The sequence below is a fragment of the Adiantum capillus-veneris genome, chromosome 15, assembly GCF_014529385.1.
Source record: "Adiantum capillus-veneris isolate H3 chromosome 15, ASM1452938v2, whole genome shotgun sequence".
In the NCBI taxonomy this organism is placed as follows: Eukaryota; Viridiplantae; Streptophyta; class Polypodiopsida; order Polypodiales; family Pteridaceae; genus Adiantum; species Adiantum capillus-veneris.
In genome coordinates this window covers 92,057,911-92,129,999 of record NC_140945.1, presented here as the reverse complement: position 1 = coordinate 92,129,999, position 72,089 = coordinate 92,057,911, and the positions used below count along the sequence as shown (strand labels likewise).

General features: G+C 42.1%; 2 protein-coding genes and 1 pseudogene across 2 annotated transcripts; 1 reads left to right on the top strand and 2 right to left on the bottom strand.

Annotated features, from left to right (window-relative positions):
• Positions 1–13,901: 13,901 nt before the first annotated feature.
• Positions 13,902–14,885, bottom strand: LOC147441063 (SKP1-like protein 11). Its single transcript, XM_086483645.1, has 2 exons — positions 14,607–14,885; positions 13,902–14,390 (listed from the first exon to the last, which is right to left on the bottom strand). The coding sequence occupies exons 1-2, from the start codon at positions 14,862–14,864 to the stop codon at positions 14,094–14,096; spliced, it is 555 nt and encodes a 184-aa protein (XP_086339771.1). The 5' UTR covers positions 14,865–14,885; the 3' UTR covers positions 13,902–14,093.
• A 19,585-nt stretch (positions 14,886–34,470) lies between these two features.
• Positions 34,471–63,007, bottom strand: LOC147441061 (uncharacterized). Its single transcript, XM_086482799.1, has 3 exons — positions 61,785–63,007; positions 56,075–56,305; positions 34,471–34,856 (listed from the first exon to the last, which is right to left on the bottom strand). The coding sequence occupies exons 1-3, from the start codon at positions 62,648–62,650 to the stop codon at positions 34,721–34,723; spliced, it is 1,233 nt and encodes a 410-aa protein (XP_086338925.1). The 5' UTR covers positions 62,651–63,007; the 3' UTR covers positions 34,471–34,720.
• Positions 34,879–36,732, top strand: LOC147441062 (uncharacterized; annotated as a pseudogene).
• Positions 63,008–72,089: the final 9,082 nt, after the last annotated feature.

The following is a 72,089-nucleotide window of genomic DNA, read 5'->3' as shown; positions in this document are numbered from 1 at the left end:
TCCACATCAAATAAATTGCACGTTTCGATTGAAATCTTGAACAAGTTGAGAATAAACAAGTATGCGTAGAAACGAGATTCAAAACACCGTATGTATTAATGTGGGCAAATTCCCTGTCAGTTACAAGCTTTTACAAAAATACATCGCGAAAACGGAACGTTCTCACACCAAAAGCTCTTCACTTTTCTGGAGCAAACAATCTTTTCATTGATTATAAAGAGATATTGCTTGGGCAAGGTATATTTGCGATTAAGATACTCGCGAAGGTGCCTAAGATGCCAGCCATTGTTCACTGTAATGTGGTGCAGTGCATCATCGTGGAGACGTATTTGCAGGTCAACTGATTCTCTAGCAGAAACCTCAGAGTCTAGTGCCTCCCATTCTCCCATTGTCAGCTTCCATCTTCTATAGGGAAAGACCATCGACAAGATTTCCTTCTCAAGATGGTATCTGAACACCACATTGTCAGCAACTACAGAGCACTTGATTCTATCTCCCTCGTGGTTGACCACCTTAGTTTCCTATCCAGCTGCAAGAAATCCGTTGATCACACTTCCCCCTTTGCAAATCCACATTGTTGGTTTCCTATGAACACTCTAAAGTCGAAATATAAACACAAACACATGAAGAGACATAAACCATGTTACCGTGGCTTTGTGGGAACCATAGGTGCACTTCATTGTTGTTTTCACATCCACCTCAAATTTCCTTTTGATTGCTGCGATCAAGGCACTGTCTGGCTTAGGCCATTCCAAACTCTCCAAGGTTGGCGAGTGAACCGGTGATAGATTACCATATCCATTTTGTCTAGGTGTGACATAAGTATGATTATTAAAAAAAATGTCACGTAAGGCAAGCTCGGAGGCCTGACAGCCATCATAAGCAACTTGCTAAGCTCAGTGTGGATGGACTCAAAAGTTCTTATGAAGGACTCTATTGGCTCCCACTCTACAAAATCGGATGGAAAAACATTTGCAAACATGAACAAGCAATGGAAATCTTACAGTCATCAAAAGCAACACACAAGGCAAAATTACTAAATAGATTACCAAAAAACTTGGAAGAGCAGTAAAAATTACAATTTGCAAGAAACCTCGATGGAGCCACTGTTATCTCTAGCTTCAATTGTGAAGCAATATACACATGTTGAACCTTCACAAGCCTCTTGTTGTCTTGTGTTTGCTTGAACTCCATGATTCTTCCCTTCCAATGGTGTGCTCGAGAATCCATGTGTCTCCTTGAGACCTCATGTGCACCTCTTGAGCTACGCTGCATTGTCACCCGCATCATTCATTTTAACTCCATCGTCAGCCAATATCCATTCTTGTTTTGTACATTGCTGCATGAAATAGAGTCAATGACACTCCTAGGTCATCGAGTACCTGATGATGCCATGGGGAATAGTGGCACGCTTGCACACAAACACTTATGATTAGACATTGCACATCCATGTTCTCAGCTGTATAAAGAGCAAGATTCTTGATGGTACACAAAGGTGAAGGATGCCACTTACTGCTATACTGCTCCACCTGCTTGTTGGCTTAATGGGGAAGATAATGTTGCAAAGCTTGAGAGGGAAGTGGATCAAATGGAGAAGGATCAGGAAACCTGTTGAGGAAAGAAAGAGGGATGATCTAGCAAAAGGATATGATCTAGCAAAAGGATATGCTACAGATCTTCAGCTTTAGCTAGAGGTGTTTAGTGAATCCCATGGAGAAATCGAGAGCTTCAGCTTGAGGAGAATGTAGCCCTCAAGAATGCAGTAAGCTTGAGGAGGGAAAGGAGGCTCAAACTTCTGTTGTAGAGCTTTTGGGAGGGAAAACTGAAAGGAAGCAAGGTGAAGTGAAGAGAAGTGAGAGATGGTACAGTAGAGAGAGAGGGAGGGAATAATCAGCACGTTTTTGGAGGGAGCCCCTTTTAGGAGAGAGGGGGGAGAAACTGGCAGCCACTAGAGAGGAGAGGATTGGTTTTTACTCAACTATTTAGAGAAAAGTTTAGTTTTTTGAATTTATAAGAGATTTTCTCTTTATATTTTATAAAAGTACAAGTTTGACCACTTACTTTTAGGCCCTGCCATACCCACCATTTCAGTCCACATGGAATCCACCCATTTGCCCCTTTCATAATCTCCTTTTTAATCCCATGGAAAATAAAGAGGCCCCCTTAGACCCCATTTCCTTCCTAACCTACTACATAATAGTTCTCTACAAAATAATACCACCTTGACTCTTAGCGAGAGGGATAGATACCACAACAATGGAAAATGACATCATAAATCCTCTTGCCTATGTGAAGGGCTTGCATAAGGCCACGTGCCTTCAAGGTGGAGGCATAGGCGATTGCATTTGGTGAAAGGCCAACCCTTTGCATTCAGTTAAACCCAGAGTTCCTTTCTACAGCCATGTGGGGCATCTCATGCAATGGCCATGCTCAAGGAGACAACATTTTAAGCAACGAGCTCATCAAGCACTATACGTCTTTCAAAAGGGCGCCACATATGACATACATAACAACCAAAGCATAACCAAGCATAGCATCTTTCTTTAGCATCACCTGACCTTATCATGAATTCAATCATCCATGTGAGAGTCTTGCATAAGGCCACATGCCTTCGTAGGGATTGAGCCCCACTCAGATCAAGGACAAACCACATCGCACAACATGACAAATCAGTCACAAAGCTCATCATTCTCTTCAAGGATTTTGAAAAACATTTTCTTCATTTGACTCTTCTGGGCAGGGTCAATGAGATGAACTCTGTTAACACTTTGTCAAAACATGATCAGCCAAAAACATAACAGATCTCTCTAGCAAAGCTCGTCGTACTCTTCGAGTATTTTGTTAAGCATTTCCTTTGTCTGACTTTTTTGGGCAAGGTCGGTGAGATGAACTTTGTTAACATTTTGTCAAAATAGGATCATCTGAAAACAAACCGAAGCTCTTTGGCCCTGTCCCTCTTGAGCATATCCCACAATCAATGTGTTCCAAGAGACGTGATTCTAGACACAAAGCTCCTCCAGCACACCACATTTGGAATACATGTTGATCAAGGAAACGCCAGGCACATAGCCCCTATATAATAATATCAATGTTGCCCATATTGGAGTCTTGCATAGTGCTACATGCCTTCAAGATGCAATCATAGGTCATTACATCTAGATAAATGCCCTAGTGAAATCTGATGGAAACAACCCAGAGCTTCTTCGCCTTGCCTTTGTTGGGAATATCCTACAATCAATTTGCTCAAAGAAACAACATTCCAAGTAAGAAGCTCGTCAAGCACTTTTGTGAGCTTTCTCAAGTTTTTGGCATACATGTCAACCAAGGCAATTCCAAGCACGATGCCTGTTTTGAACACCCCTTGACTAAAAATGTCATTGTGAATTCTTTGCCCATATCAGTGTCTAGCATAATGCCATGAATTTGAGATTCAAGTGTAGGTGATTACATTTGGAGAGATGCCATCTCTCAGCATCTACTGAAAACAACCCAGAGCTTCTTGGCCCTATCCCTGTTGGACATATATGTAATCAATGTACTCCGCAAATGACGTACATAAAAAGGGGATGATGCCATGCACAAAACACCAGCAAGTGGCCTCCAAGAACCTCTAAATTCAACAATGCTCTCTGGCTCTACGGAATCGAGGTAGCTTATCCCACAATAGCCCAATGAGGGCATCAGCACTCAAAAATATGTTGCATAACAATTTTTTGTGAGCTTCCATTCCATAGCCATGTTGGGCATCTCTTGCAATGGACATGCTCGAAGAGACAACATTTTGAGCAGAAAGCTCATCAAGAACTATGCATGATTTCATAAGGGCACCACAGATGACACACATAATGACCAAAGCATTGCCAAGCATAGCCTCTTTCTTTAGCATCACCTGACCTTATCACATATCCTATCTTCCATGTGACGGGGTCATGCATAAGGCCCCATGCCTTCGTAAGTCAGCAAAAGGTAGGATTGAGGGCTCATGATGAGTTGTCAAGGCCATACCACATCGTTCAACATGACAAAGTAATCATGAAGCTTAGTGTCGTTCCCTTGAAGGATTTTGACAAACAATTCCATCATATAAATCCTCTGGGCAAGGTTGATGAGATAAAGTCTATTAAAACTTTGTCAGATTAGGCAATACTAGCTTCCAGCTCTATGCAGACCTTTGAACCAAGGGATAAGTAATGATCGGATTGTGTATCGTGGCTCTCAGAGAGTTGAGTAGAGGACACAAGACTGAGAACCTATTGTAGAAACATATATAAGAGAAGCAAAGGAGAGCTGTTCTACACTCAATAGCAATTAGAAAAACATTCGACAGTCATTGCAAGTGATCAAAAATCATGGCATCATCTTTAATGTTGGATTATGTCTTAATTGAGGGCTCATGATTGATCCAAGAGGCTCGATCCCCTCAGCTCTTTCAAAAAACCTTCTTAGGCTCACCAAGTAAAAACCCTAAAAAATTTAGTGTGCAGTCAGAGAAGAACATTTGGTGGCTAAATGCTTTTGAGGTTGATAGTGGGGATTTTAATGTGTTAAATTTGGGTGTTCCACCACACTAATATCCCTATAATAATCAAATCCCAAGAAGATGCGAAGAAGTTAGATGCTGAGGTTTTCAAAAGGTACAAGTTGGTGTTAAGTATGGAGCCTGATTTACCCTTGTAATCTTCTGTGGTAAAAGCGCACATTTGTAAGGCCCCCATTATGAGGAGAAGCCATCGTGCGTGAAGGAAAATCACTCATCGGAAACCAAAATTTTCACGGACAAGAATCAAGGGCAACTTTAAAGGCCTCAGGGGCGGAGGCCCCCGAGACTTTTTTCACCGGAATATTCTTTTTCGCCGGAATATTATGGCCGGACGGCGGCCGGAAAGTGGTCGGAAAACAACCGGTCGATTGGCCGGTGGCCGTCAATGGCCAATGGCCGGTGGTCGGAAGTCAATGGCCGGTGGCCAGTGGTCGGAAGTCAATGGCCGGTGGCCGGTGGCCGAATTCAAAAGCGGACTTGTCTTCTCAAGGGCCGCCACACATGGGCGGATTGGAGGGTCCGATTTGGACTTATTCGCACAAGGGCGGCTACACATGGTTGTCTCTCATAAGAAAGGGCAGCTCTTTTGGCCTATAAAAGGAGGCCATTTCTACACACATTTCATAGTGTGAAGTTGATGCAACAAGGTGAGTGTGAGGTGGTGAGAGTGAATCAAGGCGGGAGCTCCATTAAGGGTATAATCCCTTTGTAAACTACTTCTTGTTTTGAAGTACTAAAGCCATTGAGTGGCTGCTTTCCCGTGGACGTAGCCCACATTGGGTGAACCACGTATATCGTGTGTACTCTCTCTCTCTCTCTACTCTATAATCTCGTGTATATAAATCTGTCTCTCTCCATTAAGTAATCTACTCAATTATCTATTTAGCTACGTCTTATTTCCTAACAGTTGGAATGGCCACGGGGGAGACGTAAAGGCACTACACTATATGTACAATGTGTCAAAGTGTACTAATGCCAAAATCCCTTTTATCTACTGCATGGGTACAACAAAGGAGTTGAATCTTGCTTATTGGAACAAAGCCCCAAATAGAAACTCTAAAGATCCAAACTTTCAAGTTGTTTTAGATGTTCTCCTATCAAATGTCCACATGTGCACATTGCATGCATTGTGTAGGATCATTAAGAAGATTGTGTATATTTACATAGGTTTTGCATGGAAACTACAACCTTGATTAGCCAAAGAAAGTGCTTTAAAAAGTATTGGACTTCATGGGGGAAATGTGGTGATTGAGTTAGACCCCAAGAGGTCATCTGGTGGAAATAAAGTTCCTAGGAAAGCTTATGTTAGTGGAGTGACAGCCAGAATCTTTACCCCACTAATAGAAGAGGTCGTCTGGTGGAAATGATGTTCCTATGAGAGCTTCTATGAGTGGAGTGAAGGTCAAAACCTTCTTAGGATTCCATGGAAAGCTAGGTAATAATTATTGATTATGATTTTTCAAAATTTCTTCAACACTTGCATAAGTAATTCTCTTTTTTGTGCAACATATTACACTCATTGGTTCAACACTTGCATAAGTGAATAAAGGGATTCTCTTTTTTGTGCAAAATATTATTGACAATCGCACTTCTTGGTCTATAAAGGAATATGGAAGCTTGTCAATTTGGTCAACTCAAGGTGTGGAGAAGTCCCACTACCAAGCAAGAACCAAGTTTTGCATTAGACCTCCCATTGGCATGCACTTATATATGACCTTGGTTTGGTTTATATCCACTTCTAGCTCTGACACTTTTTGGTTATACCAACGGCTTTCTTTTTGCATGACAGTTGTCAACATGAGTCTCAAATGTGGTGAAATGATGTGACAGTGTGAGGTTCAACACTTCTCTTGTATATCCAAAAATAATAAAAAGTTATTTTTCACTTACATAGTAAGTTATAGTATATAATTGATCAAAGGGATGGAACTATTTTACATCATGGTTAATGTTATGTGATGCTTTTATATGATGTATAAATCCTCAAAGGACATATCTGGATATCGCATGTGCATGTGTGTACTACTTTCCATTCTTCTAGTGATAGCCATTTTTTGGCTCTCCGTAACTTCCATAGTGAGCTACCTCACCTTATCAAAATCACTCAAACATTGTGGTTATCCTCACCATTTCATTGTACATAAGCGTGTGTGAGTTAGGGAATTTTCTCAATATCTCCTGAAAAAAAACCCAAGCTAGCTAGTCATTGGGCTAGTTGAGCCAAAAAGAAAAAAATAAAAATATATTATAGCCCATTTGTATGTAAATATTTCATTTTATATAGGACCTAAATATATGGATTTTTTTAATCAATTTTTATATGTTTGTAAATATTTATACCTAGGTGTGTGTTTTATTATACATATGTATACCTTCTTTCATCCTCTTGCACCAAAGTCTATTTTTGTTACCAATGTGTACATACTATCTCATAAAAAGTTTTTTAAAAACCATCCCCACATTTCTATTCTCAGCCGTGTGAAAACAAAAAACCAATTTCTATTCCCTTAATCACTTTTATTATATAATTTTTATTTTCTTGCATACTTTTTTCTCTTTCACCCAAAATAATACAAAAGAGAGACCATATCATATGATTCTGCTATCTTTTTTCATATCCATGATTCTTTCAAATTTTTTTGTACTCATAATTCAAACACCATGTGCTCATTAAGCTAGAGACCATGAATAAGTCCATGCACTAGTCTCACCATATATATTTTCTTTAATCACCAATGATTCTCCTCCATACATGTGTAAAGACAACTTGGATGCCTTATGTCATGGTATGATTCATGGAGGGATCACTCTTGGAGCATTATGCAAATTCAACCAAGAAGGGGGCCACCACAGAGGCAATGAGAAAAACAGGCGTTTTGGTGGAGCTTTTTGGGTCCACCTCCACTCCGAATTTGAATCTGTCACCAAAAGCAAAACTGTATCCCATGAAATGAACATTTGCCTCAAATTTTTTCAAAATTATTGGATCTATTATCAGTGAGATTTTTGAATTTTATGGTGGATCACAGTCTGTCTACTTTTTCTCACAAGTCACCCCTTGTCTTCTCTCACCTATTTTCACACTTATACACACACACACACACTCATTCCTCTCAATCCCTCACTCAAACCTGCAACTTTCATGGTTTCTCTCACCCTCCTCACCATTACCCTCCCCTCTCACACCCATATCTCTTTCTTGAAGCTCTACCTCACATGTCTTGATTTAGAGTGATCAAGCCACTGTGGATATTTTGAGAATTTTGGATAGAATGAGCAAGCTACATTTTTGTTATGATTATGCTCAAGTTAGACTAAGATGTGGAGCAACAACATCATAGGTTTTGTGGCTCATATGATCTCTTAACCTCTCTTCAAAAGCATGTTTATATGACTTTCAAAAGAACTAAATCAAAGTTATGGCCATCAAATCTCTTGGTTATTGTTGGACCACATCTTCAAGGCCCTTTCTCTTTGTTTCTTGCTTTGACTCAGGCTTGCTTAAGCTTTCCTTGTGGTACCTTTGTATGAGTCATGTATGCAAGAGATGAGAAATATGCATTGAGTGCTTGTGTAAAAAATATAAAGGAGAGGAATGGGATCACATAATGCACCACACAATTGTTGAGTTGTCCTTGAGTCTCTCCAATTCACGCTTGGCAACCTTATCTCGTTTGGTTTTTGGTGACACGTTTTCATTTTGAGATTTCATTGTAGTATTTGCTTGTATGTGACTCAAGCGCTCTTGTGTTTGTATTTGTTGCTTCGGAAAACATTATAAGAGTGTTGTATGTTAAGAGGGTTCCCAAAACCCTAAGATAATGTGTAGATCGCAACATCATCAAACTTAACTGTGTCTCTTGACTCTCCTCCAAGGTGTTTATACACCCGCGTCAATCATTTAAATTGAAGCTTAATTCTTGCATAAATCTCTCTCTCTCTCTCTCTCTCTCTCTCTCTCTCTCTCTCTCTCTCTCTCTCGAGCGGCCTACTCTGTCTCCGGTCTCCCTTGGGTGAGGAGGCAGCCCTAGGGGAGGCCACAGAGCCCTACTCCCCATCTCTAGTAGCAACCCCGCCCAGCTCTGCTCGCGTGCACTCTCGCTCTCTGTAGAGCTTGTCAGTTTCATCCCCTGCTCACCCCAGCCAATCTCAGCCTATCTCAGCCTCGCAAGTCTCGGCCCATGCCCAGGCCCGGCCAATCTCAGCCTCGCCAGTCTCAGTCTCAGCCTTGCCCATGTTGAAGCCCGCCAGTCTCAACCTCTGCTCACCCGAGTCTCGACCTGCTACACAGAGAGAGATCCTTTAATTAAAGTTGATTATAAGCCTTTGAAGGTGATTTTTTCTCTTGAGAGACTGCCCACCATGGCCACTCGGGCCTCTTCTCGCGTGAAGCCCACATTCGCCGGCGTCGTGGCAACACCCCCAAAGGTGGACAGCATGGCCCGGCTTCAACATGAAGTCGAAAGACTTCGCAAGGAAAATGACGCTTTGAAGGAAAGACTCGCAGCCATCGAGTCTCGCCTCACCACAGTGGAGGACTCCAACAAGGGGAAGACAGAACAAAAGGAAATCGAGCTCAATACGAAGACGGAAGTCACCCTCACAGAGAAGGTCAAAACTCAAGTACAGGATGTCATTTTTCGCGAAGTCGAAGTTCCTGTGGCGTCTACGCTACGCGAACAACAACGACAAGATGCTATTGCTCTCAATGTCCGCATTGGCGGACTCCCGAGCGATTGGCAAGGAAAAGAGGACCCCAAGTTCCACAAGTCTTTCGATCGCATCCAAACAACAACCCCCATGATACAATGGGATCCAACGACAATCACCACTCTCGCTCACGAGCACCGCACCAACCATGCAATTCTTACCTTCAAGACCAAAGCGGATCGAGTCAAGCTCCTTGAGCAATCGAAGCTTCTCAAGGACACAAAAATTTGGTTTGCCGAAGATCTCACACCCACCCAACTCAAACAAAAGAAGACCGAACTCCAAAAGATGCGAGAAGCGCGCACAGTAGGGAAATGGGCAGTTTACCAAGGAGGCAAAGCCATCATCCAAGAGTTTCGAACTCCCAAACCGGCCCCCTCCTCCTCACCTATCTCATCTTAGACTTTTGTTCATCCCACCTTATCTTTTTTCTCCCCACTCGATGGACTCTCAGTCCTTAACTGATATGTATGAGACGAAATCCTTTGTACTGTTTTGTTTTGGTCCTATAGGTCATATATGACCTCCATGGACGATAATTCAATCTCTCTCTCTCTCTCTCTCTCTCTCTCTCTCTCTCTCTCTCTCTAGGTGTTTGGTGTGTATATTTGTAGCATTGATATTAGTGTTAGTGTACCCTTCCTTCTCGCTTATATTGCTCAAGGATTGTCATCTTCGGTGTCCTAGTTCGCTCTCTAACTAGGTGGTGCCCCTTCACTTGTTGTTGGTTGTGGGTTTGTTGTGGTTTCTCCTATTTGTGGTTGCCCCAGCCCTAATTGAGCAACACGGGAGCCTTGAGGGGTATTTAGAGATTGCCTCATTTGTTGGCCGTCTTGGACCGCCTCACTAGGTCACAACTAACTCTGTGCGCAAAGGGGTGATGTGCAATAATGGTACATCATTTGCATATGGTTAAGTGCTTTTAAAATTGATGGATTGAAAATTTTATTATTCGCTAATTTGACCTTTTTGTGTGCATAAAAATTTGATCTTCAAAGCCCATGTCAAGGGTTGAGGATTCCTTATAGTTATGGTTATAAATTTTTTGTTGTATTAGCCACAGTGGCTTTTGAATCATTTTTTTGGTTATGGATGTGTTGTCAAAATTTCTACACTTATGTTATATACTAAATTGATTTCGCAAAATGGATGTACATCACTCTGAATAAGGTGAAGTGCTCACCCATGTGATAAGGATTTGGATTATGATTTATGGTTTTGAATGGGATAATAAAGTGGTTCTGATGGTTTATGTCAAAAGTGTAAGGGTAGAGACCCTGTATAATTTGATTGCCTTGGAAAGGATTATTAGTACATATACATGATGATATGATATGGTTGGACTTATATGTTATGTTTCTCATAACAGTGTTGATACAAGATTAGGATCACCTGCCATCAATTAGCCTAGATAAAAAGATCGATGACTTGGGGCATTAGAACATTTTGGATGTCTTTTGGAGGGCCTTTTAGTAGAGAGAGAGAGAAAAGAGCTCCTCCAATAAGAGAAGAGACAACGTTACGTAGAAAAAAAGCCTGATATTAACCCCCAAAAAAAAAGATATCACCCATGCATTCAATGATCAAACAATCCTTGAAAATGGCCACCTTTTAATTAAATGCAAGTGTCTTTTTCACGAGGCCTCGCTCATTCAATATAGCTCGCGTCATCATTGAAATGAAAACACAAAACTGCCAACTAGTGTCCTAATTTGAAGATTTTGACATTGCCAATGTGTTCGAAACACCCAAAAATCTAAAAATTGAATGTCTACTTGTTCTTTTTTGACACTCGGAGAGGGAAAAATTGCCAAAAAACCCCTAAAAAGTGGTTTTTTATAAAAAGCGCATGAGGGACACTTAAACTTTTTGTAAAATGACCTCTACGCGTCGTTTGCAGAACCTGATTCTACAAATGGCGCGCGATGGCCATTATAAAAAAAATTGCAAACAGTGCGGAGAGTCTATGTTACAAATAGTTTAAGTGTCCCTCATCCGTCGTTCGGCAAAAACCACTATGTATGGATTTTTTGGTAATTTCTTCCTCTCCGGATGTCAGAAAAGGGCAAGTAGACATTCATTTTTTAGGTTTTTGGCGTTCCAGACGTATTGGCGGTGTTTCAAATTTTAACACTAGTTGATAGTTTTGTGCTTTTTTTCCGTTTTAGTGATGACGCAAGCCATATTGAACGAGTGGTGCCAACCTCGTGAAAAAGACACACGCATTTTATGAAAAGGTGACCGTTTTCAAGGAACATTGAAAAGTTAAGTTTATTTTTCAAAGTATCTGGTTGTCCTTTTGGACGTACTCAATAAGTACAAAGGCATTTTAAGAAAAATCTTATCTTGGCTTGGCCTAAAAATCGGGTTTTGCATCGAAGAGATGTGACGCTTAAAATTGATATAGCTAGTATAGACATCTTACCACCTATTGGTATTTGGAATCTTTTTAGAGCTCGACTTTATTGAGGGAGGCAAAGTAGCATCGGCTTACGTCTTATTCAATTCAGTTGGAGGTGTTCTAGTTCACTCTCAACAAAAGTAAAATTCTATGTTTGTAGAAGTAGCGGATATGGGTGGGTGGACTAGTTGATCCTACACAAGGTCCGGTGCTTCTACTTAGTCATTTATGGTTTTAAAGTTATAGTATACTCAATTTTAATAGCATAATTCATGATTTGCATGTTTCATTTAGGGGGACATTGAAAGATTCTCTTTTGTGATTCTCTTATGTCATCTATGCACTCTCTCTCTCTCTCTCTCTCTCTCTCTCTCTCTCTCTCTCTCTCTGGCAGCGCGCACGACAGGAAAATGGGCAGTCTATCGAGAAGGCAAAGCCATTATTCAAGATTTTACACTCCCAAAATGGTTCCCCTCTCACCCCACCCCCCCTTAGGTTTTAAATTTTGTCTTTTGTTCAGCCTTCATTGGATCCTCGATCCTTAACTGAGATGTATATGAGAATCCCCTCACTTAGAAGGAACCTTTTGTAATGCGATGTTTTATGGTCCCATAGGTCATATCTGACCTCCGTGGATGATAATTCAATCTATCTAATCTCTCTCTCTCTCTCTCTCTCTCTCTCTCTCTCTTAAATACGGTGTAATATATATTCACCTTCCATTAGTCATTTCTATAAGTACGCTTTCATTCATACACATTCAAGGGTAGTACTAATGCTACGCTGAGAACTCCTCCCCTATGTTATTGCTTCCACGCTCTTATGTATATGGAAATGATTATATTGATGAAAAAATGTAAATTATATAATTTTTGCATAGACCCTTAGAGAGAGGGATATCTTAAAAAGTGTGTAGTAGTAGATTAATATCAAGAAAAATTTACAAAAAAGACCCTGTTGTAAGTGAGCAAAGGCATCAAAGTTCCATATATCACAATAGAGTTTCGAACCAAGACTAGACCACATCAAAGATCACATAAGCAGGCTGACAAGGGAGCATCAAGTGTTGCATGGCTAAACTAGGACCCACCCAACCACATGAAAGACTAAAAATTCCTCTATTGTCGTGATAATGCTGACTAGCAAGGCTGCCACCTAAACTCTGCATGTCCACCAAGCCATCAATGAAGAAGCTCTCACAGTAAGGTAAGAGTGAATCAAAAAGAAGTCTGAAGTAGATATGGGCATCATCACACCACCCAGCAGTGAAACCCCTTCAAGGCCACATGAGGTGGAGACCCAAGCTTGGCGCAACCATCCGAGCCACCAAAGGAAGTGGGCCACCAGTAGTAGATAACTTGCCTCCACACTAATGCAAATCAAGAACCAAAAAGCCGAGCAAGTAGTTTTCATCCCCCCAAATGAAGACAAGGATAACTGCCAAAACCTAGAGCAAAAGAACACTGTGCATTGAAGATGCTCGTGAGGAGGGGCACAGAGTGGCAAGGGTCCCCCTCCTCCCAACGCCATTAACACCTTGGATTGAAATTTTCTTTGTTCATGCTTGACCCTTAACAACATGCTTAGAGAAGCGACAATGATATTTATGAGCAAGCTAACTCCATCCACATGGTATTAATAGAGGAGAGAAGGGTTGTCAAAACACTAGTTTGGTACTCGGATAGTGAAATGTCTTGAGTTATGTCCTATGGCATGTGGAAATCATTGGATTTTATTGCATGCACAATCAACTTTGATCAAGTAAGTGTTGTACCCAGAACATGGTCATCACTGAAAACCATCGAGTAGATTTTTGTTTGAGCTAAGAAGGTGGTATTTAAAAATTTTAGAATATAAAAGCATTAATTAAGATGTTCCCAATTTTTATTCATACATGAATTTAGGGATTTTTTGGAAGGATCAATTATTAATGGGCTAAGCCATGTACATACAAAGAACAAATTTTCATGTAAATTCAGCACAATTGAATTTTTCGACTTGGGTTTATTGCATATAGCTTCATTATATGGGTTATTTTTGTCAGTTCATGTTTTTGAACTATTATTTGATGCAATTTTGCTTATAAATGCAATCATGCTTTTGTTTTGAAAATATAGATTAGTGCCTTCTAGGCAATATAGATGAGTGCCTTGCACTCTCAAACTGGTCAAGATCCTTTTGAAAAAGGAGCCTTATGTATCAGACTTTGCATTCAATACATCCACCCTCTAATAAATTGACTTATCTTATTCCTTTTGCAAAGCAAAATGCATGATTAATGCCTAATTATAGTATGTTGCAAATCCATTTCATCTATGCAAGCACTATCTACACTTATCTAATTGGTTCTCCTTCACATTTCCTTTTGAACAAAAGGGGAAAAACCCACTAATGGAGACCTTAGGAAAGACTTAAACCTTATTTTTCTTCATCATCAGCTAGTTAATGGGCATCATCATTTTCAAAAGCCCAAGCATAAGATTGGAGGTTGGGCTCCTCTTCTGCAGGGTCAAAGTCATTTTGGATGTTGAAGAGCTCACGAATCTCCTCCACGGACTTGTTGCGGATCATGTCGGCCACAGCCTCACAAGTTAGGTCCAACAACCCTTCAATATCCATGTAGTCTGCTGCCATCATAACCTTGAACACAGTGTTATCCGTTCCGAGCCCACGGAGCCCATCTATGTATGTTGTCTCTTCTGATGTCCATGACTCTCTCCCATGCTCACCTGTTTCCCTCTGACAAGAAGGAAGAAAGAATGGCATTTGAAGCAACTATAAGGTTTGATGGTCCATGAAACTGATGAATGTGTGGGCACCCTATGTATATCAGTTTGCATTTGGTGAAGGCAAGCATATCCCCCGTGTGTGTGTGTGTGTGTGTGTGTGTGTGTGTGTGTGTGTGTGTGTGTGAGAGAGAGAGAGAGAGAGAGAGAGAGAGAGAGAGAGAGAGACCTTGGTGTTGGAACTCTGCAAGCCACAGTACTCGATGACCTTGGAGAGAGTGTGCTTATCAGGACCTTTGGCGCCGCCCTCGGAGCGGAACTTGATGCGGATGGGGGCTTCACGGCCTCCGTTCGCTAAATCGGTGGCGCAGAAGGTGTAGTTGAGGACGTCCTTGAGAAACCCGGAGAGGAGGGCTGCACCTCTCTGCACTTGCAGTGCCTTCCCCTCGCAGCTCTTCAGCTTAAGCACAGGCCTCTCGCTTGCCATAGCCACTTCAGCAGAAGCTAGTTGTAAGACGAGCGTTTGTAAACAGAGAATTCCATCCATCCTTATTTAATAGGTGGCGGCTTTCCATCTTCCCCTGCCCATAATACACCAATTTTAAATGGGATTTTGAATTCTAACTCCCTAGACCGAAGAGTCCAGGCCAGTTTTAGCGAAAGGGCAACCACTTTTGTGACTTTTACCTTTTTGTCTTTCAAAGAAAGGAAAACCACTTTTGTGATTTTTACCTTAGAGGAGACTATGCATGGGCAAGTTAGTGCCATTTTGGAATGCTAAAACATACCTTAGAGAAGACTACGGATGGGCATGTTGTGGGTTTTTGACCCATACAAAATCTCTCTCTCTCTCTCTCTCTCTCTCTCTCTCTCTCTCTCTACGTAATGTGGCCGTCCAAACAATCGCATTGTTTGGGTACACCATCGAAGCAACAATGGGGCTCTCAATGCCAACAGCTTGGCAAGGTAAATATGGTCTAGTAGTTGTCTTTGTGGTCTTACTGAATGCAATTTTCTTTGTAAAGTATTCATGTTGATTAGTAAATAGGACTGCCTCCATGTGCGCTAAGAAAGTGACTCAATTCGCATGCTTGCTCAAGGCACACTCTTGTATGAACAAGGTTCAATGAGCATACATTCCACGAAGGGATGGAAGCAAAGGTCGCTAGCCATCATCAAGGGCTCCACAATGGGCATCTATAATTGAGGAGAAAAGTGGCAAAGAAGCGGTTTGTGTGAAGGAGAGACATGATGGTGAAAGCATAGATGAGGGTGCCTTCTAGAGTAGTAATTGAGTGACATTTAGTAGCATCTGAAGTTAGCAACTCTCGTTTTTGTTTTCCAATGGGAGCCAGCTCTTGTTGTGCTTAAATCTTAATAATGTGCATAAGGAGAAGTTTAATTATGTGAATTAAAGGCAAAAAATCACAACTTATATAAGTTGTGCTATTTAGATAGTGTGTCACATTAATGCTTATGTCTATAACTTCATGGAGCTAGACAATGATTGATTGAAACCAAAGCTTACAAATCATTACACACAATAACTGTACAAAGCAAAAAATTTGATAATTGACTAGAAATTTTGATAAATGACTAAAAGAAACTGACAATACTATGTTGAATAATAAATACTTTCAAATTCAAAAGGAAGTGGGTAAAGCACACCTAATAAAACATGCTAAAGGAAGTGGGAAAGCATGTTATAAAATCTAACATCTAACCAACCCAAATGATTTTCTCATATTAAACTAATCATTTAATGTGGGAGAATAAATGGGAACAAGGGTTAGAATATAGACATGTGCTTATAGATCTATCTCAACATGGGCCAATGTAAAGGATTCCAATTGAGAGATGGTATGTCAAAGAGCAAGGCTAGCTAATAGAGCTTAAAGACCTTAGGGTGAGCTTCATTAAAGACCTCCAATGGTAATTGTTAAAAGTTCTTTGACCTTAGGTAAGCTAGGGCTATGCGGCTTGAGGTGGGAACGCGGCCCAAGCTTGAGGTGCTTGATGAGTGAGATGCTTGAGGTGCTTGATTATTGAGATGCTTGTGGTGCTTGTCATGCTTGAGATGCTAGGGTTGTACTTGAGGTGGGAACCCGACCCAAGCTTGAGGGGCTTAAGGGCCGAGCTTGTGGTGGGAACCGGACCCAAGGTTGAGGGGCTTGAGGTGTCACAAAAGTCAACAAAGATCCCTACAAGGAGGGGGGCGGGCCATGCAAGTAGGGGGGATGGTTGGAAGACTTATCTCTCTCCCAAAGGGCACCCCTTGCTCAAGAGGCAAGAAGGACACATGTCAAGCCCCTAGCTAGATTACCCTCAAGGATGTTCAAAGCCTATTGGTTGGCCTCCCAAGGGGTCCAATGATAATCTAGTTAATTTACTTAATTGTTTATGCATTTATCAAGTCCTCTCTCTCAAAGGGAAAAGGGGGACACTTGTCCCAAGGCTAGCCTTATTGCTTGATATACACCTAGGCTAGGCTTGGAAAGGCCAATGAGCTTTCATCTTGAGCTAGAAGAGGGGGTCGACCCAAGCAAGGATAGGGGCTGCTTGTAGGATATACTCTCCCACACACACACACACACACACACACACACACACATCTCTCTCTCTCTCTCTCTCTCTCTCTCTCTCTCTCTCTCTCATTGTGTGAAGTGTAAAGTGCAAGAGCTCAATCTCCTTCTTCAAGCTAGTAGAGAAGTTGAGAGACTACACCAGCACTCTTGGCTATGGGATGCAAATCCAAACAAGAGCCATGCTTCAATGATTAAGCTTGCCATCTTCTCCATCTTCATTACTATGCTATTATGTATGCTAGCAAGAAGAGTGATGATAAGTGAGGAACTATTTCTTTCTCCTATGAATGTTTCTTCTTCCTCTTCCCTACCCTCATTCCCCGCTAGCTCTCTCCACCTTTGAAGGTGTTTGAGGCCTTGGGACTGAGGCCGAGGATGGTTAATGCCTTTTCAAAGATTATGTTATGCTCGTGATGCATGAAGCTTTCCATCTTCATTGCATCACCTAGGTCACAAGGAACACAAAGATTGTATCGTACCAAGTCTCTCTTGATGGGAGAATCTATAATACAAAAACCTATTGGAGGGGGGACCGGCTCCACATAAATCCGGTCCTCAACTGTTGTCAATTTCTCTAAACTCTCTCTCTTGCAAAAGTATTGTTCATGCCAAGTTAATTAAGTACTATGATTATGTTTCTACCACTTAATTAAGTTCACCCTCTATGTTCTCAAAGTAGTCTCACAAAAATGCTCACTCTAATTCCCTTAATTTCGTTATTCTCAAAGTTCATAGGCCATTTCTGTTACAAAGCACACCTAATAGAACATGCTAAATAAACATGGAACGAGGATGCAAAGCATCGTCAATATGCAATTAACATAAGAGATGGACCAGTTTTAACTACTAAGCTGAACAATAAATGCTATTACATTTCAAAAGGCAGTGGGTAAAGCACACCTAATAGAACATGCTAAGGATACCATAACCTTAAGTGTGAAACTATTTTATAAGATCCAAAGAGCGCCCTCAAGATGAAACCTGCTAGGTTTATGCATGAATGAACTAAGAAGTCCCATTGGAAAATTGATGTTGAAATAGTTGTTCATCAACCAAATAAGAGAACCAACTAGCTTTCATACTTCAGAGCATCAACTACATCTGAGGGGTCATATAGGTACAACTTTTGGCTAGATCCATTAGAGTAGAGATCGGTTTTTAGTTGTCACACCAAAAGCCTTCAAACAATTTTTAGGCATTGTAATGCTAAGAAACCCCCCCCCACAAAAATAAACAAAAAAAAATCTTCCATCACTATGTCCAAGAAATCAATGTAGCAAGCCAAGATCTGTCATCTCAAACTCACTTGCCAAGATCTCCATCATATCACAAATATGTGGTCATTATCTATAATAATAAGAACATCTACACAGAGAATAACATGTTTCACCAATCCTCCCTCTTTGAAACGAAAATAATGTGGGTTTGCAAAGAACAATGAAAGGCATATCCAATGGAGAAAGCATCTATCTTCTGGTACCATGTTTGACGAGCTTGCTTTAGACCATAAAACACCTTCTGTAACTTATGTACTTGTCACCCGATTCTAGAATTGTGAATCCTAGAGGTTGATCATCATACAAGTCCTCCTCTAAATTTTCATTGAGAAAGACCAATTTGACATCCATCTGAAACATGGGCCATCGATGATGGGCTTAGAGAGCAAATAATTGACATATGCATAGATTGTGCAAAGGTCTCATCATTATCCACTTTTGGTCGCTCAAAAAAGCCCTTGGATATGAGTAGAGCCTTGTGCTTTTCAAAACATCCATATGATTTCCCTATGATTTGTCTTTAGTTTTGTAGATCCACTTGACACATGAATGACCTTTTTCTTAGCTCGCCTCATAAACAACTCCCATGTGGAATTCCTCTCAATAGAATCAAGTTTTGTCTCCATGGTCTCCTTCCACTTCAGTTGTTAAAGTGTCTCCTCAATTGTAAGAGGTCCTCTATCCTTTTCCTTTAAGGATGGAATGGGATGGTATCTTTAGACAGTTATTTCAGTGTTGGGTTAAGAGTTGGTTTCCAATTCAGATTGATAGACTTCAAACCATAGATCAGACAAAGACGCTGACACTAAAATGGAACTAGAATAGTAATTGAACTGGAACTGGCATATAAACTAGAACTCGATTATATTCATATCAATATAACTAGAATGTAGTACAATGTAAACCAAAGGATTTCTCTAAGCTTATAGGCAAAAGAGTACAGGAGCACAATACAATGATGTCATTCAAAGTATCTCAAGACAACTCCAAGTTCTTTCCCCAAAATCATTCTCCATGAAATGAAGTAATGGCCCCTATTTATAGGTGCAAGACTAGGTTTTTGACTCGGTGTCCATTGTGTGATTACTGTAATACCTAGCTTGGTAGGAGTTAACATATGGAGCGAGCTTGTCGAAGCGAGCTTTTTTTGGGGGGAGGGGAGGGTCACTCCTGTACCACCATTGCCACCTTCATGGCCACGTAGTTTTAAGTCATAGTTGAAAGTATGAGGGAAGCAAGTTCATATGTGAACAAATGTTGATACTCTATTAGTGTGTGGTACTTACACTCTCGACCTTATAGTGAGCCTAATGTACATAGTCATGCCCCGTCTCTCATCGAAGGGAGTGGGAGGTAAATCCAATAGTGCATATTGTCATCAAGGGAATAGGCTCAATCATATAAGAGTGACTACGGTTTTATATTGTCATCAAGGGAATAGGCTCAATCATATATAAGAGTGACTACGGTTTTATTTTTAGCAAAGAACATAGTTGTGTCATTGGAAAAAATATGGGTGGTGTAATGCATGAAGTGCGACCCATTGGATTCTTTCACAATTGAAATGCATTTGCGTGTGTGTGTGTGTGTGTGTGTGTGTGTGCGCGCGCGCACGCGCGTGTTTAAACTTAAAAATCCCATCAATTTGAATCATATACTGAGACCCTTAGATATTGTTGAAGATTAAAACCACTTAATAGCCCATATGCAATACAAACAATACTTTTCTTGTGACATGTCAATCAATGATAAACTTGTGATTCATTAGAATTGATACAACGTTTACATAAGAAACTTAGATTGGAGGATAAGCGAAAACTCTTGCTAGATGAAAGCGGAAGCTTTACCTGCCAACCAACCATCATTACAATTAATTAGTACTAAGTTGTACATAATGAGTGATAGGTATCCAAACAACCCCCACTGCTTGTTATTGTTGTCACACCCTATAAATCCCTCTCATCACTCCATTTTATAATATACAACATTTTCTTTTGCTTTCCTACGATGGTATAACCTTGTAACATCTTTGAATATCCTAAGTAATTTACAAGTTTAACCACTTGATGCTTGATTACTATTGGTTTAGACTTAATTGGTGTATTTTGAGCAGCCTTAAGCTTGTCATGAATGATCTTCACTTTACAAGGGTCCTAAGGAACACTCATCCAAGCAGTTTTTCTTCTGAACTCCTTCTAGCATCTGAGGTAGAGTGGTTAATACTTATGTCCTAAGCTAGCTATGATGTTTAGCGTTTAAAATTAGTGAGTATATATTTCTTGTGGTGAGTTCCATTCTCAAGTTTTTCTAATGTCAATTTTAGGTTCTTAATTTAAAATTGTGTCATTATAGTAGCTTACATTTGACTTAGCTCATCAAAAGAGTGTACTTTGTAATTTTTCTAGAGTATTTCACAAATCTCTTCCTTGAAAAATTTTGGTAACATTTTGAGTATTTTTTTATTATTATTCAAAATGAAATCACTATATGTACTTCAGTCGGAGTCTTCACAGAAGGATTTGTATACTTATTTCTATGTTCTTACGTCTATCATATACCATTGTGATTGTACCTATTTTGTGAGTGCCCATTCGAGCACCCAAATATAATTCATGCTATCCAGAGTGTATCAATTGTAAAAAACATCAACTACCTCGACTCTTAATGTACCCTATTACTATTAAGAGATTTTTTTGTATACACGGAGAAAACCAAAATCACTATGCTACTTGTGTATGATCAAAAATTATTTTTATTTACCTGAAAAGTAGTGACCGACATCATCGTGGTTGTATTGGAAGTGATGGTGTCCGACCCTGTGATTGTAATTACCTTATTATGCTGCACATGACATTATAGAGGGGTTACGACAATGTGGTTTGCTTTACCTTGATAGTACACCTTCATCCTCTCAGCCTCTAAGATGTGTGTTATTAGTAGAAAGTGCTGAATGTGTGTGAGTTCGTCCACATGAAAAACCTTTCCTTTCATAATCTTATGTCTTGAAAAAACATTTTGTCATATGCAATCGCTAGTTGATTATGCCCACCTAAATTCAATTGACATAAGCCATTGCTCAAAGGTTTGTGTGAATTAAAAACAATACTCACTTTACACTTAAGCCTTACTCAATTCAGTTTGCATAAAAATTCTCTAATCAATGTGATTACTGCGCCAAAAAAAACCTTTCGCATTGTAACTCTATCGGCATTTACTGTCGCCCACAATTGCGCATCAATATTTCCCACATTGTGACTTACCTCAACATCATGAGCTTCTGTGAGGGAGGCGCCCCATACCTAGCTAGGTACGATTGGGGGCATTGGACCACCGGCTCGGTGGGGGGGCCGGGGGTCCCCTGCCCCCAATCGTACCTAGGTAGGTATGCAGTGCCTCTCGATCAGAAGCTCATGATGTTATGCATTGTATGAACAACACTGAGAAAGACTCCGTTTTCCTACATGAGAAAATTTCTAAATCTTCTTGTGTATATATATAGCCAACACAGCCTTCTTGAGTAGGCGGTGTATTAAAGGTCATCTCAATCGTGTTCACTGTTTTTTGAGGGATTCTTCCTTTTTATGGGTACTAGTAAAACAGCGTCGCCTTCGGTGGCGGCATGGTCCATCTTTACCCTCGTCACACTCACCACCAACTTACTCTTAAAAGCCTCCCAAATTGGATTTTGCTGCTCTGTAAGGATTTATAGCTCCCGGAAACCCTTCCCCTATAATTAACCTCCCCACACAGAGAAAGATTTTGTGCAGTGGCCGCCGTGTACCTTGGTTGTCGTGCGACATAAAGGCAGAAGGCCATCTCCAGCAACAGCAACCCCCCCCCCCCCCCCTCTCAGATGTCCTTGCCAATGCTCGAAAAAAACTTTTTTCCAAAACCTTGGCAAACCTACACATGTCAAACAATAGAGGTAAATTGACAAATTTGAAGGTTTTCTTGCCTTCAAATAAAAAATTTAGATGTAAATTTCAAAATTTGTAGGTGAGACTACACTAAACCTAGGTCTTTTTCGAGCACTGTGAGTCCTCTCTCTCTCTCTCTCTCTCTCTCTCTCTCTCTCTCTCTCTCTCTCTCTCTCCAGGTCATTCGAGGCAGGCTCCACTTGCATTAGCGATTTTGTGCACTGGCCACCGTGCACCTTGGTTGTTGTGCGACATAAAGGCAGAAGGCCGGCAACCCCCCCCCCGGGACCTCCTCACCAGTGCTCAAAAAAAACTTTTTTCCAAAAACTTGGCAAACCTACACATGTGAAACAACATAGGTAAATTGACAAAATTTGAAGGTTTTCTTACCTTCAAATAAAAAATTTAGAGGTAAATTTCAAAATTCGTAGTTGGGACTACACTAAACCTAGGTTTTTTTCGAGCAGTGCGAGTCCTCTCTCTCTCTCTCTCTCTCTCTCTCTCTCTCTCTCTCTCTCTCTCTCTCTCTCTCTCTCTCTCTCTCCAGGCTGCACTTGCATTCGCGATTTTGTGCACTGGCCGCCGTGCACCTTGGTTGTTGTGTGACATAAAGGCAGAAAGCCATCTCCAGCTCCGCCAAACCCCCCCAGGGACCTCCTCGCCAAAAAAATTACAAAAAAATAAAAAAACTCACCAAAAAAACTTGTAAAAAATAATGGCCTCATAGAAAAATTTATAACAATTTCAAGAATTCCACAGATAAATCACAAAAAATATTTAAAAAATCATAAAAACTCAAAAAAAATCCATAATGATTACAAAATTACCAAAAAATTAAAAAAAATCAAAATTTCACAAAAATTTAAGAAAAATAAAAAGAAAGTCGTCGAAAGAGGCAGAAAAGCAGAAAACATACCGCCGAGAGAATCACACACCACAAACCGAGCAAACCGCGCAAAAGCGAGCAAGTCGAAAAAAGTAAATCTTGGAAAATTATACACCGCTAAGAGAACCAAATCAGAGAAGGACAGCTGAAAATGACCAATTTGAAGCCGTGAGCAGAAATTTTATAAAGTTGTCAAAATCAAGCATGCAAATTAAGCTTCTGATTGGACGAAGAGGGACACAAATCACGGAGGATTACATATTAGGGTATTCAGAGCCTAGATTTTCATCATTTCAAAGGCCCAAATCAATTTTGAAACTTTCAAGCTAGAGCTAATCAACTCTTGTGAGTCTAAAAGCAATCAATTGTCAAAATTGCTTTGTCATAAGCAATTTAATCAAAATCGAACAGGAGAAATTCTGCTAATCGATAACAAAATCTGCTAGGAGACAGTTTTTACAAAACCAGCCAACATGGACTCAAGTATGGCTACAATGGAGATAAAGTCTTATATGCAGATTCAGAAGGCCATAGATATCTAATGAGCAGCAAAAGCAACACAGAAGCCACGATCCTATTGATTAGAGTAAAGCCAGATTTAGAGAACTCCTAGATGTTCACAGACTTCAGTGGAGCTAGGTACTGCAAGCTCAAAGATGAAATGCAGATAGAATTTCAAAAAGTCAACCCAAGTGTTTATCCAAAAATCTGCACAGGCCAGCAAAACATGCAGTTAGTGCATATGCAATCAGGGTCATTGTATATGGATTACAGTGGTCAGATCTATAATCGTGAACCAGAATTGCAAGATCCAACAGATCCGCCAATAGAAGCCAGTATATTGGGAGAACCAAGCCAAAGACGGTACAAAGGTCAAGATGGAGCAGTCTACAACTTGATGCTTAGTGTTCTGAAATAAGATGCCGTCAACTTGGCAAGCATAGAAGCAGAAGCTTCTCAGCTAGAGCCTGACATGATAGAACCAACTGAAATACCACCAGTCATGGTGTATTTCTCATATTGTGGATGAAAAGGTGGACATTTTTCTGAAGATTGTCCAAGAAATCCAGCCAACAAGGATACATCAACTACCAAGCAAGGTACAGAGAAAATTGGAAATGTGAATCTCGATGTAAGTGCATTTAACTTGTCACTTTTAATGCAATCAGATGATTTTGCATTACCGTTAGAAGCACTAGTACAAGCACTGCAAGTTCAAAATCAATATAAAGATGCACAGGCACCTGAAAAGCTTAAAATTGATTCTTTGAACAACAAATTCTTGCATGAACTTGGTCAAGGTGTCCAGATATCACCAAAGGTCAAAAAGACTGTTAGGTTTGCAAATGATTTTGCATCCACTGCCACAAGTGTGCAATCATTCACGAGTCAAAGGGACACATCAAACAGAGTGATGTTAGCTTTGTATGGTACACATAATTCATATGCACACTATGTAGACCAAAAAGAAAAACTGTACAAAAAGGATCAACCAGTGTTTGAACGGCCCACATACCAACTCATAGAAGTGCGTCCAGTAATAGGTCAGAAAGGATGGTTCATTTCAGAGGAAAGAATCTATTATAGCCCATCCTCTCTAGAGTTGAAGGATATTACCCGAGTGAACCCACAAATCTGTCCAGAGCCAAACTCTCCTCCATCGAAAATCAAGCTTTGATGTTATAACTAAACGTGTTAGAAAATAAGACGTAGCTAAATAGATTTTTGAGTAGATTACTTAATGGAGAGAGATAGATTTCACACACAAGAGATTATAGAGTAGAGAGAGAGAGAGAGAGAGAGTACACACGATATACGTGGTTCACCCAATGTGGGCTACGTCCACGGGAAAGCAGCCACTCAATGGCTTTAGCACTTCAAAAAAAAGTAGTTTACTAAGGGATTAAACCCTTGATAGAGCTCCCGCCTTGCTTCACTCTCACCACCTCACACTCACCTTGTTGCATCAACTTCACACTATGAAATGTGTGTAGAAATGGCCTCCTTTTATAGGCCAAAAGGGCTGCCCTCTCTTATGAGAGACAGCCATGTGTAGCCGCCCTTGTGCGAATAAGTTCAAATCGGACCCTCCAATCTGCCCATGTGTGACCGCCCTTGAGAAGACAAGTCCGCTTTTGAATTCGGCCACCGGCCATTGACTTCCGACCACCGGCCATTGACTACCGGCCAACCGACCGGTTGTTTTCCGACCACTTTTCGGCCCGCGTCCGGCCATAATATTCCGGCGAAAAAGGAATATTCCAACAGAAAAAAAAGTCTCGGGGGCGGAGGCCCCCGATGCCTCTAAAGTTGCCCCTGATTCTTGTCCGTGAAAATTTTGGTTTCCGGTGAGTGATTTTCCTTCACACACGATGGCTTCTCCTCATAATGGGGGCCTTACAAATGTGCGCTTTTACCACAGAAAATTACAAGGGTAAATCAGGCTCTATACTTAACAAAACGAGCATATACTTTGACCAAAACAGTCGTAGATATAGACAAGAGTCTAGCATCTATGATGCCTTGGGTCCTAAAACCACAAAATCTCACATCATAGAAGACCCATGGGATAGACAGTATCAGGACAAAGATAATGCTATCTATAGCTTGACTTGGGGAATAATTTGTCATGTTTCACGGAGATACATAGGAAACTATGCAGAAGGTTTACATATGCCAAACATCAATAGTGCTACTCAAAGTGTACCTTCACACTCCCAAAAGGTGAGACTAAACCAGAGCCAAACAATTTATAATGAAGCAAGCTATAGTGATCGCCCTAGGAAGGGGGGAGCTGTAAATCCATCAAGCTCAGCTTATGTGCTAAGAAATGGTACACCAGTTAGAAGCCCTAGAGCCTCTAACTAACAGACCCTAACAAAGAAGAAACATTGAAAGATCATATGGTTGCTGGAAGTTTCCAATTGACTCAGGTCCCCTCAGACTATAGACACAATCTTCACAGAACTCTAAGTCCACTTCTTTTAAACCTAGTAGAAGCTTCTGTGATTGAAGGATTTGCATTCCTTTGGCACTCATATGCCCAATCCAGTAGTGCCACACCGCACTGTCGACTTTTGTAGTTGTTGCACAAGTTGAAGATTGTGTGTTGACAGTACACAAGTAGAGTATACCAACCTTTTCTCCTTTGGCAACCACCAAAGATCCCTTTGAGATCTTCCAACGTTTGTTTCTGAATGCAAAGTTGTGACCTTCGTCATCCAATTGTCCTGTAGAGATCAATGTTTTGCAAAGAGAAGGAACGTGCCTAACATCTTTAAGCTTCCATTCATTTCCATTAGTAGTTTTGACACAAATTGTGCCTTTGTCGATAATTTTACAAGCTTCATCATCTCCCAAGTATACATATCCAAAATTACCTTTGGTGTAATCTTGGAAATGTTGCTTGTGTGGTGTCTCATGGAATGAAGGCCCGGAATCTACTATCCAAGAATTAGACACATTGTCTAATGAGAGAATTAGAGCATCTTGCTCTACTTTACCTGTCACAATGGCCTTTGATGTTGGCTTGTTGTCTTGAGACTATGACTCCTTCTTCTTCTTTGACCAACAATCCTTCTTGACATGGCCCTTCTTGCTGCAGTTCCAACATTCAAGAACTCACTTTGTGCGTGACTTTCTCCGCCTTGAGCGATCTCGAACCTTTTGGTTTTTGAACCTCTCCTTAGGCCTTCCTCTTGTTTCCACTGGCAGTGTAGCACTTGATAATTCACATGTGGTTCTCCTTCGCATTTCCTCGATTAGGAGAGCATCCACAACATCATCAAAACCTAAGAGTTTTTGTGTCAGAGACAGAGTTACTTACAGCCATCACAACGTTGTCCCAACTATGTGGTAGAGACGGTAGTATAAGGAGGGCTCACACTTCATCATTGAAATTGACCTTCACCGATCGAAGTTGACTTATGTTGGTGTTAAATTTGTTTCGGTGTTATGCCATTGAACCATTCTCTGTCATTTTTAGATTGAACAAGTGCTTCATGAGAAATATCTTACTGGATGCCAATGGTTTCTCGTAGAGGCCGTCAAGTGACTTCATCAAGTCCTACGTGGTCTTAATCTCTGAAACGTTGAATGCCATCATTGATGTCAAGCTTAACTGGATTGTTTCTAATGCTTTTCGGTCAAGGACAATCCAAGCTTCACATGGCATCCATGTGTGACCACCCCTGAGAAGACAAGTCCGCCTTTGAAATCGGCCACCAGCCATTGAATTCGGCCATCGACCCCCGGCCATTGACTTTTGACCACCAGCCACCACCGGCCAATCGATCGGCCATTATCCAATCGCTTTTCGATCGTCGTCCAGCCATAATATTCCGGCAGAAAGGAATATTTCGGCCATGAATTTTTGGTTTTTCGACAAGTGACTTTTCTTCGCGCACGATGGTTTCTCCTCATAACGGAGACCTTACAAATGTGCATTTTTTATACAAAAAGTTACAAGGGATAAATCAGGCTTCATACTTAACAGAAGCATTCCATATGCACCATGTACATCCAGAACAAAAAATATGGTTTTAAATTTCTCTTTACCCACCCTGATTTGTATATTCTCCACTATTTGTGTGGCCTGGACTATCCTATGGTCATCCATTAGTACCATGAATGGTGCTAGTTTTAAATCATGAATCCCCAATTTTTGTCATAGATTCTCTCCAAGGATATTAGCTCCAGCTCCCCCATCCATTATTACTCCAGATAATGGCTTCCACTGCTTCTTGAGTTTGTAATCGACTTGAGTAACTAAAACTTTATCATCCCATATGGCAACCAGGTCCACTGCTCGTGCTTCGGCTTTTTCTTTCCTCTTCTGTCTAATGAGCTTTGCAGCTTTTGGTAATGTGTGTTTGATGTCATCAAGATCTATTTTTAATTTTTGGATTCTTTCGTAGACCTTCACATATATCTTATCATGTTCATTACTGGAGCTACAATCCAAACTGGAAGATCTTTCCTCTATTTTGTTATCTTCACAGTTCCACTAGGTTGACTTCCTCTGTTTGGTGGCTAGTGTATGTTGTGATGGTCTTCTTGATCGATCTCTCATCAACTCGGTATTAGTCAAATCTGATCTGACTTGTGTTACCTCTTTAACCAAGCTCTCGACCACTTCAATCATTGAAGCATTCAATGCAGTCGTTCGCTGCTTCTCCTTGCCTATTTCCTTGAGTTGTTTTTTGGTTGAGCTTGTGAAGGTAGTTTCTGAATCTTCCTCGAATTTGAACACTCTGGCTAGCCTAGAATATTCTTTGCCAGATTTTTTGTAATTTTGGCCGCCAACTCTCGTTGGTACTGCCATTCATCCACTACTTTCTCCTTGCCTTTGGATTTCCATGTGGCTCGTTGCTTCTCCCACTTCTTTGCCTCGGGATTCTACTTTGTCTTAGGTTCTTCTAAAATTTCCTCAAGGACTATACCATTGCTTCTAGTCACTACCCTTACGGGCACTTGGTGGGGTGGTTCCTGTTCAGACCCTTCTGATTTGGCAACATTCGGGCATTGAACTGCAAGGAGGCCATATTTTTTGCAAGTATAGAAATTTAGACTTCTTTTGCTAAAGTCATCTCTTCCTCTACCCCATCACCCCCTTGTTCGTACTTGCCTCTGCCCCTCCAGCACTTGTGTGCTGGTCTCATTTTCTTTGGAGCCACTTGCCCCTTCAGTCTTAACTCGTTCTGGACTCATCATTGCTATCATAAATAAATACTTACCTTTCTTGAAGTGATGAATCATTATCCCACAATTGTTCCATGCATGCCCGTACGCTTTACAATACGTGCATTGAGAACACTCGTGTGATCGGAGACATCTAGATCTACAATGTGAACACCAAGTTTCTTTTTTTTTCTCTGAAGCTCTAGTTTTTGCCATCTCAGTAATTTGTTTGGACATTTCTTCTAGCTTCTTCATTTAGGACCCCTTCTTTTTACTCTTAGGTTTATCATCCGATTCGTTGTCCCATGAACTGGAACTAGAGGTAGTCTCCAACTCTTCAATGGTCGTTTGAGTGTCACTAGAATTCCTTCTGCTTTTATGTCCCTTCTCCTGTTGTTCCAATTTCAGAGCTCGATGCACCAGATCATTGAATTTATTTGTCGGGGTTGAAACCTCCTGTTCCCTTAGCTTTTTACTTTTGAACCTACTAAAGAACCAAGCCCGCATTTGCTTTTTGGATGGTGGTTTGTGTAGCTGTCTGGTCAGCTCTTTAATATTCTCCATATAACTGCAAGCCGATACTTTTATTTATTCATTTTTTCTGGCTCACACGAAATATCTTCATCTCCTCTGTTAGCTGGATATTCAAGCCTGAATGCTTTGGTCAGCTTATTGTATATTCGGAGTTGGTAGGTTGGATAATAGTAGTACCATTTTTGAGATGTGTCCTTCAATGTTTGAGGAAAATGTGAGTGCGCAAATGGAGTGTGTGTGCAGAGAGCGAGAAGGGGAGAGAGAGAGAGAGAGAGAGAGAGAGAGAGAACACAGGATGTGGGTGGAGAAACCTCTGGAAGAAGTAAGAATGAGGTGCTCCTTATTCTCATGTATATGAAGAAAAGGGTATGTACACATGTGCGCAGGCGGCCGGACACTGGACTTCCGGGCGGGCAAAAGGCGGAGAGCCTTTACCCCAACAATCTCCCACTTAAAGGCGATGCACCGATAAGTGAGACCTACTAGCTTAACTACTAGTATGTACAAAAAACTAGGTGAGAGACTCTCTCAACCTATGCCCACTGGCTCACTCTGTCGATCTAAACGTAGTCGTATCGGCTGTGGTGGTACGCTAGTGTACGTACCCACGTTAGAGCCTGTGTGTAAATCCCGCAGAAAACTCTGTATGGTCTGCAAAGCTCCACGAAGCATCATGTTAGTCATTGTACAACTGACTATCCCTGCTAATGCTCCCACTACAACTGCTAGATCAGGCCTCGACATTAACAAGTCGAACATGAGTTGCCCGAATGCTGACAAAATCTACGCAAACCTGGTAGTACTCCCCTCCCGTGCGCTATCTGCAATCACTGCATCATCAAAACTATCCATCGCGTATGCATGTGTCAACATCGACACTAGGGAAGCTACGTCCCTCTCACACGTAGACAACTCTATATGGTCTGCAAAGCTCCATGAAGCATCATGCTAGTGTCAGTCACCGTATGACTCACTATTCCTCTTGTAAATGCTCCCACTACAGTTGTTAGATCGGGCCTCGACACTAACAAGTCGAACATGAGATGTCCAAACGCTAACAAAATCTATGCAAACCTGGCTATACTCGCCTCCCGTGCGCTATCTGCAATCACTACATATGTGCATGCAGTGAAGATGGAGAGAGAAGAGAGGGAGAGAGAGCACGACACAGGGATGTGGGGTGGAGCTCCCAAATCTCACTGTATGAGCACAGTGTGAGAATAAGTGAGAGCTCCTTATTCTTTGTATGTATAAAGAATAAGGAGATAAATATGGGCGGCCAGACATTGCCCTACGGACACGGACAAAGCACGGTGAGGCCCACCCCCTTTACCTAACAGAAAATAGTCTCCCCATTCATCTTCATTAATGTTCTTGAGATCTACATACTGCTCAAAAGCTTCACTGTGAACATATGCTTGCCCTCTTTGAATACTGGAAAGGCGATTTTCAAATCAATGGATCTGTCATGGTGTCTGGTCTTGTCTTTCCAATCTGAGCTGGCTCTCTGGACTTCTTGTTGCTGTAGTGATGTGTTTCCTTCCCATTGGTCGGTATCATTCATTTAGTTATTGTATCTAGATTTGGTTTCCTTTCAGTCTTCCGAAGTCCTGACTTGTGTCTGCTATTGCTACCTTCACTCTCATCAGTGTGCTTTTTGGATTTTCCCTTAGCCTTCTTCTGAGATTCAACAAATCAAGAGCCCCTCTCCGATCACCGACGCTTGTACCCCATTGAGTGTTGGAAGTCATCCTGTTTCCTAGCCTCTTGTTGATCCAAGTTGTGATCGATCTCATCACCCGCCTTTGTGTCACTGTCAAAGCCACGCTCTGGACTCCTCCTATATTGGGCTGACACGTTCTGGATTCTGCGTGAATGTGGTTGATGGCTTTCTATCACGAGCAACTCTTCTGGGTGGCATGACTGTAAGGAATCAACTGGGAGAGTGATCCCCTGTCAAGATCACTTCAGCTCAAGCCATCGTGATCACAAAAATGGAATGATCTTGTCTCTTCAAATAGCTATTCTAGTGTTGGGTTAAGAGTTGGTTGTCAGTTCAGATAGACCACATATCAGACAAAGACACTCACACTGAAATGGAGCTAGAATAGTAATTGCATTGGAAATGACATATCGACTAGAACTGAAATTGGAACTGCGTTATATTCATATCAATACAATTGGAATAGAGTACTATGTGAACCAAAGGACTGCTCTAAGCTTATAGGCAAAAGAGTACACAATACAATAATGTCAAGACAACTCTAAGTCCTTTCCCCAAAAGCATTCCTCGTAAAATGAAGTAATGGCCCCTATTTATAAGTGTCTGACTGGGTCTCTGATTGGTTGTCCACTGTGAAATTACTGCAATAACTGTCTTCGTAATTACCAGTTCATCTGTCAGTCATAACTCCAGTCTAGGGACTGTTCCCACCGTCTACAAAGGACATCAAGGCATAGTTCACTTGTAAGAAATCTCCATCTATCTCAACTTTTTGCAACCATCAATACTACATCACAGAACCAAGAGCACAACGATCTGGTGGAAATTTCTAGTAATTTGCCCCCATTCTTTGGAGTTACTAGTACCTTCTCCTTGTCATCTACACTATGATAAGAACCATCATCCATTGCATCACCTCAAGAGCATTTTGTTGACATCCTTAGGCTCAAAGGCCCACTCAATTAGTGTGTATTGCCTATGCTTGGTGAGGGCATGTAGTGAGCTTAGATTTCAAGCCCATTTACTTTTAAAGATAAAGATGAAGCCTTACTTAATTAACCTCAGTGTGTATTGCCTATGCTTGGTGAGGGCATGTAGTGAGCTTAGATTTCAAGCCCATTTACTTTTAAAGATAAAGATGAAGCCTTACTTAATTAACCTCAGGGTGGCTGAAAGATAAAGGTAAAGCATTAGTCTGGTTTACTGCATGGTGGCTTTCCTTGACATCACATGGTGCCTGCAATTATTTTAATAATCTTGATAATGTTGATACCACCCATGCAATGGTTTATACCATTAATAGTTGATGGGAGCATGACGGTGAAAAGCACTATAAGACAAGTCTTTTACTAAGCTTTTGATTGAAAATGGGCAAATGGCAGTGTCCCACGTACAAAGGAATGTGACATTGTTGCCTCCTCTACGAGAGAAATATTGTTGTTTACCTCCAATTTAGCAAAAAAAACACTAAAAAGAAAATAATTTATAACCTTATGAAAAAACTCTTAACAAAAAATCACAAAAGTAAGTTCATTATTGATGATCCATATGCATATAAATAAATGTTGTTTTGGTCCACTTTTTGAGATATCGTTTCAAAACGAAGCTGGAATATGTGACTTCTCCTTTTAGCAACTTTTCTTTAACGTCTCTTCACTTTTCCACTTGATCTCTAGTAGCCTCCTTGGGTATTTAGTAGCTTTCACCGAACATATCCTCGTTTGGGCATCCTCTCTTAGTGTTTCTACTGATAGAACTCATGGATTAGATCATCTTTGTATAAGAATAAATCTTTATGAAGAAGTGAAAATCAAAACTTTACTAAGTTTACCATGAGAAATTTATATTTGTACTGAAGTAGTCGTGTGGATTTAATGTTACCATATTATGATAGTGATGTGTGTGAACATACTCAGGGGGTTTTGTCTCCCTTGGCTTGTATATATATCCATCACTCTAGGGCGTCTAGCTGCTGTGAGTAGAGTTAGGAATAATCAAGAGTATACAAACGGTGATATAGAATGATTAAATGTTAATTACAAATATAGGGAGATTGAGAGAAGAATAGAGAGATATAGAGGATATGAGAGCCAACAATCATAGATTAAATCATTTAAAGAATCCAAAAACCCAACCAGAGCACAATAATCGTATGTGCGAAATCATGTCAACAAACACCTTGGTGTATCCACGTAATCTCAAAACCAAGTTCAATTCTATCTATGTGGCTTCGATGTGCCTCAAAGAACCTTCAATCACTAATCCAAATAGGTCTCCAAAAACTCCCACTCCAATCTCAGATAATAGAAGCTTGTAGATGCTTGCACCAAGATCTTGATTCTAGATTGATGATTGCCGATAGAGAGATGGAGCAAGCAAACCATTGTCACCCTTCCTTGTCTTCCTCCTTCCTTGCTCACTTTCCAAATCTGCCCTCTCCCCTAAATAGGGAACTGATGTAACATCCAATTGTAACTTAAATGAGATCATTAATTGCTTTACAATATGGATGGCACTATTATGATAATCCTCCTTAACCCCTCAAGTGGTATCAAAGCTTGTAAGGAATTATAATTCAATAAACTTAGGGAACCTATCCACGATCACCAGGTTAGTTAGCATTCATTATACTCTACTCCTAACCTTTGCTTGGTCAGTCAAATATGGACATGTTCTCGTATTGAATCATTTTCCCATTACCCTTCTTAGTTCAATTGGTACAAGAGTAAATGAGTGTAGGGTTCTTGCAACTACACTTAGGGTGCTTATTCAGCTAAGACTCATTCAAAATTTACAAAAGACTCTACTTCAATCGCCACTTTTCCACACAAATGAGTAAGACCTTGACCAGTCTTGGGGGGTTTCTCAATTCAATGACAATGTAAGATGTCTAGGAGTTCGAATAGGTCCATAATCACCAAAGCATTGCCAATTTCCCCTTTATTTGCCTCGATAATTACTCACAAATGTGCTTTCCATTTGATCGGTTTTTACACATCTCTCCTTCAGTACAGCATTGACACAATCCCTCTCCCCCGTTTTAGTTTCCTCTTTCACATCCTCCTTGGCATAGTTCTTGACCACTTCCACCCATCCTTAATTTCAACCTTTAACCACCTCAGCCCATTTCCTCTTCAACCCCTCGTTTTAACTCCTTCCATGCTGTCCATATTCTCTAAACCAGGCAGCATATGGATTCTTCATACTTCATTCTCTTGCACAAAAATGTCCTCCTGGCAATGCATGCTCAGACCAAACATACTTTTACCAGAGGTAACTGAGTGCCTTTCTCTAAAGTCAATAAAGGAATTATACAAATCAAAGCTTGCAAAATCTGTGGTGGACTTCTCACAGCAGCACATCATTTCTTAGAAATTGATGCATAAAATGTGTACAACAGCTAATTTAGCAAGAGGATTGGCCATGCCAATCACAATTAATGATGACTTGGCAGCTTCAAAATTGTTTTAAAGCGAACGCAACTTTAGCACCTTAGACAAAGAAAAGACTTGCTTTACTGAAATACGTCATAGCCAATCACTGTGATGCAACAAAGCCCCACCATTGTAAGCAGATTTTCTTGCAGATACCCTCATTGCGCCTGATAATTCAAGAAGACATAAAATCCCACTCCTCAGAAGGAATCTCAAGTTTACATGTAACTTCAAAACTTTCTCTGAGGTTTTGTACACAACTTCCCAGTGAAGCTATACTCGAGCAAATCTTGCCCAATGATTGAAAATTAGTTCGGACTCTTGGCCTTCTCAACCAATACTATACGTCCATTCCACTCTGTCTGATCAAGGCCTCTTATGGCAGCATCAGCATTTTCATCTCGGTCCAATGACAAAAACCCAAACCCACGTGAATCTCCAGACCTGACAAAATAGAGAAGAAATTTTAAGTGGTTGATGATAAAGACCAAATCCGATTTAGAAAAACAAATCCAATTTTAGTGGAAACGGTGAGTTAATGTATTCATGAAAAACCTCTCTCTCTCTCTCTCTCTCTCTCTCTCTCTCTCTCTCTCTCGCTTGAGCAGTTCACGTCCACCGTAACCCTAACATCGTCTCCCTCAGCCCCCCTTGGGCGAAGGGCTGCCCTGGGGGAGGCGTTACGCTTGAGCCTAGCCCCCCTCAACAGCCCCAGCTCTGTGGCGAAGCCTGCCCCAGCCCCAGCCCCGCACAGTTAAGTGGTTCCAGCCCCTACAACAGCGGCCTCAGCCCGTGCGATGGCCTCAGCATTGGCCTCGGCCCCTGGCTTGCGACGCCTGCCAGTAGATCTCCTACCTACGAAGTACAGCAGCCTGCGACGCCCTGCCTACGAAGTACAGTAGCCTGCGACGCCCGCCAGGAGACCCCCTGTCCTGCAGGTTACGACACAGTAAAAGAACAATAGCTTTTTCAAAGGTTTGTCGAAGCTTTTAGCATTCATAAAAGCTTTAAGGCGTTTTCGGCACTTGCTTTCGGCCTCAGCCCTGCGAAGTACAACAGGTTGTGGTGCCGGCACTTGTTTTCGGCCTCAGCCCTGCGAAGTACAACAGGTTGTGGTGCCCTTCAGAAGATACTCGGCCGAGGACAGGAGTTCAAAACTTCTTCAAAGGGTGAAGCCTCGAGCTTCGAGCTTTCTCAAAGGCTTTTCCCTCCGGAATTTGCGAGTCAGTGGTCGGTTCCCTTCGATCTCCTCAAGCACAGGGATGGCTACTCCAAAGACCCCCGCCAAAGCAAGACCGAGCTTTGCAACAGTACTGGCAGCCCCTAGCAAACTTGATCGCATCACGCAGTTGCAAGCAACTCTTGATCGAGTCTTGGAGGAAAACTTTGAACTCAAATCTTGCCTGAGCAAATTAGAAGAACAATTCAACTCTATGGCTGACCTCACCACCGACAAGGTAAAGGAGGTAGAGGCAAAGGTTAACCAAGTTCACTCAACAACCATCGCCCAAGTAAGGACGTGTGTAACAAAGGAAATCTCCGAACAAAAATCTCAAGAAGATAATGCCCTCAAGGTACGCATCGGTGGGCTCCCCTTGCAGTGGTGCACTGTTGAGGACACCCTTGAAGAGGCAATCATCAAACTCAACAATATTATTGAGCCAGTCAACATCAAGTCAGAGAATGTCGCTTGGATCAATGACACACATCGTCATGTACGTCCCGAGCATTGTGTCCTTACCTTCAAGAACAAAGAGGAGCGGGTAAAGTTTCTACGTCAATCCCGCCTTCTCAAAGAAACCAAGCTTTGGATTGCAGAAGAACTAACCATGAATCAACTCAAGAGTAAAGCGAGCGAGCTTAAGAAGGTGCATGAAGCGCGTAAGCAAGGCAAATGGGCAGTCTATCGAGGAGGCAAAGCGATCATCCAAGAATTCCGAAATCCCAAACCAGCTCTCTCCACAACCGACCCTTAGGTTTTTGTTTGTTTTCTCCTTTTTTCCTACCCTACTCTCCTGACGGACCCTGAGTCCTTAACTGACATGTATCAGCCCACACTGAGAATGAATCGTTGTAATGTCTGTGTTTTTGGTCCCATAGGTCATATATGACCTCCGTGGACGTTAATCCAATCTATCTATCTATCTATCTATCTCTCTCTCTCTCTCAGGAAAAGAGGCGGACTCTATTACTTGAAAATCTCCCAGAACGCCCAAATGGTGCCCATAGTTTTTCATCACGTCAATCACACGTTGGACGCACATAGGTACGGAAGTATGGAATAAGTACGAATCAGACTACCCGAAATTCCAGACGTCAATCTTTCAGATAGCCTACTACATAGGATGCTACATACTACACCACCTGGCACTGGGCAATGGGCACCATGTTTAAAACTTTATACACAGACAAAACCGTAGAAACTTTAGAAATTTCAAGGGAAGAGATGGTGCCTCTAAGTAATAAAGTAACCTCCAAACAAAAAGGAGTGAGAACTGTAGAAGCAAGCCAAAAAACATTCAAGAGTGTAGTCTCCTGAAGGCTGAATCCAAAACATAAGTAGAGACTATCTGCTAGAATCTAACTGTAGATACTAGAGTCAACACTCAACAGTGAACACCATACGGCATAAGTAAATGTCCAAAAGCATGTGGCCATGAGCAGTGAGCTCTTAACTCTCACCATAGCTCACATCCTCATCGTCATAAGCAGCATCATCCTCGTCCTCGTCCTCGTCCTCATCCTCATCCTCATAACCACCAACTGAGCATGATGCTCCAATATGGCTGGTACCAGCAATGGGAATAGGCTCTATCGCATCTGTTGTACTCTCTGCAATGGCCTCTTGAATCTCTTGCAGGGCAAGCAAGCGGTCCTCATCTTTTTCCTTATTGAGCATTTCCAATGTGACCTCCATTCTCTCATAGCCATGCTCTTTGATTTTGGATATGAGCCTCAAGTTCGTGTGTATGTACCCAAGCTTCTCTGTATGAGATGGGAGTAGCCTATTTCTTCTCTTGGTATGAATGAGAGAGAAGGTGCCCCAATTTCTCTCACATGGAGAGGCACATGTCCCTTGAGAAAGCACCCTCAAAGCAAGAGCTTGCAAAGCGGGTGTGCAAGCCAAAAGTTTCCCACCATTTCACTCCCTCTTGAATCCTATTTGAATCTTTTGCAATTGGATGAGCAAATGACTTGCTTTCAGCTTTATAGATGTCAAACTCATCAATTAGGGTGCCTTGCGAGGTCAAATCACCCTTGCTGTACCTGTCCAAGAATGTCATCCATCCTTCATGCACCTCGCCATCACTATCTTGCCCTCTTCCTCGCCATATAGGATGCAACATGTATCCAACAGCATGTAATGGTGTGTGCAACATATTCCATCTTCCAATGCATACATCCCTAATCTCTCTCATCCTTGCAGCATCAATGCCTTGCATGTTTTCAATTTGCTCTACCATGCAATCCGTAAGCTCGTACATAAGCCCCATGGTGGCTCCTTCCTTGTCAACCAAATGGAGAATTTTCAAAATTGGAGCAGTTATTTTCAAAATCAGCCTGGCCTCTTGCCAAAAGGATGCATTAAACACAATGTTAGAGACCTCGGTAGCCTTTTCAGCCTTGGATCTCTTCATCTTCACAAATTTGTCATTAATCATAAGCTTGTGCATACCTTGCATGCATCTCTCATCCACAAGATTAGCCAACATAATAAAGTAGTACGCAAATCGAGTGGCTGACGGCTTCACCAAGTCCTTCTTGCTAAGTTGCCAAAACAATGCCAACACAGTAGACTTTCTTGTCACAAATGTGACAACCTTTGTTGCATCCTCAAGCACTTTTGAAACCCAACCAATCTGCCAATGTTCTCAAACAAAAGGTCCAAGCAATGGCAAGCACATCTGGTAAAAAAATGTGTTTCCACTCCCTTTCAATCGTCTCCCCAGCACCAACACAATTGGTTGCATTGTCCATGCAAACTTGCACAACATTTGTTGGGCCAACCTCTCTGATAACCTGTTTGAGATGCTTAGCAATGAATTCTGATATCTTTGTTTCCTCAAATGTGTCTACAGCTTTCAAAAACATTGACCCATGAATAGAGCATGCAAGAAAGTTAATGATAGGCCTGCACCTAGTGTCAGACCATCCATCACACACAATAGAGCATCCATATCTTTTCCATTTCTCGCGCACACCCATAATCTCAATCTTTACGCATTTGACCTCTTCATTCAATTCTATGGTGCGCAAAGCATGATAAGAAGGGGGAACATACGAAGGACCTGCTTGTCCAATAGCTTTCACCATCTGCAAAAAATAAGGGCTCCTTACTTTCCATGAAGGAACATCTTCAACATAAAAAAAACTTGCGCAAGGCTTGGTCTACTTGCTTCCGTGTTTGCAAGCCAAATGCACTTGCCAAACCCCCTTGAGCAGCCTTCCTCTTCTTGCTTGAGGACCCCACATTGGACTTGGAAGAGCCACTGACATTGGTCGTTCCCTTGGCATGCGTACTCATTAAAGCACCTCCTTGAGCTTGAGAGGCATCTCCTTCCAAATCATTGACCAATGCATCCACAAAAGCAGCTCTGTCTTCTCCCTCTGACCTTGCATCTGCATGCAATCTTCTAACAATCTCTACAACATCGGTGGGGGCCTCATCACATGGGCCTCCCACACAATGCCCAGCAATACCCAAAATATATGCACGGATACGCAAAGGACCACCGTCCCATGAATGCGACATTAATTATATTTGCAAGTCATTTTCCTTTCGGGAGGCACTTCACTTGCTGCACGTATTGCCACTCGGGACGCTTGGTTCGGCCCATTTGGATTCTGCGTTGTGTCAATTGTCTTGGCTCTCACAAGAAAACGTCACGCCACGCGATGGTTTAGGCTTCGTGGGTGCAGGAGAAGATGAAGGACCAAGGTGAGCAAGAGAGGGTAAGACCCCAAACTCCAGAGGAAAGATTTTCCGTCAAATCTCACCTACCCTAAGCTTCTGCAATGCCTGCATACTGTATACAGAAAGCTGCAAACACAATAAAGAGAAGCGAAACTCTACGCGCGGCCAAATAAGTGACTCGACAAAAATTTTGGGGCTTTTTTTTCTTGCGCTGCCTGGCCGTACGAAAACTCTTTCCGTACCCGTACGGCAATACGGATGCCCAACCGGACGCGTACGAAAATACTATGATGGTGCCTATATTGAGAGCAAGTGCATCACTATATACATGGCAGGCCAGTAGGCATCAAACGGGAAACTTGAAAAACAAGATACAACTAAGCACGTGGCCAAACCTACAGAGAGTAAGAAATGCCCTGGCAAGCTAAGTGGAGAGGGGATGCCAGTAGCCTCTGAAAGATAGGCATCTCGACCAAAGCCTAGCCAACAAGTGCAAACAAGAACCGGAACCACCAGAAAACACCAGCGACGAAGATGACAGTGAGCAGCTACAAGAAGGTCGGTTTCAGACAGACGTTCCCCAAATGGTAAAATTTGACAACAAGAGGTAATGCAAGACCAGAAGGGAAAGAGCCTTTGGGGACAAAGATGAGGATAAAGAGACTACTGACATCACCAAGAGACTTCAGTAGGAGGTCACAAGGTGGGTAACAAAGCACAACCCATGCCAATGAAAAGAAGAGGAAGTAAAACAAAACAAAACTAAAAACAAAGAAAACAAACCTGACGGACAAGCTACCACGCACGCACATACGCACCCAGACAAACCTGAAAGCAAGTAACAAACAGCACGCATACACATACACACACAAAAAGATTCTAAGGGCAAGCTTCCACCCACACACACCCGCACTGTTCGGTGCAGCGGAGTGAATGTTGTATTTTCTCAAGATTAGTGATCTTTATTGCTCAAGGTTCCTTTTAGTTCTTAGGGAAAGAGAGAGCTTTCCATCTTGTAGAGTGTTGTGGTCACGAACAAAGTGAGTGGATATTGTGCGTGCAAATGAATGAGACTGAGAGAAGGAGAGAGAAGAGATACGACACCGAGAGGTTGTAAAACCCTCCTCCAAAGGCCCCACTCTTGTCGGTGAGAGTGGTTTATTTCTTGATTGCACAAAGGTGTACACTGCGTATGCAATGGACAGATGCAAATTGGACTATGCCGATGGCGACGACGGTGGTGACGACGATGACTTGATGGCTGACATCTGGGATCTTCTAATCACTGAATTCGGGGACTGTTTCGGTGTCTGAAAATGACTGTTTTGGCTGCGTTTTGTTGGGCTAAACTGGGGGGTACTTCTACAACTGAATGGGGGTTGGTCTGCTAATGTTCTGCTGCTGAAAATCCGCGTTTCTTCAAGGGCTGAACTGCAGATCAAAAACGCTGATTGGCTGAAATCAAAACGCTGAAAATCTGCTCTGTTAGGCTGGCGGTTTTGGATGAAAAACGCTGGCTGAAAATAGGCCTTTCTGCAACTGAAAAACGCTAATGCTGATGGTCTTTGCTGGCTCCCTAGCGTTAGTGATTTGAGGCAAAAACACTGAGCATGCAGGGGTAAAATTGCCAGGGCTGAAGTGAGTTGGTCGCGGGAAAACGCCAAGGTATGGGTGAGGATGGCGATGGGGGTCATGAGGGGGGGTTACTGCTGAGAAGTTGCCTATTGAGCGGGAAGCTCCTGCTGCCTCTTCTGCCAGAAAGTGTAAACTTTGGTTTGTTTATATATTAACTTAGCAAAATTTCCCTACCTACTTTTGTAGGAAAGTCACTTAAAAATAATAAGTGAAAATCCCAATAAATAGGAAAATAGGCTAAATGCACTGGAAAATTCCCCTAACTGATGCGAATGGATTCTTATGGGAATTCCGATGATCATGCTGTGTGCAACCGGAGGATATGCATCTATGCTAAGTGACTGGGCATGCACGGTCTACGAATAGACTCACAAAAGTGCCAGATCACTGCTATTCTAAACTGATCAGATTGACTGAACCCTGCTGTGGTGTAGCTTGTCCATGGACACATAGGGTTGGGATGTGTCACGTGACATCCCCTCCTTTTCAAAGTGAGGTACTGGTACCGAACTGTATGGCGTCGAGGGAGATCGCCAACAGCATCCGGAATCCTCGAAGGGACTCTTCGCCGGTCCACTCTGATGTGTGGGTCGTGCGGTACTTGAACTTCATAAAGGTCTACAACGCTTGCTTCTTTGGGCTGCGCCGAAAGCGACACAAAGTCTTCTGAATCTCCTTTCTTGCTTCAACTTCGTTTAGAGTCCTGCTTCTTTCGTCTTCAAGAATCTCCATGGCTGAAAATTCCTGAAACAATCTCCAACACAAAACCATGAACATACCCATTCCATGTAAAGAAGGAAAAAAATCTTGTCTTCTCTAAAGACTGTGTATGCAATGTAGATGAACATAGAGACGGAGTGACAACCCGATCATCAAATTCATGCAAACAATGAGGTCGAATCTTTTCTGTTTGATCAAAATCAATCAACTGTGGCAAATCACAATGGAAATGCCCATGCTTGGTACTCATACAATCATGTGCTCGTTCAGAAACTGTGTCATGCAAAGGAAGAGACATGGAATGTGACTTCCTTACATACAAACTTTTCATGAACAATCCGCATACATTCGTGCTCATCTATAAGAGAAACGTGCTCAACATACAATATGTCATGCCTAGAAAAAGGGATCACATAACGATGCTGACTAAAATACAGGAAACGATCATGAATAAAACATCCGAACAATGCGTGCGTATCAATCATGCGAACACATAATACTTCCTGTGATGGTTCTTTGGACCAAGGCTCGAGAGCCAAGATCGGTTTTTCCTGAAGGGGTTCTTGGGACCTAAGCTCAAGAGCCAAGATCGATCCTTTGTGATTGGTCGAATCTGCAACGAGGTTAGCTTCGCGAGAAAAAGCATCCACTAACACATCATCCTTGTGAACAATCACATCATCTTCATGCAATTCATCATGCTTGTCTTTTTCATCCAAATCATCATGCAAATCATTATCAATCAAATCATCATCATGCTTCTCATAATCATGCAATTCCTGTGTGTCATGCTCTAGAGAAAAAGAGACTAAGAGAGTCTCCTTATCTCGAATCCTTTCAACCTTGTCCTACATATTAGCAATAAGAGATGGAGAAGGAGAAGTGTCCACTCCATAAAAGACAGTAGGAGAATCACTTTTGGCATTGAGAGTTAAAGTGCTAGCCTCCCAATCAATGAGAGGATTGATTTCACGAAACCATTTCATGCCTAAAATCATATCACATCCTGAGAGAGGAGAAACAACAAATCTTCTAGTGAAGGCAGTCTATTGAATTGCAAACAACACATCAAGGCACTCCTTCGTGATGAGAGCGTCCATACCAAGACGAAAGCCAGAGACCTCAATAGGAGATCTCAGACTAACTTCGAGGCGGGCTCTCTCAACAAGAGAGGGGCTGATCACATCATGCATACTACCTGAGTCAAACAATATGACAAAACGGTGCCCCGACGTACGACCATAATATTTAATGAGAGAATCATGAATGAGAGTGTCTTGAGAAACTGTGGGCACAACCGTGTTATCATTCATTGCATTGACAGATGTAGTGGGTGTTGTGGGTTCTTTAGATTCATTCGAGTCAAGCTTAGGACATGTTCGTTTTATGTGACCCTTAATGTGACAATGAAAACAACGACCTTCTTTAGAATAAGTGCTTTGTTCTTCAAAAGTGATGTATCCTCCTACAATTCCTTGTGCTACCTTTTCATATGGAGTAAGCTTAGGTTTAGCAATTGTGTTAGACTTACCCTTACACTCATTGGAAGAATTCTTTGATGAGAGACTGTTGGAAGAGTGGTTAGAAGAGTTATCATTCTTACCGTTCTGAGGAGTCTACGAGGTACTTGTGGAAGTCTTGTTCTCCTTAGGCTTTCCCTTGTTGTGCTTCATCTCCTGTGCGAGAGCAATCGCTACCGCCTTGTTGAGATCGATTGGATCGAGTACCTCGACATCGTACTTGATATACTCGTCCAATCCAAAGAGAAAAGCCTCTTTGCACTCTTCATCCGACATGCGTAATTGGGTACCTAGCTGCAAAACACGATTAGAAAAAGACATAACCGGCATACCATTTTGCTTAAGAGCACGCCAATCGTCCTTCAATCGTGCGAGGTACTGAGGTGGCATAAACCGCGCCTTGAGCTTGTCTTGGAAATCAGCCCAACTAAAAGAGGGGCGTGAAATCGTCGACTGCCTCTAGGTGCGCGGCTAGCTGTGCCTCTTGCCATGTGTGGTACCAATTGATGGCATCACCGGCAAGGTACATAGCTGCCGTCAAAACTTTGTTGTTTCCTGTCTTCTTAGTTGTCGCAAAATAAGCATTAAATTGATGCAACCACGAATGAATAATTGTAGCATCCATCTTACCGTCATACTTACTGAAAGTCAACTTTTCTGTGACAAGATGGTTGGAATCCGCGTCATGGCTTGCGTGTGCCACTTAACGAACTTCCACGATCTTTGGGTTGTTCGGTCTTCGAGGCTAGGATTTGGGCAATAAATTCTTGATTGCGAAGCTCCCTTTGAGCTTCACGCTTGGCCTCCTTTTCTGCTTTGCGTTCTTTTCGTTCAGCGCGCTCGCGTTCGAGAGCAAGTCGCTGTTCTTTTTGTTTTGCAGCAAGCGCAATGCGCTCACGTTCCTGAGCAAGGCGCTCACGTTCCTGAGCAAGTCGATTTTCTTCTTGTTTTGCAGCAAGTTTGTCGTTTCTTTCATCGTGCTCGCGGTCCTTGGCTTCTTGTGCACGGTCCTTTGTTGCTTGTTCTTCTGCTTTGCTTGCGAGTTGTGCCAAGGCAACTCGATTCGTTTTTTGTTGTTGTGCCATCATGTCCAACATTGACTTGACCATCATCTCCATGGGAGTGAGGACAACTCGTGGCGTAGATGGCGAAGAGGGAGGGTTGGAAAAATCTCCTGGTGGGAAGAACCCTTCGTCGCCTCTCTCATGCTCATCACTTGAATGCGAAGTATCCATGCCGCTTCGGGTGACGACCATGCACTAGGATCTTTGGCTCTTAAGTTCTCGAGAAACTTGGTTCTTGAGGGTCTTGAGGTTCTTGAGGTTCTTGAGTGCTTGGGTTCTTGAGGTTCTTGAGGTTTTCTTTCGCTTGCAAATCGCGTTGGAGAAGGATCTTCTCTTCACTTAAGTTCTACTCCGTTCTGCGGGCGCACCCCTTGGCGGCCTTGCGCTCACACCAAGGTTGCTTTTTCCCACCTCACGTCGATTGGCCGGCCGCTAAGTGCACGGTCCGCTCTCAATGAGTGAAAAGAGACACAAGGGGAGGTTGGACAAGCCCTTCTTTCTTGGGATTCCTGTCACTCTTCAACAAAACACGATTAGGAATCGTCACGCCCAAGTAAACTTGGGTTCGTGCGATCGCAACAAGCAAAAAAAATTATTGTGGTTCTTGTGGTTCTTTCCTTGAGTAATGCAAAACACTTCCAAAGCTCTGATACCAATGTTAGGTGCAGCGGAATGAATGTTGTATTTTCTCAAGATTAGTGATCTTTATTGCTCAAGGTTCCTTTTAGTTCTTAGGGAAAGAGAGAGCTTTCCGTCTTGTAGAGTGTTGTGGTCACGAACAAAGTGAGTGGATATTGTGCGTGCAAATGAATGAGACTGAGAGAAGAAGAGAGAAGAGATACGACACCGAGAGGTTGTAAAACCCTCCTCCGAAGGCCCCACTCTCGTCGGCGAGAGTGGTCTATTTCTTGATTGCACAAAGGTGTACAATGCGTATGCAATGGACAGATGCAAATTGGACTATGCCGATGGCGACGACGGTGGTGACGACGACGACTTGATGGCTGACATCTGGGATCTTCTAATCGCTGAATTCGGGGACTGTTTCGGTGGCTGAAAATGACTGTTTTGGCTGCGTTTTGTTGGGCTAAACTTGGGGTACTTCTGCAACTGAATGGGGGTTGGTCTACTAATGTTCTGCTGCTGAAAATCCGCGTTTCTTCAAGGGCTCAACTGCAGATCAAAAACGCTGATTGGCTGAAATCAAAACGCTGAAAATCTGCTCTGTTAGGCTGGCGTTTTTGGAAGAAAAACGCTGCCTGAAAATAGGCCTTTCTGCACCTAAAAAACGCTAATGCTGATGGTCTTTGCTGGCTCCCTAGCGTTTGTGATTTGAGGCAAAAACGCTGAGCATGCAGGGGTAAAATCGCCAGGGTTGAAATGAGTTGGTCGTGGGAAAACGCCAAGGTATGGGTGCGGATGGCGATGGGGGTCATGAGGGGGGGGTACTGCTAAGAAGTTGCCTGTTGAGCGGGAAGCTCGTGCTGCCTCTTCTGCCAGAAAGTGTGAACTTTGGTTCGAGCCATGTGCACATGACACGGTATCATGTATGAGGAATGTAGAACGAACCAACGGGGAGGTGCGTAGTGCCAAGTAATGGGCCCCTAATCCAGACTCAAGAATATTGAAGTGCAAACCCAATCCTTGAGAAAAACTCTACAACGCTCTCCTACTGAATGCACATAGCTCCAATCATATCTCAACCAGCTTGTCAAACGTTGAGGATTGATCTTTGGCTTGCTATGTAAAAAACTAGGATTGGAACCATTGTCACTAGGAGGTGTATTTTTCCTATTGCCTTCCGTAAATAAGTACTAGATATTTTTATTTATTTTTATTTTTACTTGTTTTCCCCGGGACCCTTGAAAAGGTGCAAGTGGACATTGCATGGCCAGTGTGAAACGACTGCGGCCAAATAGGTTTCTCACAGCGGGAGTCTGGGTCGGTCAGTCTGGGACTGGTCGGGCCAGTTAGCACTGAATTCTGATGAGTATGGAAGCCAGTGTGCGCCAAATGAAGTCTGGGCCACTCGGAAAGTCACTTATAACTTTATAAGTCAGTGGGAACTAGAGAATTAACTCAAAAGGGGCAAACTGGACACATGGCAGCTTCTGGGGAGTTTGCTACTTCCATCAGCAAGAGGGGGCGCCCAATTTGAGAGAGGAGGCTGATTTGACTCATAAGTGAGCTACAGTGTGTGTGTGAGTAGTAGGTGCAGGTCTACAGCTTTAATGGAAAGCTTGCCTTCTCCTCTGTCTCATGTAGCGCGATGATTTGCTCTCGTGCATCTCTCTCTCCCCTTTGGCACATATGGTAATGCCCCACTAGTTGGGCTACTCAGTTGAACATGTACAGTTCTGGGGGTTTATGCGCGTTTGCCAAGGCAAGAGCCTTCTGAACAGGAACCGGATTAGCTAATTGCTAATCCCCCACAGGTACGCACAGTTCCATCGCGAAAGATTGCGAGTTCGGAGAGTTTTCTTGCGTGAAAACTCATCCAATTCACAGGGGAACTGTCCCATTGCGTGCGGGAGCCCTTGGGACACGCGTAGGCGTGTTCGCTCCGCTAAAAACGATCCGAAACAGCGAATTACAGCCTGCTGTGTTTTTCTGCAGGTTTAGGGTTTCGCACCTAAACTGCAAGGGAACATCGGGGGAGCCTCGTGAGAGCCTTGGGATGCGTGTACAGGCTTTTGGGCACCCGGCAGTGAAAAACAGGGAATTACAGCTCGCTGAATTTCTGTGACAGCTCACCAGAAAGCTTCCAGATAGCGAGGGAATCCGTCCTAGACAGGTGCTTTTGACCTACAAGGGTTTTTGCGCCGTTATGCTGCCAAAATCAGGTCGAAAACCTGCGTTTTCAGCCCTCGCCAGGTTTGGACAGCTTTGTGAAAGCTTGTGCGAAGTGGTCGGATCGTCTACCTTAATTTGAATAAAGAAATACCGAAAGGGGCGCCAGTCTTTGGGGCCTACAAGGTGTCGGTCTCGTGTGCGCAGTGACATTCTAGTCGCTAGACACAACTGTGTTCTCTTCCCTTCTCAGTGCTCTGTGTAAAGTTAACACGTAATTGAAATAGTACCGCCCTCTACGTTGTACAGGCCGGTTATATGGTTCCATCGACGGGATAGTCACTTTTTCTTCAAAAAGTGCAGCGTGGATTGTTGTGGGTGAAAGCAACACAGAGCTTGTCGTTATGGCAGAAAAGAGAGACTAAGTACCTGAAGAGGGATCTTCCTCACATGGCACGGAGAAAGTTCCTTCCACAGAGGACAGGTTGTTTAGAACTCAACTGCGTTGCTGCATGGACATGTTTCAGCAGTTGGCTAACAACCCAAGGATGCAAGAGTTCTTACAGGCTCCGACACAGGGTTTTCAGCCTCCTACACAGGGCATGACTGAGCCGTTGCAGGAAAAGGAGATTTCCAATGCGCAGAAGACTCATGATGCTCGAGGGAAAGCCCATATGGTTGAGCAACTAGCGGTGTCCAATGATACAAAGCAACTTGCTTTAGCTGGACAAGAACTGTTTGTGAATGGTCAAGGGAGTAATGAACACGCTATGCATCAGACCCTTCCATTACCTAATACTTATCCTGGTTATTTTGGAGGTGGTTCAGTGTTTCAAGCTATGGCTAGACCTTCCACGGGTTATATGCCAGGGAATGTGTTCGGGACAATGCAAACAGGCATGGGTAACCCGATGTATGCGAACATGGGTGTCCAACCAGGTTTTCAGGGTGCCTACGGCCAGTTTCGAGTGCCTGGAACACAATTTGGTATGGCTGGTTTTTCCCAGCCATACGTACAAAATGCAGATATGACAGGGAAAACAGTTGATGCGAGTGCTGGAATGAACACTCATGGAGCACCACTGTTACAGGCACCTGTTTATGATAATGTGGCTCCTTTGAGTCAGCATAAGGATTACAAGGAAGGCGGGCAGGGAGTGAAGTTTGAAACTTTTAGAGGAACTGAGGACCAATTGAAGGCTTTGACCTTCATACAGCAGTTCGATGTAGCTTATGCCGGAGGAAACTTCACGGAATCTTCAAAGATACGCAAGGCTGCCACTTTCTTGAAAGGGAATGCGCTTCAATGGTGGACCGCATTGTTGAACCAGGGTCAAGCCCCAACAACGTGGGTCCAATTCAAACAGTTTTTTGCGCCTGCATGGTTGACAAACACTTTTGAAGTGGATGTGATGACAGAATGCCACGAGTTGAATGCTAAACAGTGTGCGAATCTGGAAGAGTACAATAAAAAGTTTTGGGCCGCACTATTGCCAGTCACCTCTTATAGGTTTGTGCCATTGTCAGAACAGATTGAGAAGTACTATTGCGGATTGCCCAAGAAAATCAGGGACAACTGCACAAAGACTACTGTCATGAATATGTTTCAGTTGATAGAGAATGCAAGAGTGGCAAGCAAACTGTCAAAGGGAGATTCCGATGGATTTAATAGCCACAAGAAAGGGTCCCAGAGTAAACAGTTCATCCAAGGGCAATGTTACAGCAAAGCCTTCTGAGCCTCCCACAAAGAAGCCCTCCACTGAAGAAGGTGATACGTCCAAGAACCAATCTAAGTCTTCTTCGGGACGAGGACAAGGACAAAAGAGGCATTTTTCTGGCAAAACTTTTGAAGAACGGAAAGCTCTTAGGGAGGCCAAGAAATGCTACATTTGTGAACAGGAAGGACATTTTGCAAATGAATGCCCACAGAAGAAGTCACAGGATAAGGATGACAAGTCAGACCATAAAGGGAAGAAGCCAAAGCCAAGTGCAGGACTTGTTCAGGATTTGGTTGGAGACCGGCCGAACACAGATGCCACGGAGCTGTGCAGAGCTTGGGGCAAAGTTAGAGACCAGACAGTGCTGGTTTTCTTTGATCCAAGAGCCCGTGCAAATTTCATATCACCAGAAGTGGCATCAAAAGTTGGGCATTCGTACAGAGGAGATGGGTATGACAATAAAGCAGGTTTGGCATGCCCAGGTCATTCAAAGCCCGTTACTCCCATTTTGGGGAAGCTTCGTCTGCACATTCAGAGTTATGTCGATGCGGAAGAGTTTCATATTATGCCACTTGAGGGCTGTGATGTGTTACTGGGTATCCCATGGTGTTACAGGTTGCATGCTATGGTGGATACTTACAACAAAAAGATTACCCTTGTACATAGAGGAAAGACTCATGTCCTTGATGTAAAGCTTAAAGGCGAGTCTGTTCCACTTGTTTCTGCTTCTGCTATTTCATCTGTAATAAAGAATCATCTTTCTGCGTACTTGATCTTTGCAAAAGAAGTACCTCAAGTTTTATCTAATTTGTCTACCTTAGATAAAGACAGGTCAACTTTTTTGAGTGGTTTCAGTGATTGTTTTTCGGACTCTTTGCCAAGGGAGTTACCTCCTGAGAGACCTGAGGATCATACCATAGATCTTGTGCCAGGTTCTAGTCCACCGAATAGACCACCATACAGGGTTAGTGCATCCCAGCAGAAAGAGATTATGAGTCAGGTCAACGAGCTTTTAGAGAAGGCGCTGATTCAGCCCAATTCATCCCCTTTTTGTTCGCCTGTACTCTTAGTGCAGAAGAAGGATGGTTCATGGCGCATGTGCATCGACTATAGCGCCTTGAATAAGAATACTATCAAGAACAGGTTCCCCATACCGAGGATAGATGACATTCTTGATCGGCTTGAGGGAGCGTCATTGTTTACAAGAATAGACCTAAAGAGTGGGTACCATCAGATACGCATTAGGCCAGAAGATGTCCATAAGACTGCGTTCAGGACAACATTTGGTCTCTATGAGTTTCTTGTCATGCCATTTGGTCTCACAAATGCTCCTGCCACGTTTAATAGAATGATGGACAGAATTTTTAGACCACATAGAAACTTCGTGGGTACCTTCTTTGATGACATGATTGTCTATTCGAAGTCTGAAGAGGAGCATAGGGATCACTTGACTGCAGTTTTCAATGAGTTACGTAAGAACAGGCTACTCATTAATGCGAAGAAGAGTGAATTCTTTTTGCAAGAGATTCACTTCCTTGGGCACATTGTTTCAAAGGATGGGGTACACATGGATCCCGCTAAAGTGGAAGCAATTAGGTCATGGCCAGACTTGAAGTCCGTACATGACATTCGAAGCTTTCTAGGCTTATGTTCCTACTACAGGAGGTTCATCCGAAATTTTGCTGAGATTGCTTCTCCACTCCATGCATTGCAAGGAAAAGGAGTTACTTTCAAGTGGACAGCCAAGGAAATTTCAGCGTTCAAACACTTGAAAGAGAAGTTGACTTCAGATCCGGTAATCATTTTGCCAGATCTTTCAAAACCTTTTGTGGTTCAGTGTGATGCATGTGGCCATAGTCTTGGTGCAGTTCTAATGCAGAATGGCCGAGTAGTCGCATATGAGAGCAGAATTCTTTTGAAGACTGAAAGAAACTTGCAAGTCTATGAGAAAGAATTGCTAGCAGTAATTCATGCTCTCACTAGTTGGAAACACTATCTGCTAGGGGCTGATTTAATTGTTCAAACGGATCATCAAACCTTGCGATATTTTCTCACACAGACGAAGTTGTCTGAGAAGCACATGCGATGGGCAAACATCTTGTCAATGTTCCATTTTCAGATTGTGCATGTGCAAGGGAAAAATAATATGGTGGCTGATGCGTTGTCACGAAAGCCCCAAATTTCAGCAGTGTCAATTCCGTACCATTGTGAACTAGATGAAATGAAGACACAATATGCTGAAGATTCAGATTTTGCAAGGATCTATGACCAACTTGTTGATGGGCAACATCATGAGCACTATATGCTTAAGAACGACTTTCTCATGATGCATGGAAAGTTATGCGTTACTAAACAGTTACGGCCAAAGATTTTGATGGAAAGTCATGCTCCACCTTATGCCGGGCATCGTGGAATTGATGCGACAGTGAAAGGGGTTGAGGCATTCTTCTATTGGCCAGCTTTGCGTCAAGATGTTGACACATTTGTAAGATCATGCTTAGTATGCCAAAAAGTCAAATTTGACAGACAAAAGCAACCGGGATTGTTGCAACCATTGCCGCTCCCAGATAGGCCATGGGAAAGCATAGCAATGGACTTTATCTTTGATCTTCCAAGGACGCAAACAGGCAATGATTGGATTTGGACTATCATTTGTAGGTTCAGTAAGCAGGCCCATTTCATTCCTGTGAGGAAGAAGATAAAGCCAGAACACATGGTCAAGATATTTATGAGCAATATCTTTAAATATCACGGGATGCCTCAGTCAATTGTCAATGATAGGGATCCACGTATGACGAGTCTTTTCTGGAAGGCATTGTTTGAGAACATGGGCACTACGCTAAAGTTCTCTTCTTCGTTTCATCCGCAAACTGATGGACAGTCAGAAGAGGCAAATTCTACTGTTCTGGACCTGCTCAAATGTTATGTGTCAAAGCACAAGGCAACTTGGGAACACCATCTTCCATTGGTTGAATATGCTTACAATAACACTGTGCATACGTCAACAGGTAAGGCACCATTTGAGATAATGGAAGGAGGGAAGAAAGTCCCGCCCATTTTGCACACTAAAGACAAGATTTTTGAGGTAGACGAGTATGTGCAAGATATGGATGAAACATACAGGAAGATAAAGATTGCTCTTGAGAAGACTCAGGCTAAGCAAAAGAAAGCTGCTGATCGTCACCGTCGTGAACTTGTATTTTCACTTGGTGATTGGGTGCTTTTGCGCTTTCAAAAGGCCAGGTTAAGGAAAAGGAAAGGCAAGGAACGCTTGTTTCCTAAGCTCAGTATGCGATATTATGGTCCTTTTTAGATTTCATAAAAGATCAGCAATGTAGCTTACAGGTTAAAGCTACCAAAAGGCTGGAAAATACATAATGCTTTTCATGTCAGCCTTCTAAGACCCTTTGTTGGTGATGTGCCAGAGAATATGCTTGATGAGGAACAACCCGAAGTGGAAGAATTGGATGAAATCCTTGTTCCTGAACAAATATTGGCACATAAAGAAAGAAAGGTTAGAGGAAAGGTTGCAAGACGCTATTTGGTGAAGTTCAAGAACTATCCATCGTTGGATGCCAAATGGATGGAAGAGTCTGAATTGCTTGATTTACCTCAGCTATTGCAATTGTATCTTGAATCCTTTCAGATGGAACCCACAGTGACTTGATGTAGCCTTTTTGGAGCAAGGCAAGAGCATGGTTCATGATGCTCAAGAGAGTAGTTAAGCAATTGTATCTACTCTTTTCATACAGAATTTAGCTAGAGAAGTTTGTGCTTGAGAGTACACTAGAAGACTTCTATGCTTGATATATATGTCGTAGCCAGGTTGGTGGGATTGTTTAATCGTCCAGCGCTACATTTCCGGAAGCATGTATATCTTGGATTCCCATCATAGAATATATGTGATATCAAGAGATACTGCATGTATTATTGGCATGCAAGCGAGGTCGCTTGCAATATTTCAAGGGTGGGGTGTGTCACCAGGAGGTGTATTTTTCCTGTTGCCTTTCGTAAATCAGTACTATATATTTTTATTTATTTTTTATTTTTACTTGTTTTCCCCGGGACCCTTGAAAAGGTGCAAGTGGACATTGCATGGCCAGTGTGAAACGGCTGCGGCCGAATAGGTTTCTCACAACGGGAGTCTGGGTCAGTCAGTCTGGGACTGGTCGGGCCAATTAGCACTGAATTTTGATGAGTATGGAAGCCAGTGTGCGCCAAATGAAGTCTGGGCCACTCGGAAAGTCACTTATAACTTTATAAGTCAGTGGGAACTAGAGAATTAACTCAGAAGGGGCAAACTGGACACATGGCAGCTTCTGGGGAGTTTGCTACTTCCATCAGCAAGAGGGGGCGCCTAATTTGAGAGAGGAGGCTGATTTGACTCATAAGTGAGCTACAGTGTGTGTGTGAGTAGTGGGTGCAGGTCTACAGCTTTAATGGAAAGCTTGCCTTCTCCTCTGTCTCATATAGCGCGATGATTTGCTCTCATGCATCTCTCTCTCCCCTTTGGCACATATGGTAATGCCCCACTAGTTGGGCTACTCAGTTGAACATGTACAGTTCTGGGGGTTTATGCGCGTTTGCCAAGGCAAGAGCCTTCTGAACAGGAACCGGATTAGCTAATTGCTAATCCCCCACAGGTATGCACAGTTCCATCGCGAAAGATTGCGAGTTCGGAGAGTTTTCTCGCGTGAAAACTCATCCAATTCACAGGGGAACTGTCCCATTGCGTGCGGGAGCCCTTGGGACACACGTAGGCGTGTTCGCTCCGCTAAAAACGATCCGAAACAGCGAATTACAGCCTGCTGTGTTTTTCTGCAGGTTTAGGGTTTCGCACCTAAACTGCAAGGGAACACCGGGGGAGCCTCGTGAGAGCCTTGGGATGCGTGTACAAGCTTTTGAGCAAAAACAGGGAATTACAGCTCGCTGAATTTCTGTGATAGCTCACCAGAAAGCTTCCAGATAGCGAGGGAATCCGTCCTAGACAGGTGCTTTTGACCTACAGGGGTTTTTGCGCCGTTATGCTGCCAAAATCAGGTCGAAAACCTGCATTTTCAGCCCTCGCCAGGTTTGGACAGCTTTGTGAAAGCTTGTGCAAAGTGGTCAGATCGTCTACCTTAATTTGAATAAAGAAATACCGAAAGGGGCGCCAATCTTTGGGGCCTACAGGGTGTCGGTCTCGTGTGCGCGGTGACATTCTAGTCGCTGGACGCAACTGTGTTCTCTTCCCTTCTCAGTGCTCTGTGTAAAGTTAACAGGTAATTGAAATAGTACCGCCCTCTACGTTGTACAGGCCGGTTATAACCATTCATATTACTGAAGCCCGGAGGTATAATACAGCCAAAGGTCAAATTACATAGTGTTAAAAAAAAAAAATCAATCAACATGAATGTGGAGGCTGAAACCTGCAGTAAATATTGAGGCATAAACAAGAAACATACAAGAAACACAAGCACGCATACACACACCGATACCACCAAACAGGCAGGTATGCAAGGACTCACACACAAGCAAAGCCTACAAGCAATCCACAAAGCACACAACAAACAGACGAACAAAACTGAAAAATTTAAAGCTAAGCGAGATTCCCATGTTCAAGACTCCAAAGAAATCTCTCAAATTCCTGTAACTGTCACGTGACACATCCAACCCTTTGTGTCCGTGGACAAGCTACAGCACAACAAGGGTTCAGTTCAGTCAAGTCAATCTAGAATAGGAAGTGATCGACATTGTCACCAACATAGAGTCAGAATTCAGCAGATAAAGATTTGCAGATTTCAGCCATTAGCGTTTTCAGATTTCAGTCGTCTCGTCGTCGTCGACATCGACAGCAAGTCCAAGCATTGTAGAGATTCGTGCAATCATAAGTAGACCGCTCTCGCCATAGAGAGTGGGGCCTTCGGAGGAGGGTTTTACAACGTCTCTAGTGTTGTAATCTCTTCTCTCTCTATCTCTCGGTCTCATACACTTTCACGCACAGTGTCCGTTCACTTTGTTTGTGTTCATTGCACTCTCTCATTAAGAACGGAAGGCTCTCCCTTCCATAAGAACAAAAGGAACCTTGAGCACAGTTTGGAGCACTCATCTTGAGCAAAGTTCAATATTCACTTCCGCTGCACCTTACATTGACAATTTAATGTTATCTTCTGACCCACAACTTTTCCAGAAATCAAATTGATACGAGTTACCCCTTTCCTTAAAGACACTGTTATGCAATGGTGGGTTGTCTCATATTTCGAACCACATGGGCCCAAAATTTGGCACACCTCTTACCAGAGCTTCCTTGAGACACTTTTGTAGTTAGACCTTGTTTTGGCTTGGTCTAACATTATGCATGTATCCCTCTTCACACCTTAGAGACTTGATTTTGTGACACTCGTCTACCTCTCTCCATTTTTTAGGAATATTTTTGGCGGATCAGATAGAGTGATACAAAGTGGGGTTGTCCTTTCCTTCGCAAGAATACTGCAAAGTGGTTCCTAATATGCAACAACTCATGTCTCGTGCACATGTGGGCTACTATAAATCGAAGGACTTGATTTATGAAGAAGCATATCCAAACAAGCCAAACAAGGCCTAACACCTTGGACGTTCACTTCACCACTTCCACCTATAAAGGTTCATGTAACACGGGGAAAACAATGGCAAAACAGACAAAAACAAACAAGCATACGAGCACAACCCCCCCCCCCCCCCCCCCCCCCCCCCCAAAAAAAACAGGGGCAACCATGCAAAACTCACCCACATGCACACACACACTCCGCCAAGCAAACACAAGCAGAGCATACAAAGCCAAAAAACACATGCAAAGAGAAACAGGCAAGCGAGCTGAAGCAAAGCAAACGAAGAAAGACCTGCGGCAGAAGACGAAGAAACCAAACACACTGTGTGTGTGTGTGTGTGTGTGTGTGTGTGTGTGTGTGTGAGAGACAGTGTCGGACCACCAGCGCGAAAATACGGGCGTGACAGCGTTTAGAATTACAACCAAGAAGGGGCAGGAAAGTGGCAAGGCCGCTTCGTAGGATGCATCGGCAAGACACGTATAGATCATACACAATAATCTCACACATTCATATTTTTTTTATTTTTGTTTATCTTGATGCAAAGAGACATCGATAGTTGTGTAGATTGTACAATTTCTGTCCTTATAGGATATGTGGATTCTATTCGCAAACATGTGCATAAGACATAAGGTGTTTGTGTGCAGGTAAATGGGCTCACACAGTGTTGCCTTATATGCAGTAAAATGTCTACTTATCTTGAATAGTATGGTTGGACCAAAGGGATAAAAGCATACCGTTTATCTCGAACAATGCGGACATCTCTAACACGTCCATACCGTGAGAACTTCCTTTCCAAGTCTCTCTCTGTAGTGCCGAAGCTGAAGCCAGCAATAAAGAGATTCCTTCCTGGCTTTCCAAGCCCAGTGTTTCTATTGGGCGGTGGAGACCATGGCCTTCGCTTGGGCCGATAGCTCACAGGACTTCGTCGCCTTGGAGAATACCTTGCTCCTGGTGAATGCCTTGACCTACAAAAGCATAATGTAGGAACAATATTTTCAGAACTAGGAATATACAAACAAACAAACACCATATCCATATGCACTCAATGGTGATAGCTTCCCGACTAAAACTGAGATACACGCTGAATTCTTACACAAACAGCCAAGCTTGCCCGCACTTCACATACCGTTTAACACACAACTAGAGAAATTTTCGTTCAAAAGTCTTAATATTACATGGGCAGAAGCTTTATTCCCATGCAACTGATGGCAATCAGGTAAATTAACAAAAGCAGATCGGAAATTGCAGAACCAGTTGTTAGCACAAACATGCACATCGCAAATTTCCTGGTTTTGTTGAGAAAAAAAAAACAGGGTCCCTTATAGATGAGAAATGACCGCTAATAGTAGAAAATCGACCATACACTGGCGAATCTGTTTAGTATCAAGTGTTCCTGTTAAATTTGCAGCCAGTACGTGTTGTTGGTATCCATTTTGACCATTATGCAAAAGAAAATAAAGAAAGACGGTGACCTTGAAAATGAAGACATTTTTCATACATCCCAAGCCATGCAGCTAGAGAAGCATAAGACACATGGAAGAGTGGAACACAATGAAAGAAAGATCAAAATTGACAAGAAATGCAACAATAAGAAAATAAATTAGAAAAAAAGTGCATTCATATGCATGCACTGACTCAAAAAAAAACAAGAACCACAAAAGTAGTTGCCATGCTTGCATCGTGTATTTGCTAGTTCTTAACCATGGACATGAATTTCAACAAAATACAAACTCTCCGTTACATGTACAAACACATGTTCAATCAAAAAACGCACAACAGCTTATTTCACATCAGTCTGTGAAAAGCCAGATTCAACTTCAAATTAGATGCCAGTTACAGTCACCCACAATGTAATATAGCCATCAGCTCCATCATGCATCGTAATGACTAATTACTACGACAGTCATGACACCTCCACTAATGTCACCAAAACCTGTACCAGTATATCCTCCCACACAGGAGCCTGCTCACCACGCAAGCATAGGTCCGCAGAGTGGTTTCCTAAGACAACTTCAGAGATGAATGACAGACTTAGACGTAATAAAGCCCAGCACAATTAGCTCATTTGATAGAAATATAAATGTCACAGAAAGGGTAGTTGATAAGGCATACACACTACTAAGATAGAACATCTGAGACACATTATCAGCATATCACAACTTAAACAAAAAGCTCACAGAAATCTGCACATTTGCTAAAACAAACGTGTCAAAAACAGAGCTAATGAATGCAGAAGCAGAGTTGAATCCATTACAAGAAGCCTTAATTTGTTGAGATAAGGTTTAATCTTCATCTAGCTTTCTTCTTTGTGCAGTCAGATCTCATCTTCACGTTGCAAGACTCTACATATTTCCTCATGCTCACCAAATCTTAGAAAATTACTGAGGCTTGTAGGGACAGTCCTTGATAAGAACATGCATAAACAATAAAAGAAGATTATTACCTCACAAATTTAAAACAATGGTCACGTCTGAGTGATCTGAAGCTCAACCCAAAAAAAAATAAAATTCCAGTAGCCTTTAGTTTGCTCTGTCTACTCTTTTATAGGACCGGTATGCTTTGAGAAAAGCACACGCCTAATGCTCTGATACCACCGTCACAAGATGGCAGCAGAATTCCCCAGAGAGTATTGGCCCCAAACCTTGGCGCCCCTTTCGGTATTTCTTTATAATACTTGAACTCAATACAATGCACGTACTCGTGCTCAGCACCTTCACCCAGAAAAGTGTTAGAGACTGAGCCCTCTGCACTTATTTAAAGGCCCTTGTTGAAAAGCAGTTTACATGAAAAGCTTGAAACTCAAAAGCAACTAGCCCACAAGCTGGCGTTGAAAATCAGGCAACGCGTTTTGAGAGAATCCCTACAACTGCCACGTCAGCAGCGCAAATCGCGAAAATCCATACAGGCTGCCACATCAGCATGTCAGCGCAATTTGCGGAGCGTCCGTACTACTGCCACGTCATCAACTGCTTTATTTTAATGTCTCTAGGTTACTTGGGCCCCATCGGACAGGGTCCCAAAAGTTGGCGGGAACTTCTCTTTAAACATAGTCCACTCAGCAAGACTTTGCAAGTTGGTACAACTTCTTCTGTTGCTTTTGCTTCTTCGCTTAGGGTTTAGGCCCCTCGGCCGGGATCTACAAGTTGGCTCCGTTCTTCAATGGCTTGACACATCAACAATTTGTGACAAAATCTCCACAACCACTGCAATTGGAATGAAAACTGTCTAAGTTATGGCATCTCTAGTAAACTGTCCAATGTGCTCCGAATACTTATTTTGGCCTTGTATAATCATCAATTCATTAGCAAGGTTGGTTGGTTCAGCAGTATCTATCTCTCTCGTGTATTCTCCCCGTTGCTCTACGCTTCCGCATCGTCGACTTTGACATGATATCGGAGCACATGGCTCGTTGATCATGGAAGGACAAGCACGTGAAGAAGAGGACCGGTAGAAATTTGGCAAAATTCGCTTGGTTGCAATTTGTGGCGTTTTTTGTCTGCAACATTTCGGGTTCATTCGGTGTTTTTCCCTTTTAGTTGTGTTTTGAAGCTAGGAGGCACGAGGTCCCTGTGCAGAGTTTTACTAAGTGATCCTACATAACCAAAGTAAACACAATTTTGAAAGTTTGACAACATGCGATATTCACTTCATTACTTGTTCCAATACAAAGTGTGAAGATTATCATCTTATCGTGCTTGGGACGACAGTTACAACATCCCTATTCCCACCATGAGTCCAAAGAATTAGTATTTGATTGACGATGCATGGCCCTATCTGTGTAAATGGTTGTGCAAGGCAAAGTCAAGCATTGTTATACTTTTGTGCAGCATAGTACATAGCTCGGGATCGGTAGAACCATGCCTCCAATCACGCACCAATCAGAAACAGCATGGCACAGAATGTGCATAGATAAACACCTTGAAATAGTGCATGTTCAAGTACTGGCCTGGCAGCCCACACCCAGTAGCCATATCCTAAACCATGCTGTTTTTTAAATCAACCTTGAGAAAGTGAAGAAAAAAGAAAAGGCCAGCATCCCTAAGGAGTGGTGGCCACATACAGCAACCATATCCTAAACCCTTGTCACGGCAGATATAGTGTCCTTAACCCAGCCTATCATAGGCAAGTTTGTAGCCCAATTGCGGATCTACTCATAACAAAAGCGCCCTTTTCAGCTCCAATTTGATCTCCAAAAACCTCTGCTGCCATGAAGTAGCGCCAAGATCAATCAGTTCCTATATGTTAGAAAACACAGAATTTAAGGTAAAATTTTAGAATTTGACCAAGAGGGTCGAGATGGTCCACCATTAAGAATTTAAAGATCCAGCTGAGAGGGTCGAGATGGTCCAGGAGCCGGTATGTGCTGGCAAGGAGTTTAAATATTAAATTCAAGGGTAGTCAGTGGGAATTCCCAAGTGTAAGGCCAATGTGAAAAGGGACCAATAGTAAGGGAAATAAAGGTTGGGAGATGAGTTGTTTTATACACATGCCAGTTGAGTTACACTTTTTGGGAAAAATCGAACACACTGGCAGCATAAACAGGAGAAAGTGTGGGCAGTCCGCAGGAGAAAGCGTGGGCAGGCGAGAGAATAGTGGCACACAAAGAGTTGTAGAGCAAACCAAAGCCACGTTTGGGCTTCTCACACTTGGTATCAAAGCGTGTGGGTGGTAATGGTTCGTAGGGAGCCACACTGCAATTCGAAGGCAATCGAGGACAGAGCTGAGAGTACTCTTCTTGCTCGATTGCAGTAGTCACTTCCTTATACCTCTAAATCAGCCCCAAGAAGCAGCATTTTTCGGCCTGAACCTAGCATTAGAGCCCATCCTTACTCAACCCAAGAGATGCCTACACCAGGAGTATGATGAAGTTAAGGATTTTTCTTTTTTGGCAGGAAATGTGGCTGTATATTGTGTACAAAAGAGACCTCTGGAGATGCTCAATGGCCTATCACCCAGAGGATGTACAAGACAGGGATAACAATGTGAGCAGGTGGCCTGTAGGAGGAATGCAAAATGAACCCCTGAGGAGGTATATAATGCCATGTGATGTGACCATTAGGTGTCCAAGGATATTTGTGAAGCCCCCCTTAGAAAAATAAAGAGAAAAAATGTAACCATTCATTTAAGACCTCGGCAAACAAAAATCTGGAAAACCACAGCTTCCATCTCACGGACAAGCCTTAGGAATCCCTCTAGAACAACAGTCCATTTAATCTCTTTAAACAGAAAAGCCATTTGTGATTGTCAGCATGTCATCCTTAGGACCATCCCAACCATTCTTCCCTTTTTTTTAAACTGTTGGCCTCGCTAGTGATGACAATTACCATATATAGACAGTCACTAGATGTGCATATGCTTCCTAAAGCAGTTTTCCTTGCATGCAATTTTTCCTCTTCAGCTCTAAATAGAATGCGTTTTCAAAAGATCAACAACAGGTTTAACAAATGCTCTTTAGCCATATACTTTGCTGGTTTGCCAAGTCTAAAAAAAATATTGGTTTACGCGACAAATCGGGTAGAAAACAGTCAGAAAATTAATCGAGAATCGAAGTTTAAAGGCATTCATCCGTAAATTGGAAATGCTAACAATGTAATCATTGATTGTCCTATTGTTAACAAGTTGATTGTGTGTCTCCGCAACTAACCATAGCCCTTGATTGATGCTGATTTGTCTAATTTTGTAAAGTCCCATTTTCTGCCCCTGAGCTGTAGCCTGCCTATGCACTGTACAACCTCACTCCAGTCGTCAGGAGCAAAATCAATCTCAGAAGCACGTTGCTCAGAATGGTGAACCACATGACGATGGAATTGGCCACAAGCATGCCCTAATAACCAAGCATGGTGTCTCAGAACACCGCCAAAGATTTGCTCCCATAGCCCTCTCTAAATAATAACCCTTCTGCATGACCAGTCCTTGTGTTTGAAGTTTATCACACAGCTTCTGGAGACACGACATTCCACTTTCTTTCAAGTTCGACTTGTTACTAATGTGCAAATTCCCATATGTGCAGACTACCATAATTGCGCACTATTGACAGCAACATACAATTGGAGTCCCTTGATCATTTCTGTAAGGGTTTCAATCAAAGACAAAAACACAAAGCACAAAAAACCGCCCTGACATGCCATATTACTGTACATGCACAGACTTTCGCAGACATAAAGGAAGTGGGCAAAAGTACAAGAAATAACAGCAGCTGAAAGAGAGTATGCTTCCTCAAAAATCTTGGCACCACCGAACAAACTGATTTGTATGGCTTTGTCATTAAAAACCTAGAGGATAATATCAGAGCACATTATTGCAGGAGCCTCAACCATTTTGTGCTGTCCATCCCTGCTTCTGTGGGTCTGGTTCTGGTATTGCCCAGCATTTGATATTACCTAGATTTACGAAGTTTAATAGGTCTAGAAACCAGATAAAGGACAGTGACCGCAGAATTCGCACCTGGGGGGTGAGTACCGATGTCCACGTGGAACGGGACTTCGAGTTCGAGATCTTCTAACTCGGGTTGATCTTCCTAAAGGAGATGGGGAAGGTGAGCGGTCACGCCCCTTCTTGGATAAGGTTCTGGGAGAGATGGAGTCATCCCTGTCACGTCGTCTTTTCGAGTAAGCATCCCCTCCTGAGTTGTGCCCTCTCGGTGGTGGTGAGCGATACGAACTTCCACGTTTAGCTGGAGATCTTTCGCGCCGTAGAGCTGCTACCCGGATCTCTTCGGCTGGCCTTTGTTCTGGCGAGACAGGGGAAAGAGATTTCTTCATAGGGGGGGGAGAAACAGGGGACAATGACCTTCGAATACGAGGTAAAGCTGCTTGTTCTCGCTCCCACATGGTTCCAAGAGAAACGCTAGGCATATTCTGGCTTCGCTTCACGTCCTCCATAGGTAGGAAGCTTTTTGTTAAATCCATTGTTGGATCAGAGTTCTTCTTCCATATGTCAATGACTTGGAACCTCTGTTCAGTGTGCAAGGTAGGAATATCATGGTCATGTTGCTCATTGCGAAGCAGGATGGAACTCTCTCGGAAGCCATGCTGCTCTACAGGATGTGGATAAGGTTTTCCTGCAAAGACCTGGTGCTGCTCTACTGAACGATGGTCAGAATTTGCTTCTGAGGTCCGGTCTTTTCGGTCAGCTAGGTCCTGTTCACTCAACTGTAGCCAGGGTTTTTGAGGCTTTCCAAATAGCCAGGAAGGTCCCGAGGTTTCCTTTTGGCTCTCTTTCTCTTCTTCCTCGTCCTCTTTAGTGAGAGCTTGGTTCAAATCAAGAACAGGGGAACGCTTGTTTCCACCATTGGAATGACAATCCACCATCGTTGGGTGTATTTGCAGGAATATGCCCTGCTTCTCTGCTGGTAATCTGCCAAAAGTATCCTAGGGCGAGGAGCTCTCACGTTCTGTGGTTCAAAAGATAGCCTGCGGAAAATAATCCCAGAAGAGTCATGGAAAGCTCTTTGCAGAAGAGAAAGAGCCCCTTTGTTCAGGTACTATGGTCCATGGAAGAAACCCTAGATCTTGAGGAACATGTAACGCTTGTGCAGAACGGTGCTCTTGCACACAGTACAAGACTCACAAATGCGGCCAAATGTCCCCAAAATGCTCCTCTCGCGTACCGCAGGCCTTGAGCTCACAGTCTGTATTAGCTAGCTAGGTAGGCTGTATATGTAAGTCTCATCCCACACAAATAAAGTTGGCCCACCCTGGTTACTAAATCCCACGGGGTAGAGACCCCACCATGGGATCGACGGCTCCATCTGCACGCGGGAGATCTGAAACAAAATCGGCCGTTCGAATTTATTCAAGCGTATTCAAGTTTGATTTATTTTGTCTTAGTTTACTCTTACCTGCCGAAGTTCACTTAATATATTTATGTTTATGCATTGTGGACAGCAAAAGCCACGCGCGCACGTGGTTAAGGCATTGGGTTCCCACGGTGCACGCCCGAGTTCGAATCTAGAGGGAACACACTGCGCTAATTTCTATTGATTGTCCGATCTCCTCGAGGTTTGTGTGTATTGCTCCTAGCCGTCGATCCCTTGACGGGGTCTTCGTTAAAGACCTGTGGGCTTTAATGTTGAGGTTGGCCCACTCAAAATGAAGGTGTTGGAAGGCTCAAGCCTAGAGTAGAGAAGGGGCTTAGTTCAACCACAGCCCGCTCACATCAACAAACGTTGTCTGCCTTTCTCGATTGGCAGAGTTCACAAACTTCGCCTTTTGAATGCTACACAGGTCATGTGTGTAGCCTATTTTGTGTCGGTAATAAAAACAATCCAAAATTCTTGACAAATGCGCACTTAACTTGTCATGAGAGATTAAGGCACTACGTTGCTTTGAAAGAGAAAGCATGCACTCTCTTAATCTCTCATTGCATTGTGCCCTCAAGCTTTCATGAGAGATTAAGACAATGCATTGCTCAAAGGCAAACCTTCTAAGCGTGAACACTCAATTAAGTAGTAAGCCAAGTTGTATTGCATGATAAACTCAATGAGCGGACATATTGCCCGAGATAACGAATGAATAGTGAGTGCATGCCCTCTTGCAACTATATTCGACTTATCAAAGCCTTGGCTACCCCCTTGTTGCAACCACACGTTACAAAATTGAAACTCAAGATTTCGTGAAAAACATGTTCTTGTGGGCATAAAGTGCTTGGCTTTGGAGGTGTAGAGCCTCTATTGCAAGTAATTCCATCTCAAATGAATTATCAACTTCTAGAATATTGTGAGCACTCAATCTATTCAAGTGCTACTGACTAAAGTTTATGTACCCTATTCTTATTTATTTTTACGCTAAGAACAATCAAAGTCAAAACATTGAACAATCGTACACAACATGTAATGGAAATTGCCTATGAACTTTGAGAATAGCGGAATTAGAAAATTAGGTGAAGCACTTTTGAGAGATTCTTTGTGAGCATAGCGGTTGAACTTAATTGACGGTAGCAACATAAATATGGTACTTAGTTAACTTGGCATGAACAATACTTTTGCAAGAGAGAGAGTTTAGAAAATATGACAATAGTTGAGGACCGGATTCATATGGAGCCGGTCCCCCCTCCAATAGGCATTTGTATTATAGTTTCTCCCATCAAGAGAGACTTGGTACAATACAATCTTTGTGTTCCTTGTAACCTAGGTGATGGAATGAAGATGGAAAGCTTCATGCATCACAAGCATAACATAAACTTGAAGAAAGCAGTAACTATCCCAAGGCCTCAAACACCTTCGAAGGTGGAGAGAGCTAGCGGGGAATGAGGATAGGGAAGAGGAAGAAGAAACATTCCATAGGAGAAAGAAATAGTTCCTCACTTATCATTACTCTTTTTGCTAGCATACATAATAACATAGTAATGAAGATGGAGAAGATGGCAAGCTTAAGCATTGAAGCATGACTCTTGGTTGGATTTGCATTCCATAGCCAAGAGTGTTGGTGTAGGCTTTCACTCTTACAAGCTTGGAGAAGGAGGTAGTGTTCCTCAACTTTCACCAAGTGAGAATGGCCTTGCAAATGAGTGTGTGTGTGTGTGTGTGTGGAATAATTCCCCCTGGCACCCCCCCTCCTTGCTTTGGGCAAGTGGTGACCTTTCTGCATGTTGCAAGCTCATTGAACCCCTCTCCCCCTAGCCAATCGCATGTAGCATGCAGTCAAGTACATGGGTAGTCTTTTGACAAGTGTCCTCCTTACCCCTTAGAGAGAGAGAGAGAGAGAGAGAGAGAGAGCTTGAAAATATCTAGATATTTGTTAGATGGAAGTAGAAGCTAATTGAACCCCTCTTTAGCCCTACCAATAGCATTCAAGCACACCATGTGGTTAAGCTTAGTGAGAGTCTGACATGTGTCCCATGTGCTCTTTTAGAATTCCCCTAACTTTGAGGTTTTTATGCATAGGAAGTTTCTCAAGCAACTTCCTCATTAAATGTGTAGGTTCTCTTTTTGACTCAAGCATCTTACCCCCCATGCATAGGAAGCTTCTCAAGCAGCTTCCTCATTAAATGTGAAAAGTACCTCAAGTACCTTAGTCATCAAGCATGACAAGCACCTTAGGTGGAGTTCCCACCTCAAGCACAGCCCTAGCTTACTTAAGGTTCCCACCTCAAGCACAGCCCTAGCTTGCTTAAGTTTAGGTCGGGTTCCCACCTCAAGCTCAACCCTAGTTTGCTTAAGGTCAATTGCTTAAGGTCAAAGGACTTTTAATACTAACCAGTGGAGGTCTTTAATGAAGCTAACCCTAAGGTGTTTTAAGTTTCATTAGTTAACCTTGCTCTTTGACAGACCATCTCTCATTTGGGCCCCTTTACCATTGGCCCCGTGTTGAGATAGATCCATAAGCACATGTCTATATTCTAACCCTTGTTCCCGTTTATTATCCCATATTAAATGATCAGTTTATATAATTTGGGTTGGTTAGATATTAGATATTTAATGACACGACACAATTGTAGTGTTGAGTCACATTAGTAATTTTGTGCTAAAATTTGGAGTGTTGACTCGAGAATCTTGTAGTTGTATGTGAAATTTTTGCTATCATGTAGAATATGAATAAGGTATTCTAGATACATAGTTAAGAAAAGCAGCCCCTTTCCCCTTTTGTGGTCGTTCTTGTGGTTTAGGTTGAGGTTTTTTCCCTTAAGTAATATGTGATTTACATGTTTACAAATCGCTTTAGATGGCATACTAGACACCTGCAAACCTTCCTCTCCTTTGTTGGTCAATTGGTGTGGAACCCTATCCCCATGAGAATTTCTACCCTTTTTTTAAATATAGTAGGTATTATATGGCTATGTCCTTATTTAATAAAGATAGTTACTCCTCCAAGTCTTTAGCATCTTAAGCATGAGTTTGGGAGATGGGGTCTTGAATCATGTTGCTATTTTAGTCAATGTATCTAAGTTAAAGATGTTCATGTGCCACATGGAGATCTAGAAAACTCTAAGTTCTTCTATGATGATACTTGGGTCCTATTGAAATGTATTGTATGCCATGTGCGGTACAAAAATTGGAGTTCATAAAATTGACATAAAAGAAACTTTAAACTTCAAAATTGTGGAGTGAAATTCTTATTGTGTCTCTAAGAGGTGTTAAAAGAAAAAAAGGTTGTGGGATGATTATACACAAAATTTTGTTCAAAAGTGTTAAGATGTCTATTGGATCATCAAAGTTAGGTATAACTAAGAGATTGAAGAGACAGAGCTTAGAAGTTGGAGAAGATATAGAGCAAGATTTCTTGGGTATAAGCACCATGTAATACATAGTAAATGTCTTGCCATTAGCTCATCTGTTGGAATTAGGGTTGCAAGGTGCCCTAGCAGTACTAAGTGTGTTTGCACACATCACTACCACATATATGGTAACAAATCCCCCCTATGAGCAATGTGATGAACAAGAGATGGCACATAGTGTATAGGGGAGTGTCATGACTTAAGGACATGATCAATCGACAAAGGGAAGCAAGCCCAAAGCTTTGCGAAAATATTCAAACTTTTCACAAGGCAATGCCTTTGTGAACATATCAACAAGGTTTTCCTATGTCAACACATAATCCAAGTTGATATCTCTTGCTAAGAGTCTCTCCCTAACATAGTGATAATGCACCTCAACGTGCTTTGCGCAAGCATTAAAAACTAGGTTTCTCGCAAATACCAATGCACTCTGACTGTTAATGTAGATGATGTTGACAATGTCATGTCCAACACCTAAATCAGCTCACTTTGACTGTTAATGTAGATGATGTTGTCAATGTCATGTCCAACACCTAAATCAGCCATAAGGCATCTCAGCCATACACACTCAATTGTAGCTATGAAGACTACCATGTACTCAGCTTCACAACTAGAAGTGGCCACGATAGGTTTCTTCTTGCTCAACCATGATATGCATGAATTGTCGATCATGAAACAAAAACCACTTGTGGACACTCGTGTGTCATAACAACCAGTCCAATCTCAATCCGAGAAAGCATGCAAATTTGGTGGCACTGGTGCCCCTTGGGATAAAACAACCCAAGATGTAAAGTGTCACTCAAGTAGCAAAAGATTCTTTTAACAGCTTGCCAATGCTTAGAAACTGAGCTATGCATAAATATGTTGACATGTGAGACTGCAAACTAAATATCTGGCTTCGTATTGCATACATAAATAAAGCGTTTAACAAAAATTTGATAAAGAGAGACATCCACAAGATCTCCAACATCATGAAGACTCAATTTTAAACTTGTTTCCATTGGAGTAGCAATAGGTTTGCAGTCCTCAAGTCCAAACTTACATAGTGATGTTTGTATGTATCTTTCTTGACACAAAGCAATACCTCCATCACACTGCTTAAATTGTATGCTCAAGTAATGATGCAAAAGCCCCTAGTCTTTTATTTTGAAAGTAGCATTCAATTTAGCCTTGAATTTTGCAATGTGGGTCTCATTTGGACTGATAATCAGCAAATCATCTACATATGAAATGACAATGAGACATACATCATCCTCACCTTTAACATACAAAGTGCTTTCAGTTGGACTATTACAAAAGCCTTGTTTAAACAAATGAGTGTCAACTTTATTATACCAAGCACTAGGAGATTGCTTCAACCCATAGAAAGATTTCTTACATTTACACTTTTTTTTCTTGTCCTTTCTTGACAAAATCATGAGGCTGCATCACATATACTTCCTCAAATATATCACCATTCAACAATGTCTGATTGATGTACATTCCATCCAAAGTAAGTTGCTAATGTACATAGAAAACTAACAGTAGTTATACGACAACTTGTAAACCTACTTTGTTCCAATGGCCTATTTTCCATGAGGCAAATCACATAAAGTCCACATTTCAATTTCTATTAGTGCATCATATTTTGATTGCATTATAGCCATCCAATTTTTTGAAATACATGCTTGCAACAACTAAGCCTTCCAAGCACCAAGTGGAGTTAGTCACCACTATGGAAGAACGTTGACAGGAAAAAATGGATCCTCTACCCAAAGCAACATGACTAACTATGACTTTGTTTTCCCACCCCATAGTCGAGGATGACTATGATTTCAAGCGAGAGGTAATGTCATGAATATTAATTTCTATCCTTCTAAAAGTACTTTCCAACTTAAATTGGCCTCTTAAGTCCATGGAAAATGAAAAGAGAACAAGTAAAATTAATTAAGTGGTGTTGATGGACCAACCCGATCAAGGCATGGACTAAAGGGAAAAATCCATAAAAAAGCAAGGTAGTTGCTAACTAGTTATCTCAGACATAGGTACAGGTCAAGGAAAGATAATACAACCTTTACAAAACATACTTAGAAGGTTCTTCAAGAGGCGGCAAAGAAGCTATCATATCAGATTTATGCAAACGCAGCAAACTAACAAAACTAAGATGCCCAAACATGTATGCCAAAGTTTGGCATCTGAAACAGTCTTTGAATCTACAGTTGCATTTGCACAATTCTAACCACACTTGTCATTCAAAGTGAGCTTATATAGCCCACGACACAAAATACTATATGCAACAATTCATCACCAAAACTCAGATCATGAAATGTAATTTTGTCCAAAATGTGCATGCCAAAGTTTAGCATCTGAAACAGCCTTTGAATCTACAACTACATTAGCAAAATTCTACCCACACTTCTCATACAAAGCAAGCTTGTATAGCCCATGACACAAGATACCAAATGCAACAATTTTATCACCAAAACTAAGATCATGAATTGTACATATGTCATCAAAAATTTGACAACAAGACCAAGTCTTGCAAGTGTATATATAGACAATAGATTCTTTTTATCCTTGTCACATAAAGTGCATCAACAAGTGTGAAAGAACTACCATTTGCTACAGTTAGCACAATATTTTCAACTCCTTGTTGGGGTAAAGGCCAATGTGGTCAAACGTACCCATCACACTAACCCTATCTCTTATTCATATACACTAAAAATAATAAGGGATTACTTCATAGCTAGAGTCAACTCCACCCACTATGTGTTCTCTCTCTCTCTCTCTCTCTCTCTCTCTCTCTCTCTCTCTCTCTCTCTCTCTCTCTCTCTCTCTCTCTCTCCGTAGATGCACGACACTCTTGCACCCTTCAACTAGTATCAAAGTGCATGGCAATGGTGGAGCATAGCAGCGTCGAGAGCTCCGAGGTGATAGCTACTCGCTCTTGGAGGTGGAAAGATCAAGAAAGCTTGGAAGCTTTGTGATAATGCATCAAATCTTGGAAGCTTTGTGATAATGCATCAGAGCTTGTGATCTCAGTTGAGAGTGATGTATGCTCTTGTGGAAGCTTAGAAGAGATTGTGTAAGTGAAGGTGCCCTAAAATCTATGTGTGCACAATAGCATTGTTTTGCAAATTGATTTACTCCTTGTAAATTGCAAATTTGAAAATTTTGTCCATTGCGCCCCTCCTTTCGATGTGGTCTACAACTTTACAAGAGAATCTTTTTGCAAATTCCTCATCATTTTTCTCATATTCTGCTTAGACTGACTACAGCCAGTAAATTTTAGGTTTTCTGTTTTGATGTAGTGTGCGGGTATGATGCACTTTTTGAAAGCACGACACTCGCTCAAAGTTGGATGCATAAGTTTTGAGGTTGAAGATGGAGTTTAAGCTTTGTGGAGAGCTTGAGGTTTGAGGTTTTTTGGTAGATTTGGGTAAAGAAGAAGGGGGTAGATTTAGTAGATTGTAGCATTTTGGACTGTGACATTGACTCTCGGATGGCGTACCCTAGGCATTTTCCTGGCATTGCATACATTAGCATCAAATTTTTGACAACCCGCTATTGTGCTTGCATATGACACACATACAAGTACTTCGATTTTCGGCTTTGAGCATCGGCATTTTTGGCACTTGCATCTGACGCGGCAAAAGTCGGCATCAGATTATAGTTTGCACCGACATATAAGCTTTCTCACAACAACAGGCTTATGGGGAGGCTTTTTGTCCCACATTCATCGTAAGACCAAAGGGACTCCATCATGCAACACTCCACCCAACCTCACCATATATAAGCTCCTAGCCTGCTAAATATGGCACCCCTTGACCGAATGTGAGTCTTGGCCCTTGGCCTCCCCGGTCTTACCCTAAGCTTGACATTACTTTCCCCTTGGAGAAGCGTTTTTGTCCTTGAAAACAAAAGTGGTTGTATCTTCATAAGAACGCTAATGTTTTCCATAGTGGAGGTCCAATGAAATCAAGAATAACGTCTTGATTTTTCACACCGTTGTCCCTTTGCGGCCGTTTTGTGCAACCATCCCATATCTAACATAGCATGTAGACTCCATTTATAACTCACTTGAGTGTGATAAATGAGTTATCACAATGAAGATGTACCAAAAGAGTACCTCGTTTCACTTTCCTTGAAAGTAACTAGCTGACATAACTCATCAGCAAAGTATAAGTCCTTGACTTGTTATCAATTTTCATCACTAAACAACCCCACCATAACTACTGTTCAAGGTTGAGAACCTGACTTACACATGAAGAGATTAAAACTAGTTGCAAAATGCTTTACCTTATGGTAGGCAAACTCCAACTAGAGTGACACATGCCTTCTAATTAGACTGCTTGGTGCTAACATATGCGCTTTGCATATCCTCGAGCAATAGATTACACTTGTAATCTGTGTATCCCTTTTGGATAAATAACAAAGAGAGAGTCTTCCAAAATGACTAGTAAACAAGCATCATAATGCCTTACAACATGGTTGAGGAATCAACAATGTTATAAATAGCCATGTTGGTTAACTTGAAAGATAGACAAGCACCCAAAACCAAGCCATGACCTCTATTGGTGATTATTAGATCTATGTCATGAATGTGCATGCCATTCCAAATCAGCTTCTGCTAAACACTAGGGCCCATAACACCTAGTGTGCATGCATTTAGCAAAAAAGATCCAAACCTGCGTATCCATGATCATACTTGCCAATACTTATGGTGAATATGATGCTCATAGCACACATGAAAGAGGAGTGTAAATAGTCCTGAGAAGAAACTAAAAACTTTCTAATGCAATCATTTGTAAGCCTTGTTGAAACGTTTGAACCATAATAGAATGTGAAACATAAGTCACTTCTAGATACAAACAATGAAACATTCTCATTAACAACACATAGCCTTGCTATATGCAGAAACAATCATCCGTTAATGTTGTTTAGTGGCACTTGTAACCTTAACAAGTCGTTCTAAGTATCCGACATTTTTTTGCGACTAAAATTGTTCCTGACACTACTAAGTGCTCAAAATGGTCTATAAAACGGATTTGATAAGCACTTAGGGACTTTGTCGCGACACATAATTGAAATAGAGAGTGCTAGTGTCGGTCCTAGAGACTCATATTCTCCACATATGGAATATGTCTCAGATAAGGATGTCTGTAAGAAGAACACCCTTCAAGTACAAGATGTATTTTTGTGTGGAGGTGATTGCAAACACTCTGCGACATGAGTGAGAGGGATCCTCATTACCTTGCTCCGCAATGGCTAAATTGAACTCCTCAAGTTTTTAGAACATGTTGTATCCCAGGTGATAACATATGCCAAAGAAAACGCTACCATGTAGGTCCTTAATTTCACAATGCAAAATGTATTTTGGATACTATGGCCCAAAATACTTTGCTCCTACATGACTTTGTCATGTCTTTAAAGAGAAGATGGATGAAAGAATTCAAGCTAACACATCCTACTTAAATAATTCAAGTCAAACACATGTAAAAATGGAATAAAATAAAAAAGCAAATGCGTACCTAGATATTGAATCCCTTACCCGTA

Coding starts and splice junctions, on each gene's coding strand:
- LOC147441063 (XM_086483645.1), bottom strand. CDS start 14,864: ATGGCAAGCGAGAGGCCTGTGCTTAAGCTGAAGAGCTGCGAGGGGAAG. Junction 14,391..14,606: donor TGCAGAGTTCCAACACCAAG/GTCTCTCTCTCT, acceptor CCTTCTTGTCAG/AGGGAAACAGGTGAGCATGG.
- LOC147441061 (XM_086482799.1), bottom strand. CDS start 62,650: ATGGTGGATTGTCATTCCAATGGTGGAAACAAGCGTTCCCCTGTTCTT. Junction 56,306..61,784: donor CATCGGTACTCACCCCCCAG/GTGCGAATTCTG, acceptor ATGCTTTTGTAG/GTCAAGGCATTCACCAGGAG. Junction 34,857..56,074: donor CGCATTGTTCGAGATAAACG/GTATGCTTTTAT, acceptor CTATTTTGTCAG/GTCTGGAGATTCACGTGGGT.